The following is a 72089-nucleotide window of genomic DNA, read 5'->3' as shown; positions in this document are numbered from 1 at the left end:
ATTATAACAACATATTTGAGAGAAAAAGCATGTTATTTTGCCTCATTCAAATCTAAAGGACAAACACATTCGTAAATGAATGGCTTCTGGTTTTTGAAATGTAAATTACATCATAACTTCTCCTCAGCTGCCGGTTAACCTGGCCAATCTTCGTCCCACGTTTCTCCAGATTGTCACGACGTTTCTCCATTTTCTGTTATCTCTTCTATTATTTTCTTCTCTTTTCCTTCTTACCGCTATTTTTTATTTTTTTTTCTTCGTGCTACCGCTATTTTTATTTTTATTCTTTGTGGCAGGGGTTCACTTTGGCGGAGCCAAGTTTAGCATTCGCGTCAATGATATCTGGCGCCATCTAGCGTCGTGAATGGGTATAATGTCTAGACCCCGAATATAAGACGACCCCCACTTTTTCAGTCTTATTTTAATGCAAAAAACACCGTCTTATATTCGGGCCAATACGGTATGTAAATCCACACATGTGAAGCATGGCAGTGTGTATTTCTTTTGAGAGACACTGCACATACCCGTCACTTTAACGAGAACGCACATCCTGTAACTGTTTTCAACTCGGTGCAAAATCCATCCATCCATCCATTTTCCGACCGGCTTATCCTCACTCGGGTCGCAGGGGGTGCTGGAGCCTATCCCAGCTGTCTTCGGACAGTAGGCGGGAAACCCCCTGAACTGGTTGCCAGGCGACCGCACACGTCGACGAACAACCATTTATGTTCACGCTCACACCACGGGACACCTTAGAGCAGGGGTGCCCATTACGTCAATCCGGATTTACCGGTAGATCCAAAACAGGTCCCAAGTAGATCCGAAGAGTGTCAAAGAGAAAAAAAACCCCCAACCATTTGTGTGTCTTTGTACTGTACATGTTAGTAATATATTTTTTGTGTTAAAGTACGCTGCACCCTAATCATCCTATCAGTCTCCTTTTCGCAACATAAATATTTAAAAAATAAAATAAAGCAGGTAAATCTTGAATTTATGGTGGCGCGTGATGACGTCACCGGAAGTTGTTTGCGCTCAGCAGTCTGCCATTGCAGCTTGTGATCAGAGCTGTTGCGCTCTATCTTTTATCGACATTATTCTCATTCAGAGTTTGCTTCGTGTACAACCTAGGAGGGCCCAGGGAAGCACTTTAAAACGGTACGTGTGAGCTACGATAGTTAACAGGCTGCAAAAGTGCATCGCATGCCTCAGTTTCAGGCTGTTTCTCATCATGGCGTGTGTGTGTGCGTGTGTGTGTGTGTGTGTGTGTGCGTGTACGTGTACGTGTGTGTGTGTGTCGGTAAGGGTAGATCCCGTGAGGTTAGTTGATCGAAAAGTCGATCTTTGGTCCAAAAAGTTTGGGCACCCCTGCCTTAGAGTGTTCCATCAACCTGCCATGCATGTTTTTGGAATATGGGAGGAAACCGGAGTACCCGGAGAAAATCCACGCAGGCACGGGGGGAGAAGATGCAAACTCCACACGGGAAGGACAAAGCCTGAATCGAACCCTGGACCTCTGCACTGGGGGGCCGACGTGCTGCTAACCAGTCGACAACCATGCCACCCTTCATTGCAAAATTAAACATGAAAATAACGGAATGACTCTATCTCATTATCTGCATTGTTCACCAATGAGTCAACCAAGCCCAACAGCCACTTCTTTCGCTTTAGATTTACATCTTGCATTATCGCTGTAATTGCTGTCTTGACATCAGCAAACTTTACTTCCCCTCTAAAATCAATCCATCCAATTTCCATGCCCAGTTTCCTCTTTAGGGTTGTGGGCTGGAGCCTATTCCAGCTGACCTTGGGCAAGAGGTTACAGAGGTCATTGGTTGCCAGGCAGCTAAAGGCTGCGTAAACAACCATTCACAGTTTGATTCAAATCTACCATGCATTATTTGCTTTGTATGCAGCGATGGCTGTTTGAAAGTGCTCTATAAATACTGTTGACTTGACTTGACTTATTATCTGCTATGTTAAAGTATGTCACCTATGGACACAATTTAGTCTTCAACTCATCTAACATACTGTAAATTCATTTGGAATGTGAAAGGCAGTCGGTGTACCTTTTCACGTAAGCTTGGGAAGAACATACAAACTCCACAAAGGAAGGCCTGGCCAGAGATTCAAAGCCAAAACCTCAGATCTAAGCTAACTAAAAACCTATGCTAACAATCCTTCAAATATTAAATTCAACCAACACCCAAAAAAAATCTAATTTTGTATGTGAAATAAACCAAAGGACTTTTTTTGCATAAATGTTTACATTTGAACATGATTTTTAAAGCAATGGTGCTCCTTCCAGCTTTGATCATGTGTCTGTTTATCTTCCTAAAAGCTTGTTGCCATAGTGCAGCCTCCATCACTCGCCACTGTTTACTTGCTTCCAACCTCACTGCCCTCCTGTTGTTGCGGCAGCTGCTCCTTTCTCCACAAATGGAGCTCAAGCACACAAGTTGATTTATTACTGATTGTTTTGGACCCATGACACCGATGCACACGTGAAATATAGCGCTGGTAGGACTAGGTGCAAATCAGCATTTGTTGCTTATTATCTCACATGAAGCGAGATAACTGTCATCGTCACGCCAGTGAAGTGCTCTAGCTGTCACCAAATAGTTCTGAACACCTTCATTCTGCTCCATTCCTGACAGCTCTGCATGTTCCAGGTTGACTGGGAGATGCTGGGAATCATTTGGGCCCATATTATTTTTCTTGGGCCCAAGCGAACTGCAGGAGCATGGAGTAGATACAGGTGGATATCAGTTCAGTAATCTGACCTGCAACGCCAAGTAACATAAAATGCACCTCAGCAATACTCCCTCAATTTGAGGCGGTAGGTTTTACACTTCAAAATGGTACTTATTCAACCGCTGTGGCCGGGAAAGTGCCTTAGACACCATACATTGAAGGCGGAAGTCAGAACAAAGCAAAATCGGGAGAACAAGAACCTCCTGTATTTACTCCTAAATATGTGTCATGTGAAGACAAAAGGTAGTTAGAAAATGGACCGATGCAACAAAGTGAAAGCTGTGGGATATCATCCTGCCGTTTCCAAAGCAAAAGCACAGCAAAAATGTACGCTCACGCTAAATGTACATTAGCAAACATGTGCTTGTGTGCGCTTATTCTTGTCATTTCTACACACCTTAAAGATCCTAATGATGGAACTGTTCGACCAATAAGGCGCCAGCAGCAGTTTATATCACACATATATTATTGGCACGGTTGACCAGATATTAAAAATAACAGCGAACAGGTCTGTTATCTTTTGTCAATGGCAAGGATGTGGGAAGCCAAACGGGTAACGTGCAGTCACATATCGTGCGTAGCCTATTACTACTTTGTCAAAAGATTGTTTTGTTGACCACAAAAAATGTTAACAGTTCAAAGGGCTTTTGAGAGTTCTGAAAATACAGGAGCCATCTTAAATCAAAAAATGTAATAAAATAATACAACTTCCTCTTGATTTAATCCCCTCTCCTCCTGAACACAACAGAACAACAATAAAACAAACAAAAAACAAACTGAAAGATATAGAAGCAAATGTGAAAGACGTTTCTTCCACTGTTGTTTGGATTATACCATATTTGCAAACAAGAGTATTTTCTCCTTGTGAAACTTTTTCAATCAGAGTTTCTGGAGCATTTAATGTCTTCAGTCCGGAACCTAATTACCACTCCGAATTTCTCATCCTCAAAAATCTTCGTGAAGGAAGCGTTCTCCATGATATGATAGTCTGCTGCAATCGTGTGCAAAATTATATTGAAAAGACAGCGGCTGAGAAGTTTTGAGTGAAGGCAAAAGTGCAAATGGATGTTCTGGAACTTTTGATTTCATATGGACACTCGGCATAATCAGTAAAGTGTTGGTGTATGTCTAATTAGTGTTCCCTCAATGTTAAATATATCAAAACATTTTTGGACCATTGCGTGCTTGTGGAAGACACTTTTTATTTTCAGCTGCATAAAGCGATACCCAGCAATGTGTGGCTGGATTCGTTAGGTGTCGAAGAACTTGAAACCGGGTGCTCATGAGCGAGCAAAGACCTCACAAACATTTCGAAGGACTCACAGGATTTTAGGGGCATTGATAGAAAGGCATTTTGCTGATCTGGATATTTCTGTGCTCTCTCTTTCGCTCTCTTTTCTGCTCAAAACATCTTGTTAGCAGAGGAGTAGATTGCATTAGGAGGGGAGCTAGCCCCATTGTTTGATCCATTCAGTTTCTTGACTGTCAGTTTTCCAATAAGGCTGCTGGCAGGTCCTCCATTCCTCCATTCAGAATCAAGCATTTTTTTGGCCTGCTTGTATGTTTGAAGCAAATGTTTTTGTTAAGATTCAGGGAAGCTGGACTCGGATACCAGCAGATAAATTATGCATGGTTGAATATTCTTCGGTTTGATGACTTGGAATAGACAGCAACACAGTGGTGTACATATTGTAAGATCAAGATCAAAGACTAACTGGCTAGAATTTATTTCAGAGCTGAGTAATTGCCACCGCATCTCATCGTGAAGTGGCAGGAACATCTGTTCTAAATTTCCTTTTGTGTGATAGTAGCTGAGACAGTTGCGCACTGAGCCCGAATTGAATCACCAGTGAAAATAGATGATGATGATTCATATGAAAAGTATGGCAATTTGACATGGGGCATGATAGTCCAAATCCATCCATGACACTAATGGCACTCTTGAATGCCTATAGCATCTTGTTTTTCCAAGTTGAAAGTTGGGACGAGTCTATTAATCACATTGCTCCTTGTGGCCTAAGCGACTGGGTGGCAGCAGAGCTCCTATCATTTTCCAAATTACACCGAGTTGTGGCCAGTTTTTTATTATTATATTTCTAGTTTAAAAGTAGGAGCTATGAAACCTTTGTTCTCAGGTTCAGCTGTTTTATTGTCAAATGTTACTGAAACAAACAAAGATACACTTCTTATGAATATGTAAGTGCTCCCAAATTGTACTCATAATGTCATGCGCATTTAAATAGTCCTCATCGGCCCCTTTATTACGTATAACGAGGCCTGTCGCCATTGGCATGGAAATGCTCCGTACTTTTTTTTTTTTTTTGGAAAGAAATTATTCAGAAAGCTTTTGCAGCCTTGACAAAAGCAGCCTTGGTCATCCCCGGTAAAAGATGTGGGCACCAGAAGGCTGATTTATTTCTGAATAAAAGGCTAGTCAATGAACAAAGACGGAAGCAAATCTATGCTCTCTAAGTCGTGCCTAGCTTTGTCTAATTGTCAGCATTGTACAGGTGCTGAACTTTCAAAAATGACAACTGTCGAAAACACGTTACTGAATCGACGGGTTCAGGATTGCAACACTGACTACGAGTGAGATGACTGACTACAGTATGTTGAAGTCGCCACATGTATTGATCCAATCAAGCTTTGACCCATTCGGAGGACATTGAAAGCTTTGCGGCATGTGGAGAAATAACCGAGTCTGTCAGTGAGCAGGAAGAGGCAGCCACGCTGTTCATTCACTTGCAATTTCTGGGCTGCTTAACTTGATTGCCATGTCCTTTCTGGTGCACAGCTGAGTGTATATGACAATCTAAGGAAGGTTTTAGCTTGCAGCCACTCCTTTCTGAAAATGTTTTGTCACCCACACAAAGCTTGGACTGCTCATGACCATTGCACATTTCCTGGCCGTGGAATAAAACATGCACATGCTCGATAGCTCTCCGTGTTGTTTATATTTTGTCCGTACATGATTTATGGACTGGTGTTTTTCTTCGCAGGCAGCAATTGACTTTGTTTGCTCCAAATAGGGAAACTATTTCAATGAAAAATAGCTGCACTGCAAAATCCATATGCCCCTTTAAAAAAACAAAAACATAAAAAATAATAATTAAGAAAAAAACAGTTTTGGCCGGGGGGCTTTTATTATAATAAACCTACATTCATATGGTGAGCAAGTCGACAGAAACGTAACTGTTAATCATTTTTATATATTTTATAGCGTCCTGACAGGTGTCTTTTTAGATTGATCTGAAGATAAAAAAATTACGACTGCTTTGTGACGTGATAGTTGCACTCAGCTGTTTGAGATCATGTTGTGTTGTCACAAATTCTTCTGCTTTCATAATGTAGCCTAACTCTGTGTTGTTATTTCATCTAATCTCATACAATGCTTATTGTATTACGAAAACCTTTATTAGTCTCGCCATGGAGAAATTCCCAATTCACAGCAGCAAAGTTATGAAAGGAAGAAGTAGAACAACAAAATATAGGAGCTGCTGGAAAGGCAGCCACTCACGCGGCGCCATTTTGAAGTCAAAATAACAAATATAACACAACACAACACATAGATATGACGCATTCTCTCATTTTATTCATAATTATTGACACAAAAAAAAAATGTTGTCTATGAAATAAAAAAGCCTATGGAGCAGTCTGCCAAATTGGCAAACCAACCCCGTGAGTTTTGTGCCCTTATATGCAGATGCGCTGTCCACGAAAATAAAACCTATACTACTCAACACTATCGTATCCCCCCCACCCCCGCCTTTCTTGTTTTTATGATTGCTTTTGATTTTTTGCATGACCTGTGATGGTTTTTTTTTTTCATGCACCTACTGCAAGTAGGCGTCACTATGCAAAGGATTTCTGACAGCGACACATTGTCGATGCAGTGTAAAAGCAGTGCTTTGGGCCAATGTCAGCCATCTCTGAGGGTCCATTTCAGCAGGGTTAGGGGTTGTGGTTAGGGGTCAGGGTTAGGGTTTGGGTTGAAGTTAGGGTTAATGGTCGGGTTAGGGTTTGGGGTGGAGTTAGGATGTTACATTTAGGAAGTTGTTGTTTGGGGTTAGGGTTGCAGGTTCGGGATTCGTGGATGAGGTTTGGGGCGGGGTTAGGCTTGGGTTAAGATTCGGGTTGAGGTTAGGTGTTAGGATAAGGAGCATAGGGTTTGGGTTAATGGTGAGGGTTGGAGTAAGGCTCGGGTTGAGGGTAGGATTAGGTGTAACGGTTCGGGGTTAGGGTAAAGGGTTAGGGTAAGAGATTAGGGTTGTGGTTAGGGTTAGATGGAGTCATTGTGGCTTCTTGTTCTTTTTGATTCCCTCTTTTACCAGTGGGACCCCCCACCCCCACCGCCACCCCCACCCCCATCAAAGCCATTTTCAAAATTACATTTGTTTTTATTGCATTTCAGGGAATGATCTCCGACATTGTGTGCATAATTGATGTGATATTTTCCTGTGTGCAGCCTTATTCCACCTTGCCCCCTCATGTGTGAACCATTTTGAGTTTGTTCAGGTAATAGCTCTCTTTACACTCCTGTGTTACTTCCATCTCATTTCACTTATGTCCTGACAGCAATCCCCATTTTGCACGATCACGATGAATTTGTGCATGGCGTGCAGTGACCTTGAAAAACAAGCAACCTTAATGACTGGCTGAATGAAAGGAAAATGAACATAAAACATAGTGGGGAAAAAACCACACCAGGAAATCACAGCATTATATGATCTTCTGTTGTGTTTTTGTATCAACTGCAACTACACTAAGGTCCGATCCAATTTGCTAATTGATTTATTTTGAATGTATTTCGTTCCTTAGTCAAATGTTGAGCATCCTTAAACCTGCGAACTGTGCAAGCAGTAACATAACATTCTTAACTGTCATAAAAATAGTCAGTGACTGTTTACAGTAAAGGGCGGCCCGGTGGTCGACTGGTTAGCGCGTCAACCTCACAGTCCAGAGGTCATGGGTTCGATCCCGGCTCCGGCCTTCCTGTGTGGAGTTTGCATGTTCTCCCCGTGCCTGGGTGGGTTTTCTCCGGGTACTCCAGTTTTCTCCCACATTCCAAAAATATGCATGGCAGGCTGATTGAACAGTCTAAATTGTCCCTGGGTGTGAGCGTGGATGGTTGTTCGTCGATGTGTGCTGTGCGGTTGGCCGGCAACCAGTTCAGGGGATGTCCCGCCTACTCCCGAAGACAGCCGGGATAGGCTTCAGCACCCGCCGCGACCCTTGTGAGGATAAAGCGGATCGGAAAATGGATGAATGGATGTTTACAGTAAAATAAATGCTTTGAATGCAAATAGGCTATTACTTGGGAAACTTTTTTTATTCTTGTTTTCTTGCAACATTCTCTGGCAGTGTCTGGAAACGAACCAGATGGTGTGTGGACCCCACAAACGCAGACCCAAACTACAAAATAAAAAATATTTATTTCTCGAAAAACAACGGACCGACAAAGTATAAACAGAAATCGTTGGCGACAAAGAGCCAAGAAAAAGCGCTTGCAAAGGGCAAGGTCAATTTGACACCCGAAAATACACAAAACGAAATGACAAAAACCTAATCACGCGAAACTTAAATCAAACCAGCATAATTGGAAACCCAAAACAAGCAACTATCGGGAAAGGGGAAACGATGAACGTCAAGTCTAGACAATATCTCTTGAGCATAACGGCAAACAAGGTCAATAATCCAACAGTGACTTGGAAACTTGACAGCCGTGAAATACTAGGCGAGGCTTGATGGCTCTCCACTTCCAGCTAGTGCTGAAAACAAAAACACAGAAAAATCATGACATTCTCATTACCCAAACACACTTTGTTGAGGACAAAAAAAAAACATACAAACACCCAGCTGTTCCTGTGATGTCATCCGCAGCGTTTTTTTTTTTTAATTCGGAAAGTTATTGATGTCTATATTCACATTGTCTTTGGGTTTGTCAGTGACACAAGTTGCATCAAAACACGGCACACAATCGTTTTTATCACAGAATGGTGACTGAAAAACCTCGAGGAACTCTCGCTCACCTTGAAGAACAAAAACATTTGGAGATCTTTTTCGGTGAGTGACTTTGATCTCGGCATATCTTTTCTTTTTACGTTTTAATGGCGTCTCTCGTGACATTTTTGCTTGCTTCCTCCATCCAGGCGTAAAATCACAGAAGCTAATCAAGTCCCTGGCCCAGACAAATAACTCTTGCGTGACTAATTGTCAGTTGAGGCTGCTGAACCTGTGCCCGATAATGCTGAACACTGCTGAGAAAGAAACAAAACAAAAAAGTGACTCACGGTTGAAAACAACATCTTGAGAGCGGACACTCTCAGCCTGCCATTTTTTCGCTACAGTAAGTAAAAATCTGTCAGTCACGGCTTTGATGCCTGTGGGATGTCGCCTGTTTCAAAATGATGAGGACCGCAAAGTGTGTGCGCGTTTGTGTTTTTCATTCTTACCTTGGCAAGCATCAATGACTTTGCAATCGGAGGTGCTGCCATGTTTGGGTGATGAATTATGTCACAAAAGAATGCTCTAATTAATGTGATGCCGTTTTTTTATTTCATTTATATGGTGTGTGTGTGTGTGTGTGTGTGTGTGTGTGTGTGTGTGTGTGTGCGTGCGCGCGCATTCAGCTACTGTTTATAGCCAAATAAAAGCATGAACAAAAGTGCTGCGGCGTGGTCACACAAATTACAAGTTCTAATTTCCTCTAAGTGATTGCCTGGTGCTGCTGCGTTTTCAGCACGCCTGATCGCTATTGATCAATGGCTTAGAACCCTCATTAAATATTCACTGAGAGCTGTTTATATGATTTTGCTTGCCTCGTTGAGCCCATCAAAAGCATTAAAACAGTAGAGACGATTAGATACTGCGATTGTAAAGCCCCACACAAAAAACAAAAATGTATATACAGTAGATTGTGTGTGTGCGCAAGAACTATTCAGTCAGGTGATTTGCATCCTTAAAAGAAAAAAAAACGATTCAAATGTGTAGTGATACTGGATGAGAAAAACACCAACACAAGTCGTGTTCTTTCAGCGCCCCTCCCTTCTTTCTTTGCCTGCTGGCCTTGTGTGTGGGACACAGCATGTTGCACTTTGTTGGGCACCACAACCACACTACACAGTGGGAGCCTCTGACTTTTCAGTCATGTTGTGGCCCAATACTATGTTGTGTATTGCAAGAAAAATACCCCTCGCCTCCACACACGCACACACACACTTAGAAGCGTTTTTTATTTTTATTTTTTTACCTCTTCATAAAAAGGGTAAAAATGACCAACACAGCATTTCAAAACCTGCGTCTGTGTTTATCTCAGGGAGCTTCTGACACCGCGATTGCAATTAATGGCTCTGCCTTGTTGACACCGTCCACTCCCACGCACGCCCACACACCGCAGCACACAGCAAAGCAGTTTAAGACCATCCGGACTTCTAAAATGCATCGGGTTTCTCGCTGCACAATCTCTCCCAGGAAACGAGACGAAGCCTGTTGTGTTTGTCCGGGTGTGACAACTTTCGTTTTGCTTTTTTTTTGGATTCAGTCTACCAGCAGAAAACATTGATCATAAGAGCAGGTCTTGCATTCACGAGCAACATGAATAAATGAAACGAGTCGCTGAGCCAAAGGGGATCGGTGCGCAGCTGAATCGTCAATAAATTGGTTTTGCTGTCACAACGGTGCAGGTATTGATCTCTTTGATCGACCAGCATTTCGAGGTGGACTTCAGCTGCTTCTGTGCTGTCTAAACATCACATGTAACCCGAATAAACACTATAAGATGAGTGATGATATACCCATTCGAGCTTTGTATGGGGCCATTAGTGGCTTATGATCCACCCATATGGAATAACCCAAGCGGAAGCTTTGCGGAAATCAAGGATAAACTTGACAGGGTATCCCAAAGAGACCCCACCAGGGGAGCTGGCTTGTTTAGTACATTTAGTGTCAACCAGGGGAGAATTACTAAAAGGATCACACTCACAAGCCAATCACGATATTTCACTGGGTTGAAATGGGACCGTAGTCACAGTTGTGGTCTACTGTGATGAATGGCCCATCTATGAGGGAAAGAGTAATGAGCGCACGCGTCACACCTAAAGGTTGAACAGACCATTTGTCTCGCATGACAGGCAATGAACAAAATATATGTGAAATGTAAGAAAAGGCTCCCTCTGACGTTAGGCCGTGCGTGACGCTGGCAACATGGAGAAGAAAATGTCACGCTACGTGTTGGTTCTCTTTTACCTTTTTCAAATTCGGAAGCACACACCAGACCGTTTCAAAAGCTCACGGCGGGCACCAGCTGTTGATTGCAGATAGAAAACACGTCCCCTTAACAGTAGTAGCAGAAAGCATCAAATGAAATATGACAAGCATTAGTGCCCAGGGAGAGCAGGCTATTGCATTATTCAGGATCAATTAAGACTGCATGCAAATGGCAAAATGGAACGTCTCGTCCAACACAAACTTTCTGCTGGTTGACTTCCTTCGCGGTACACACAATATTACTGTTTAATATTCTTAACTGTGATACATCATTACAGTGTAGTTAACGACTTGAAAATGGAAGTAAAAATAAAGCAGAAGCAGGAAGGTGTGACGGTTGTGCGTCCATTGGTCGACGGCAGAACATCACATTTTCGTTGCTTCGTTGGTATGTACCCATCAATTACATCCCGACGTCAGCAAAAGAATCCGTACGAATCATAGCTGGGGGTGCAGAACACACAATTGAACTGATGGTGATTCAAAATAAGAAATATACATTCATACTTCACGTACCGTGAGATGCGCTATTTTGACTATAGTGTACAGTATACCAAATATCGCGCCTTGTCCCGGTGAATGTTGTACAATAATGACCGTTTCTTCGAAAATAGCATCCAAGATGTTTATTTACTGAAGAGACGACTTCAAAACAACACTCTGGCACACGCCAAACATGCTAGCGACCTCAGACATTGACAATCTGATGTATACGGACAAGTGCAGTGAGGACGGCACGGACGGGGCAAACTCTTTAGGGCAAGATTCTCTTGAGGACAAAAATGTCCAGAATCTGGTCAGAGAAGAGAATCGTTTTGAAAGAGTAGTGAGGGAGGCTGTCTGTGTTACAGATCTGAAGCCATCTCAAAGCAGAGGAGGAGACTTACAAGACCGCTCGATCGTCCACATATAAGTCCGTCCATTTATCCCGTTCAAGGAGACTCAACAATGAACTCTGAACTAATAACAAACACAGCCTTTCGGCTGCTTCTACTTCTATTGTAGCAACAAAATGGAATTTTCACAAGGGCCCCCCTCCAATGCCTCTGAAAAACGTCATTTTGCCCCCCCAAAAAAAATAAAATAATAATAAAGGTGGGCCATAACTAATTTAGGGAAACGAGTAGCTGGGTTTCCATACCAACACGTGGGCTCGAGCCGCTGATTTAGTCTTGGTGCATGAACTGATGAAGCCTGCTCAGGCGAGAAGCCAAATATTTTCGAAGACAACCACAACAGTCCAGTCGCAAATGATTCAATGCCCTAACAATAAACTCACTTGGATAAACAAGAATATTTCCCTGGCAAGAGAGTATTAGGCATTTCTTTGAAATTGGGTTTTGGTGAAGTCTTAAAAGGACAGTGTGCCAAATGTTTTGATTTTTGAAAGTTTGTTCATTTTAAAAAGGCACCATTAATTTCAATCATAGGCACAAAAAATGTTCTACCACATTGTGATTTTTTTAAAAATGTAATTGTAAGTGAAGTAATTGCTAATAACAAAACACAGGGCTTTTGAACTTATTATTTTTTTTGCTTTCTATAGTAAATGCAAACACGTTTGTCACCAGTTTGACCATCTCACTGGCATCGGGCGGAATCCTTCTATCTCCACAATCATCCAGGAGACCCAAAACCAGCATGTTTGTTCAGCCAACACTATATAGTACAAAAAAAAAAAAAGCACATTTTCAAGACTTTAGATAGGTCAATAATCTGTATAAATAATATTCATTCATGTGGACGAACCGTATAGTATGGATTTGTGAAAAAAATTGTACTTTTACTAAAATGTGACTTTGGACGTTTTGGCTCTGATGTCAGTGACTAGCACATGTTGAAGGGAAAATATTACTGAAAACGGATCCCGCTCCCCTTTCCCCAAAACCAAGTCATTTCTTCCACACTGAAAAAAAAAATGGCGGTTCGAATTTATTCCGTTTGATTTCGTCAAGTGGTTGCACGAAATAAATGAATCTGGCTCAGATAGATTTCGAAGTAGACTATGAATCCACTCTAAAACTGTATCTAAATCTTGATGATTCCTTTGTGTGCAACCACTTGACAAAATAAACCGAAACAAATTGGAACCGCCATTTTTTTTCAGTATACGTTGTTGCATGTGCGTCTGCAGTAAGTCTGCAATACGTTTTTTTTTATCCTTTATGTATTTGGACTGACGTCGCTAACGTCATCGACCTTTTAAGACGACACCTGGGAAGTGTTTTTGATGTTGAAAAAAGGTTCCTGTCCTTTGTAAACCGTTGGTTTTGTGCATTTCCTCCCTTTCAGCGAGGCTTCGCAAATGCTTCCCAAGGTTTCCTTTGTGCTGAGGAGCGATGTGTGTAATCTTATTGCCTGTAAGGACTAATCAAGAGTGATTTTTCCCCAAGGGGAAACTGAGCGCAGAAAGTGGTCATAACACAACTAAGAACATTTTGTTTGTATTACCTACTGTAATCAACTCCTATTTTTCCGTATTGTAAAAGGCAGTAAGTGTGTTTAAAAGGGTAAACAGAGAGCGGAGGTGGCTCACTTGAATCGCAAAGCTTTTATCGGGGCTGCTTCTCCTCTCCTGTGTTTCATTTGAGGCTTAAAGAATATAAGACCAGCATGAAGTGTGAACTCCCCTCCTGCTATTGGAAATTAAAGTGAGCTCATTTTGGAGCTGCAGCGTAGCTTGTTTCATGTGAGCTGTCCCATTTGGACAATTGTGACTGAGATTGAGTGTTGCGATCAGCCCGGTGGCAGCGTGCGGGTTTAACAGTCGGACCCAGAACGTAGTGCAGAGCATGCTGGAGATTGAAGAGGCTGAATTCACAGAGACACAGAAAGAGAGGTGTCTGTCTGTTTGATAAAGCCGCTGACCCGCCCACTCCCACCGGCTGCCTTCCGCATGCAATTAAAAACCAAAGGGACTGTTGCGTCTTGGTCTCCAGTCGTAATGTTTACCACTCCAATTGATCATTTTTGGGCTTTTTTTCCCCCGCAAGAGGAATCGAATGGAAGCCATGACTCTCATTAAAGAAAAACTGGCAAGCTAATAATTACACTTAAAAGCTGGCAGGATGAACCAAGAATGACGAAACAGAACCTGAGCGGAGTAGCGACTAGGATAGCAAGAGAAAGGAATTAATCACGTGGCACAACAAAGGCGTGGGGACAGGAGTGGGGGGGGGGGGCAATTCTTGCAACTACAGTACGGCCAGCTGAGTGAACAAGGCAGGGACGGGGGTTGGATACACCTCCAAAATAAAATAGGATCTCGAAGTTCACCAGATAGAAAATGAGACGCCTACTGTACATTTGGGAATTCATTTTCCTTCCGCTCAAATAAACAATTACTGCTGCAAAGTATTACAGCTCATCTTAAAATACAACAACTGTAATCTCGAATTTAAAAAAATAGTTAATTGGCGAGAGATAAAAAAAATATAAAAAAATATATAGTTAATTGGGAGAGAATATATTGTAATAATAAATATTGCCATTGAATTAAATGATCGATTACAACACAAGCCAGTATTTATTGAACAGCTGTGGCATTGATTAAATATTGACCAATATGGGCCATGAAGACCATTTGGTTTTTTTGTGCATGCACATAAATGCATTTAATGCCAAACTAATCCCATGGGTGTGCACAGTAGAGCACAAAAAAGGAAAACAAAATCTTTCACAAGCTTCCACCATGATGAATATCTTGAAATGATCGTTGCTCTATTATGGGCTTTGAAAACCTTGTTAAATATTTCATCAGCCTGGCTAGTGGCAGGTAATTTCATTACTCCTCTGGGTTTGTCGGATAATTTCATGGAGGTGACTGCCAAGTGACACTGTGTGCACGAAAGCCATGCACAGGCACCCCCGGCCTTTTAAGGCAGCGAAGAATGGCACTGTAGAAAAAGCGCAAAATGGACCCGGAACAACAGTTGAGGGATTTTTTTTTTTTTTTACTAACACTACCAGACTCACAAATGTTTGAGCAACTGTACAAGCACACATTGAAGCAAAGTGTTATTGGGTCAACATGCTCAATTCACATTGGTTTGACAAATTATATTAAATAAACCTTTGACCTTTTACCAACAGTGCTTTGGCTATATGGTAACGATAATATTAACATTAGACATTCAGTCACTCAATGAAGCGTAAGCAAAATTTAACAAAAGAGCAAAACATATTGAGTATTGATTCAATGTCAGTGGGAGGCTATACACCAAGTAGAAAAAAGGGGATCGCGGTGCAGATAACAGCCACCGAACTCCAAGCAAAAGTCATGTCCTCAGAACACAAAGATAGACAGAAAAATCAAAATAAGTGTTGCGCCATAATCAACTCATCAGCCTGATAATGATCCCGATTTTTGAATCAGGTGTGTTGGAACTGGGTAACATAGAAAACAGGCTGGATGGGGCTCACGAGGAGGAATCATTTTGATTTTTTTTTCTTATACAAAGATATAGATCGCTGTGGAAATGATACGATTCTCAAGTCAAGTCAAGTCAAGACATGCTGTATATAATATACAGCGGAAATAATTACAAAAGGCTCCACACGTTTATAGTCTAGAACAGTGGTTCTTAACCTGGATTCGATCGAACCCCAGGGGTTCGGTGAGTCGGTCTCAGGGGTTCGATGGAGCCTCTGCCATGGAGGGTAAGACACACCGACTCAGCATGTCAATTAGTTATGACACGCTTGGCCATCACTGGCTGCAGATGATCGCATGACATTGCTTGTCCAATCAGTGCTGTGGGAAATTTTCTTCGCTTCGTAGTCAATGTGTGACTGTCATGATAGTACGTCGTACAGTGAAACTCCTCTACAACGAAATCATGTTGCAGCAAGAAATTTTTCACAACAGGGGGTTTTTCACTGAAGCAAATTTGATCTCAGATGTAAACACACACACACACACACACAAACGTATGTGTACTCTTTATTTTTATTACAATAGTGCATAAGTATGAGCATACACTTATTTGACACTTCATATAGTCAGTGTAGAAAGAAAAAAAGGGAAAGAAATTGCGAAATTACGATCAGCAGTCACTTTCACTTACATCAATTTCTTGGATAATGTATTTTATTTTGCTTCCTCCATCTTTCATTTTGATCACTTTTACCCTCTCTTGCAGCGTCAGCGCTCTTCTTGTCTTAGCTGCTTGACATCCAAAGTTAGTAGTAGTAGTAGATTTTATTTATAAGCGCCTTTCAAGACACCCAAGGACACTTTACAATAACAAAAAACACAAAACAATACGGGTTGAGCAGCGGCAGCCAAAACGCGCCAGCGTTCACTCAACCCGAAAGTCAGAAAGCGATTTTCTAAGAAATGAAAGTTCTCATTTAAAAAAGACTTCATGCATAACTTAGCCTTTGATGCTTTTTTTTTCACTCACTATTGAGAGTACATGCGTGCTGAAAGAAATGATTGATTCATCAAGGCAGGCAATTCAATAGTCATCACATCAACAGGACCTTGAAAACAGGGCAGCACTATTGAAATAGTGTTAAGCACGTTAACCCTTACCTGCGGACTTGAGGACGTTAAAGACAGTCATTTGCGACTGCGCCTAGCCTTCAGAGCGACTGAAAGAAATTATGGAATACTTTCTTAGTCGATTGTACTCCTTGATCGCAACTGGTCTCTTGCGATCATTTCCTGTCCGTTTTGGAGCCATTTTAGCAATGCAACGTTCTTGCTGCGTCTGAAACTAACAATAACAAATACTTCCTGGACTACTGCGCATGTGTAAACCAGTGTGGTGGTTGCTGTTGCCATTTCCGAACGAAGCAGTAGGGGTCGCTGTTGGATTAGACTTCGTTGTAGTGAATCTTGTCGCGAGGCAAGAGCAGAGAAAGATTTCGTACAACGCAACAGGTTTTTTTTTCGTTGTATGGGGGGTAGGAAAGTGGGAATGGTGTTAATGCATGATTTCTTCACACTAGGGGGTATTTTCACCATGTAGGTTTTGTTGTAGAGGAGTTTCACTGTACAATTATCTCTTGAAATTTCATTTACTTTTTTCTGTTTTTAATAAATGCGTTTTTTTAGTATCTTGAATTTGTAAAATAAATTATACATTTATTTTTCACTCATGAAGGGTTCGGTGAACGTGCCTATTAACTGGTGGGGTACGGTACCCCATAAAAGGTTAAGAACCACTGGTCTAGAAAGAATCGTGGGGGGAATCAGGGGTGAGAGAGGCGAAGAGAGACCGAGTGAACAAGGGAGGGGGCGAGAGAGAGAGAGAGAGAGAGAGAGAGTGTGAGAGAGAGAGAGACGCGCGCTGAGAGAATTTCACTCGCAGTCTTGGTGGTACACCGTTCACGCACCGTGTACAAAAGAAAACCCTCCTTGCCTTAAAAAAACAAAAAAAACAATCTGTTTTGTTTTGTTTTTTGTGATGGAGTTACCCACTTCCCCTCCGGGGGACATATACATGTCGTTATCTCCCTTCAACGCCACCCTCCCCGACACGTTACTACTCGGACTCCCGAGAGGCGTCGGGACCAACGGGACCAATGGGACCAATGGGAACAATGCTAGCAGCGTGTCCGGGGGTCGCGACACGGCAAGGGTCGTCATCGCCGTGTGCATCACCGCCCTCTACTCGCTCATCTGCGTGGTGGGACTGCTGGGCAACATCCTCGTCATGTACGGCGTGGTCAGGTAAGAAACACTGGACAGGGAGCCACTATATGGAAGAAGCTATATGGCACTATTGTGAAGAATAATAATAAAGAATAATAAACACAACAGAAATACCGAATGATCTATCAGGTATTATTATTCTTAGTTTGAAAAAATATACACTATTGCAGTAATTGGGTGTTTTCATTGTATTCAAAACGTTTAGCAATGCTAATTTAGATTTTTTGGGGGGGATGTTTGTGGAATGTCATTGCTAGTACTTTACTTACTACTACAATGTTCATTGTTTTAATCCATTTAAACCTATCATTATTACTATTACCTACTGTAGTTTATAAATTACATTTTATTAATTATGATGATGTTGGTGGGCGAGTGGTTAGCGCGTCAACCTCACAGCGCAGAGGTGCAGGGTTTGATTCCGGCTCTATAGAGTTTGTTTGCATGTTCTCCCTGTGCCTACATGGGTTTTCTCCGGGTACTCCGGTTTCCTCCCACATTCCAAAAACATGCATGGTAGGTTGATGGAACACTCTAAATCAGGGGTGTCAAACTCATTTCACATTGTGGGCCGCATATAGCCTCGGTAGATGTCAAGTGGGCCGTACCATTAAAAATGACACCATACTCTGCTGTAAATAACCAAAATAATATGTATATCCTTTGTTTTGGTCTAAAGAAGCACAAGAATACTAGGAAAATGTTGAAATTTAATGAATATATTTTTTACAAAACATTACATGAAGGACCTTAGATTTCCTTAGACAAATATGCAATTTACTTTTATCATTCACAAATATGCATTGCAGCTGATCCCATTGACTGTACAAAGGCACCAAACCTTAACAAGTAATTGGTATTGAAAAATATAGTAATGCACTTTTAAGATTAAACAAGATTTATAAAGAAAGGAATTTTTAAAACCATTTACACGAGCATATAAATTCTAAATGTAATCCCTGCCTATACCTTACAAACTAAGGAGAGTGCTATAATATGTGTAAAGAATAAAGTATTCACATATCCTTGATAGCGTCTGCTGTGTTGGGTCTGTCTCAGTGACAGACTGAGGCTGGTATTGTCTTCTTCTCTGATCAAAACAAGGTTGTCTTTTTCTCTGATCAAAACAGTGTGTCCCCCTAGCGGATATTTCATGAATTGCACATTAAAAATATTCATTCCGTGTCTTTTATGCATTTTTTCACTTTTAAATGATCCTGCGGGCCTGATCAAACCTCCTTGCGGGCCGGTTCCGGCCCGCGGGCCGTATGTTTGACACCACTGCTCTAAATTGTCCCTAGGTATGAGTGTGAGCACCGATAGTTGTTCGTCTCAATGTGCCCTGTGATTGGCTGGCAAACGGTTCAGAGAATCCCCGGCCTACTGCCCAAAGACAGCTGGGATGGGTTCCAGCACCCCCCGCGATCCTTGTGAGGATAAAGCGGATCGGAAAATGGATGGATGGAGGGATGGATGATGTTGATATGATTATACATCGTTTAGAAAGTGTTTTTCTCAACACAATTTCCAGACAGAACAGATAATAACAGATGTGCAAATTATATTTTTCCTTTCTTATCTTAGTGCTCATGTGGAATTAGTGCCACACTAACTCAAACCACATTCAGTTAATCACCAGAGGGGTGGGAGTGTGATTTCCAGCAGAGCCTTGCACTAAAACCTCCTCATGGCACAATTTTTTCCTGATAAGGAATGTTTTTGTCAAATCAATGTATTTATTTGTCTGGCTAATACACCGTGATCAATCACACTAATGGCTGTGTACAGTATTGATGTGTTTCGTCTGGCACTGCAGTTCATATGCAGGAAGCAGTTTGATTAAACATGTCACGAAGAAAGAACGTACAACAGACCACAAAAGGAAAAAAACAAAACAGGAAAAAAAAAGAAGCAATCGCGCTCCAAACTGCAAATGGGAGACGAGAATTGAAGAGTTTCCTATGCAGGAGTCGTTTTTATACAAGTGTGGTTTAATGGAGGTGACAGTCATCGTGGCAGAACAGAGGCTCTCGTGCAGTCGCAACACCCATCACAGCTTTGTGCGTCTAAAAAGCTTTTATTATCCCGGCGAAAACTGCATATCATTGGCTTGAGAGAGGAAATGAGGCTAAGATCTATACAGTAGTTTGGTTTCTAACCTCGTTACGTTTTAATGGCAATCAGCATGCGACCGCAGCATACATAACAAACCATGTCTTGTACTCAGTGGCCTGAAAGTGCTTTGCTCCTCGCTAGGTACACCAAGATGAAGACGGCCACCAACATCTACATCTTCAATTTGGCCCTGGCGGACGCCCTCGCCACCAGCACTCTGCCCTTCCAGAGCGCCAATTACCTCATGAGCACGTGGCCTTTTGGACAGCTGCTGTGCAAATTGGTCATCGCCATCGACTACTACAACATGTTCACCAGCATCTTCACGCTCACCATGATGAGCGTGGACCGTTACGTGGCCGTGTGTCATCCTGTGAAGGCCCTGGACTTCCGCACGCCATCCAAAGCCAAGATCATCAATATCTGCATCTGGATTCTCTCATCAGTTATTGCAGTACCTGTAATGATCATGGCCGTTACCAGGGTGACAGACAAAGGTACAGAGTTATCGATGCCTTGTTGTCGATGAAACAATGTCTCCCGCCAGACGTCTTCCAGTTATTAGGCGGCCTTTTTTGTTCCAGTTACAGAAAACATGCTATTCCTGGGGGGATATTCCTGTGTGAATAGTGAAAGACTACTAGCAATTGACACGCAGGCAACTCGAAACATTTGGAGGGGTTAAAAATAATAATTTTTAGTACAGTAGTTAAACTGTAAATAAATCACAAACTATGATCCCAAAAGATATCATTTCACACTCATTTTGCAAGATTTCCCTTTGAAATAATTTGCTTACAGATGATGCAATGTTTTAAAAAGGCACCAGCAGTGCGCCTTTACAGCCAAAACATACAGTACACATGCTAAAACCATCCGTGCTAAACTTAGCCAGGGTGGTTTTAGCATGTGTACTGTCTACAAAGATATTAGTTCCTCCTTAGTCGCTGTTTGGCATTTGTGGGGGGGATTACTCAAGGATACTTAGAAAAGGACAAAGCAGTTACTCATGATCAAATCCACAACCTTCAGAGTGGGAGACTCAACCACCTGAGCCGCGCTCCGCCAAAGTGGAGCGTTGCTATTTTCCTGTTGTATCTCGGTGCCAAGGAGCTGGTGTGGAAGAAGGTTGAGGAGTTTCATGAGGACAAAATTCGTTTTGCTGAAATTTGATGGCATCTGTAGGGCATATTCCGATGAAGAAGAAGAAAAGAAGAAAAAGAAAAACTAAAGAAAATGCAAAAGAAGAAGAGAAAGAAAAAGTACAAGAAGCAATTTAAAACAGAGTCGCGTGATCGGGATTGGGACATCCCTAGTCTGAGTGCTTTTGCCACATTGAGGTACAGTCAGCTTAGTTGTCCAAAAATGCTCCTTTTTTTTCCAGTAGTTTCAGGGGCAGGTGCTTTTGTTGAATTGAGGGAGTAATGAGGTTGCAAAAGAGAACACATTTGAGCTGGGTTATTAAACTTAAATTAGCCTATCCACATGAGCCTCCATTCAACTGTCGTCATTTTTCTCCCCAGGCAGCGTCGATTGCAGAATCATATTTCCCAAACCAGAATGGTACTGGGACACAGTGACAAAAATCTGCGTCTTCATCTTCGCATTCCTGGTGCCTGTGCTTGTCATCACCATCTGCTACGGTCTGATGATTATACGGCTAAAGAGCGTCCGTCTCCTCTCCGGATCCAAAGAGAAAGACAGAAACCTGAGGCGAATCACCCGCATGGTCCTGGTGGTGGTGGCGGCCTTCATCATTTGCTGGACTCCCATACACATTTTCATCATTGTCAAGACCATGGTGAAAATCGACCACAAGAACCTACTGGTGATGGCGAGCTGGCATCTGTGCATCGCCCTGGGCTATACCAACAGCAGCCTCAACCCAGTCCTTTACGCCTTCCTGGATGAGAACTTCAAGCGGTGCTTCCGAGATTTCTGCTTGCCCTATCGCACACGTACGGAGCAGCACAGCTTCTCCCAAGGCCGCAACAGCACCAGGGAGCCCGTGTCCATTTGCGCCCCCGCCACCCGAGGCAGACAGCCCGCGTGACTAGGCATGGACCGTAGAGGGATCCAGGATGAGCTCCAGACCGAAGTCACACAGGTCGCCACCACAGGAGTGTGAATGTTGGCATTTTTTTTCCCCACCGCTGGCAGTTTTATCTAAAACTCATGCCCAAGGCTTTGCGCGACAGTTCCCTCGTGAAGAGACTCAATGCTTTTCTTTCAGGATGCTGAAAAAAATGCCAAGGTGTGCCTGTCGATTCCAAACTGGTGGATACAAATGTACATACAGACAAGTGACAAATTAAAAGGGGTGGGTGGTGTTGGGGGGGTCCACTTTCATCAGGCATTTAAAAATCATTCAGTACCAGCCAATTCTAGACCAAGTCTGAAAAGACGTTTAAAAACGTCGTTGGGAGTGAAGGAGTTAAAATGCCAAAAAACCTGAACACAGAAATTAAAAAAAAAAATGTATCAACCAAAAAAAAAAAAAAGATGATACAATTTAATTCTAGTCCAAAATCTATCTTCATGAGAGGAAACCAAGTGTGTCTTCTCAGTCAGTAAAAGCTAAAAACAACACACACACACACACACGAAATGATACATCGCCTCAATGACATCACTGGCAGCAGTAAAATGCTTACTTTTTGCTTCACAGATGGGAACTAAGTGAGTGCTGAAGTGATACACAATGCTTACAACTTTATCTCATCGCTTCGACTCAAGCAAATTTACTTTCATTAAAAAAAACAGAAGTTTTGACACAGATAGTCGAGGCATTAGACCTGAAGAGCTCTGACATGTTGATTCTTTTTGGTAAGTCCAATGAAAATAGATCAGACTACAAACAAATAGTGCAGGTGATTATAAAAGTAAGCATCTGAAAAAGAAAAAAAAACTTTTTGTCTGGATTGTTACTGGTTGCCAGGCAACATCTGTTGGGTGAAACAATATTTATCCATTCATTGATTTTTCTACAGCGCTTGTTCTTATTAAGCTTGTGGGTGAGCTGTTCAATTGCAGTGATTTGCGCCATTATGACCAATTTAAAAAAAACATCAAAAACCAAAAAAAAAAAACCTTCTCTCTGGAACAAGCTTTTTCTTTTTTTCTTTTCAATCACAGCCCCATCTGCTTGTTAATGTCTGGACCCATCCCAAATGCAAATTCATGGCAGGTGTTCAATTGGGTCTAAATGTGGCCACCACGACAGCATTAGAACAGCATTTTTTTTTCTCGCTTGTGAGCCGAGTCCCCCTGTTATTTTTATTTTTCACCGAGCTGTACAGTGTTCCCGGGTTAAGACACATTCAAGATGCACCCCCCACATTCTACTAGCAGTGCTTGGACAGCAAAGGGTTTTTGATACTTTTTCAGATTTGTCTCCGCTTCGGCACAGTATTGAGTGCTACGTTGTTGAGTGTCAGCTTTAAGAGTGCTTGGAGACGTCGGTGCCATATTGGGAGGGAAGCGCAGCTCAGTGTAAACACTCTGCGGTGATGAGCCTGTTTCGCAGTACAGAACACTGATCCAAACGGCGCAGAGCTCTCTGCTTGTCCAATTTAGTCACCGATAACTTGTTAAATGTTTCAACGATGGAGACCAGAGGTGAAAACGACAGCGCAGCCTTGACAAATCATCACCGGATAATTTAGAGGTTTTATGACACTGCGTTTAAAACCCCCTTCTGCTCAGTGCATACGAATGTGTAAATATCTGAGATGACAGATTCCTTCACCACCAGAGACGCTGCAACAGAGCAGACAATTGCACGCAATTGTCCCCGAGCCGAAAGGGGGCCTGAGTCAGACACAGCTCCAGGATTTCTTCTGTACTGTGGCGAAAGTGGGTCTTGATGAATACAAAAAGGTGCTGTGAAAAATGCTGGAGGGGCTGACCTGGGGCTAGCTACACAGATTTCTGATGTGCAGAGTGGCTGGAAAGGGGTGGGGGGGGGGGGGGCTCTGAGGGATGACTAATGTTGGTCCATATCAACAACACAACTTTAAACTCCTACAGACACTGATTTTGCACAAGCCAAGGTCCACAACTTACGAACACCTGGATACTGTAACAAACAGCTTCCACTCTTCCGTGAAAACGTTCCGGAGACGCCAAACTCATCCCAACCTCGTCTTGGGTTAGTCGGGTAATTTCATAGACATTGCCTTGAACAATGGCACACAGTCATACAAAAGGCCTTCATTTAAGTTGGAAGCATCGAATTGTCCTTGCAATGCAACGTTTGACACGAGTGGTTAACACGTGTGCCTCTCAATTTGGAGGTCCGGCCTTTGAATCTGGGCTATCTGGAGTTTGTATGTTCTCCCTGTTCCACCCGCATTCCAAAAACATGTCGTCAGTCCATTGAAGACTGTGTGACTGTGAGTGTGAATGGTTATTTGTCTATACCGAACCAGTCCAGTGTGTCAATCTTTCTTCCCACCTAAAGTCAGGTGAGAGAGGCTCCAGCTCACCAGTGACCAATTCGGAGAAGCGCTATAGAAAATGGATGGATGGAACTTGAATCCATATGCTGCATATTGAGTGTAGCATATAGAGGGAGAGACACCATAATGACAATCGAGTCGAATCCGGTAACATAAACGCCTTAATGTCTTTCAGGGAATTGCATTCAATTTGCTGTAAATCTATTCCCGTGATGGTAAAAGGGGGACGTAATCACAGATGAGGGCCACACTCATGGTCACTGTCAAACAAAACACCTTCAGTTCTGTGCCTCCCCATGTATCACCTGCAGAAAAAAAACGCCTGCTCCAGCATATCAACCATTGACTCAGTGGAGCCCAACCAACCGTCTAGTGCAGGGGTGTCAAACTCATTTTTGTCGCGAGCCACTTCGGAGTTACATCTTTCCTCAGAGGGCCGTTAACGACCGTGAAACCGAATAAATGTTTAATCATCACATCGTATTATTACTTTTACACACAAAAAAAATGATGGCTCACAAGTTTTGAAATCAGTCAAGTATTTGTTCCATTATTGCTCAAGTGAGTGTAAATAGGGTAACACATTTTTGCAAAATGTTCCCGTTATTTATTACGTATGACAATTTGAGATTTTGGTACAGATTTAAGTAAGGATCATGTAAGTTGACAAAGATGATTTTCGCGCACCACATAAAATGACATGGCGGGCCGGATCTGGCCCTCGGGCCTTGACCTTGACACCCGTGGTCTAGTGGTTGGGCTGCATGTTTTTTTTCTCCCTCTACATTCAGCCTACCCGAAAGCTGAAGAGGAAGGCAGCGTGGCAAGCTCACTCAATGACCTCAAATGGGCTTGGAGGAAAGTCATTAGCAAATCAAGGAGAGGCTTCCGATTCACATTACGTCTGATGGGGTAATTTGCCATTAAGGGGATGACTGGACATTGAAAGTAAGGAGATTTTGGTTTGTTTTTAAAGCACGTTTTATGTTCAAATGCGGAACTGTTGCCAATGGTGGCATTGATAGTTCAAATGTAAATACATTTAACATGTCGTTGTGTTAGTTAGAGCCTTTAAGTGATGCTGGAATTTATTTGGTTGCCAAGCTGTTGTACTGTTACACTATAGTCAGCCTATTTACATATGATATTATAATGCCTTTTTAATCATAAGCTGTACCATCAGGATGAGATGAAGATTCGGGCCAAACTGGGCGGGGGTTTAGGAACACAAATGTACAATGAAAAAAGGTGACAAGACTCTTGCCTTTTTGTTTTTTGTAAAATGGCAAATGTATTTTCTCCTAATAATAGATTTCTTTGTCTTTTCAGTCTGTTCCTAATACTCCTTCACATGTCAAAAACAGTGTGATGTCACTCTCGATTTTCATTCCGTCATCCGTGTAAAAGGAGCGTTTCAGTGTTTTCAGGTCTGCTTTTCCGATGTGAATCGTAATGCCTTAATCAGCATCGCGTTTTGTTTTCTTCTGTTGGAAGGCAACGGACCCCCGCGCCTCACGGTAGTGGGGTGGGGGTGGGGGGGGGCTGGTCCGCAAATATCCTGCGTCCAAGTATTGAGGAGCAAATCGTTGCTGGGGGGACCACCGCAAAGGAATGTACTTTGTTGATAACGGTGTGCGCTACAATTCATCACATACATCGCGATCCCTTTGTACAAAGTGCTTAAGGAAGCTTTGGCTTTCTTGCTCTGCGGGGCAGCATACGTCGTCTTGTAACTGATGTTGTTGAACCGCACTAGTAGATTTTGGTTCCAGTGGTACTTATCATGGATAATGGTGACACATCTATGTAAATGTCAGTTTGCGTCATGATAGTTCCACAATTAGGGAGTACGATCAGGTATGGATTCTTGGATACGAGGAAGAGGGTGTGGTTTATTGAACAGAACCACTTGGGAACCCTCTGGTAATTGCAGCGGCCGGTAGATGTGTCAATTCAAAGAGTGTCCATGTGACGGAACCTTTGAAAAGCACACGATGTCATTCGTCAGGGATGCAATTGGAGGTAGTGGATGATGACTTCTATTTTCAAAGCCTGTAACTAGAGCCTGAATTTGTCTTAATCGCTCATAAGATGCATGTTTGCTGATTGATTTCCTTCAGAGTAGCTGTTGTTCTGCTCTATCAGGAGTGGCAAGGTTGATTTTTATCATTTGTGGGTTGGTGCTGATTTCTAACCAACGATGGTTCCCTTGGTAATAGTGAATAAACGAACATGTGAGCGTCACATGACTTTTGTTGGATGGATTGGAAGGGTGTGGAAGTATTAATTACATATTTAACATGCCAACCATACCTGCAGCTGCACTTTTTTTTTTGTGCAAAAGAAATATATGCTCCAATTGAATTGAATTTTACTTGCCCACACTATTTGAGAGCATCAATCTGTTACAAGACTGTTAATGTGTCTACTGATGGAATAATTAGGACGCACCGCTCATCTGGATTGCTTTCAGGCTCTTTGAGGATGTTCAAATGATTATTTCACACCATGAGTTGAATGAAAGATTCTCGCGCAAAAGAAAAGGCTGCTCAGCTCGTCACGGTAATTCATCTGAGCTGAGCGGAAGACAAAACGTTGTTATGAGGCTGGGGAGAAGGAGCGATCCTTTTCACCCACCACAGATGGGTTTTGTGTTGAGAGGGAAGAAATTTCATCTGTATAGCACATTTGACAATAAAGTTGTATTCAATTCAATTCAGTTAGTCAATCGTGGCCTTTATGTAATATAAATTAATTGGTCCTGCCTTTGTCGGTGGATGCAAACTGACCAGAAATGTTGCCAAATTCATCATTCAATCAGCAAATTTTTGTGAATGGGGACAAAAAAAAGGTGCTGCAATTGTTTTGGTGTGTGTACTGGATGTAGTTTGAAAGATATTTTTACTGAATACAATTTTTTTGCTGTTACACTTTTTTTTTCCCTTTAGGAAAACATGCAAAAATGACATCGGTTTACCCCAATTTAACCCCGTGTAACCGATGCACATGTTCAAATCAAAGAAATCCAAACGCTCTTTTTTTCTGCGTATGTAGATAGCATCTGTAGGTAAAGCATATCTTTATGGAAACCATTATCGCCCAAATGTACAGTGATGCCTTGAGATGCAAGTTTAATTGGTAACGTGACCATGCTCATAAATAAACACGTTTGGCCCACGGGGCCATTTCTGTGTCTGATGATTTGCAACACCGCTTGCCCCCCGTGCAACATGGCTTCTCTCTTCAACCCTTTCATGCACCCTGGAATCTGATAACATGATAAGCTGTCCACTGTAGTAAGCGCTGTCCGCTGAAAGGGTTAAAGTCTCTGGGCTGGAAGCTTTCTTTCTGACTAGATATTGAGCGTAAAGTAGAAAGGCACACACTCATGCGCACTGCACATCAATGGCGCACACACAATTAAATGCGTTTATGGTCGAAACTCAACAGCACTTGTGCACTGGCGCTAATTAAAAACAGACACGAATGTTGCTGATGCATTCGCAAAAGCGTTGTGTTTGCTTGTACCGCATTCCTCTGTCAGGATCAAAAAGCTCACGCAATCAGACAAACGGATGCGCAGCAAGAAATGATTTGCAGCTCATTTATCTACAAAGTGAACGACAGTACACAGGCTTCTCATGATTGAGCCTGATCAAACATTTTTTTTTGTGCTGAGGATTAGATCTAGAAAGAACTTGTCCATTTTGGTGCAGTGCAGTAGTAGGCAGTGAAAAATTCCAATTCAAAGTCAGTCGAATTACATACAGCGGTAATAATGCAGTTTTCCAGTAATGGATTAGGCCTGCTGTTTTGTACATCTGTCTGATACTTTACATTAAACCAGAGAAGCAAATCGCTTAATCGGCATTGGGTGTAAATGCGAACGGAATCCCTGCTGGCTCAAAGCATCAAATTGGGTGCTAATTGCCAGCTGGGAGCCACAAACGCCCGGACTGGCAAACTCGCTTCTTTTACTGAACCTAGTTAGCTTTTAGCTTTGGCTGAATTGAATGTGGACAACTTTGCTGCAGGCTATTCAGGTCACGACTGAATGTGAGTAAATGATACATAATCAATATGACACAGAGCAGAGCTCACGTAACCACAAGAAAAGCTAATTAAATAGGGTTCAGACAAACATATTGCAATTTAGCACAACAGATGGCTAACATCAGATGAGGGTACAAGTCCCACTTATGAGCCTCTCTGCACCCGGTCAGCCGCCGAGGGGCTTCAAGCCAAGCCCCTCAGTCCACTGCGCGAGGATCTCAATATATCAAGGCAATCTGCAGTAATCACAAGTATGGTCCGCAGGCGATGTTGCAGAGCCACCTCAGTAAGCGGAGACTTCTGGAATTTTCATTTGCAAATTATGCCCTATTTAGTTTCCGATGCACACACTCACACAAGAGCATGCTGGCTGAGAATAGAACAACACTGCTCCACATGCCATGGCAACAGGAAAACACTCAAAACATTCACCACCAAGTGTGTCACCTAATACTTGGATAGGATTTTTTTTCTCTCGAATATACATTCAACTGCCACAATACGAGGAGGGTTGGATAGATAATCACAGGTCGGTGTGTGGAGTAGTAATGGCAAAATGAAGCCCCATAAAGTAGTGAAGCCCTGCAGGGAAATACTTCACACACGCTTCAGGGCTTCAAGATGAATCATTTCCTCGACTATGCCATCATGTGGACAGGAAATGTATAACATGCTTGGTGCATGCAATAAAATGGTGGGGTGTAAATCATGCTCTGAAAACATGTATTTGAGGAGTGTTTTTACATGAATTGTTCTGTGTTACTTTGTCTATGTTTGTGCTTATGCAACAAGTGAAAATGTGAAATAAGGAGGTAAAATAAAGTGCTTATTCGTTTTTATTTAAAAACAATATTTTATCCTACGTTTTTGGACTCGGGTGGTTTCTTTTTTTGCAGAGAATTTCACCTGCTTTTGAACAAACTCTTTCACATGGTACTGATGAAGCAGGAGTGCATAGATATGTGATAGCAAGTTGGTATGAAGGGGAATCCAGAGCGTTTCTTTTCCGCTTTTATTTCGAACAACACTCGAACCTATCGTATCATTTCCTGAATCAGTCACGTGGTACACCCCCTTCACGGGGCTTCAAACTTCACCACTGATGTCATCAACACGCGCTTCGACTCCCCATTCATGAACCACTCATCTAGATTACTCAACACACGCTTCAGGGATTCGACCCGTAGAGCACATCACAAGTGTATAGTAAGGCGTTTTTACCCGAAAAAAACGACCATGTATAGTAAGGCGTTTTTACCCGAAAAAAACGACCATGTATAGTAAGGCGTTTTTACCCGAAAAAAACGACCATGTATAGTAAGGCGTTTTTAGCCCGAAAAAAACAACCATGTATAGGAAGCCGTTTTAACCCGAAAAAAACCCGACCATGTATAGTAAGGCGTTTTAACCCGAAAAAAAACAACCATGTATAGTAAGGCGTTTTTAGCCGAAAAAAAACGACCATGTATAGTAAGGCGTTTTTAGTCAAAAAAAAGGACCATATATTGTAAGGTGTTTTTAGCCGGAAAAAAAACGACCTTGTAAAACAAGGCGTTTTTAGCCGAAAAAAAAGACCATGTACAGTAAGGCAGTTTTTGCCGAAAAAAACGACCATGTATAGTAAGGCGTTTTTTTCATTATTTTTGCATTTTGTGTTGAATACGGACGGAAGCCGTGAGTCACATACAGTGCAGTACACTACTCGCGAAACACTATGTTCGCGCAAGCAGCAGCGAGGAAACTACTATATTTAATGCACCCGCAACATTCAGATCTTATGTTTGGAAATATTACGGCTTCGAAAAGAAAGACGGAAAGCTTGATAATACCTCCGTCATTTGCAAAGAGTGTCGCACTAAGAAGCCATACAACGGCAGCACCACAAATATGCAGACCCACTTAAAACGATGGCACCACATCACCGACAAGTTTCCCGCCCCCTCCCCCGCATCCCTGTCCAGTTCCTCGTCGGACGCTGGAGAAACTCTTGGCAAACCAGGTCAGGATCAGAAAAAAATTGCCTCTTATTTTGGGGGTCCCCTTGCAGCTCACTATGACCGCGCAAGGAAAAACTATATATGGATGACTCTTTTGGACATTTCATTTTGAGACACTCAGTGAGAGTGGTCTGTGTACGCTACAATACACACAGCAGCTTTGAGGCTGTGACTGCCACATTGTTTAAATTGTATTTTTTTCCTGTCCTATGGAGATGGATATTTCATATAAGACACTCAGTGAGAGTAGTGCGTTTGTGTTTACACTACAGCAACAGCTGTGAGTCTCAGGTGCCAAATTGTTTACATTTTCTTTGCACAAAACCCAATTGCGAAAGGGCTTAAATAAGTTGTTTTACACGTTCTACTGTTTATAAGGAATAAAGTGGTATCCTTTTTGCAATACCATACTGAATTCCATCTTTTTTAAAACGTTTATTCTTTGCTTATTTGCATCATGTTTAATTGCACAATATTGCAACAAATTGCATTGTATCGTATCGGATCGCATTGATTTGAACTAAATGTGTATCGCGTCGTATCACATCGTGAAGACGGTGAAACATATCGCATCGTGTCGCCAGAAAATTCCATGTATCGTTTAAGTAGTGCATCGAGATGTGTATCGAATCGTCTTCAGTGCAGAGATTCACATTCCTACCATGCATAGTAAGGCGTTTTTAGCCGAAAACCCCCCCCATGTATAGTCAGGCATTTTTGGACGAAAAAAACGACCATGTATAGTAAGGCGTTTTTGACCGAAAAAAAACAACCATGTATAGGAGGGAATTTTTGGACGAAATTTTTAGCCGAAAAAAACGACCATGTATATAGTAAGGCGTTTTTGGACGAAAAAAACGACCATGTATAGTAAGGCGTTTTTGGACGAAAAAAACGACCATGTATATAGTAAGGCGTTTTTAGCCAAAATTTTTAGCCGAAAAAAACGACCATGTACAGGAAGGCGTTTTAACCCGAAAAAAACGACCATGTATAGGAAGGCATTTTGAGCCGAAATATACGACGTTGTATTTATAACAAGGCGTTTTTAGCCCCAAAAAAACGACCTTGTATAACAAGGCATTTTTAGCCGAAAAAAAACGACCATGTATAGTAAGGCTTTTTTGGCCCGAAAAAAAATGACATAGTATAGGAAGGCGTTTTTGGCCCGAAAAAAACGACATAGTATAGTAAGACGTTTTTGGCCCGAAAAAATACTATACATGGTCGTTTTTTTCGGCTAAAAATTTCGTCCAAAAATGCTACTATACATGGTCGTTTTTTTCGGTCAAAAACGCCTTACGATACATGGTCATTTTTTTCGGTCAAAAACGCCTTACTATATACATGGTTGTTTTTTTCGGCTAAAAACGCCTTACTATACATGGTCGTTTTTTTCGGTCAAAAACGCCTTACTATTCATGGTCGTTTTTTTTTTCGGCTAAAAAATTCGTCCAAAATGCATTACTATACATGGTCGTTTTTTTCGGTCAAAAACGCCTTACTATACATGGTGTTTTTTTTCGGCTAAAAACGCCTTACTATACATGGTCGTTTTTTTCGGCAAAAAAATTCGTCCAAAAATGCCATACTATACATGGTCGTTTTTTTCGGCTAAAAACGCCTTACTATACATGGTGGGTTTTTTCGGTCAAAAACGCCTTACTATACATGGTCGTTTTTTTCGGCTAAAAACGCCTTACTATACATGGTGGTTTTTTTCGGCTAAAAATTTCGTCCAAAAACGCCTTACTATATACATGGTCGTTTTTTTTCGGCTAAAAATTTCATCCAAAAATGCCTTACTATACATGGTCGTTTTTTTCGGTCAAAAACGCCTTACTATACATGGTCGTTTTTTTCGGCTAAAAATTTCGTCCAAAAATGCCTTACTATATATACATGGTCGTTTTTTCGGTCAAAAACGCCTTACTATACATGGTGGTTTTTTTCGGCTAAAAACGCCTTACTATATATACATGGTCGTTTTTTTCGGTCAAAAACGCCCTAATATACATGGTTGTTTTTTTTCGGCTAAAAAATTCATCCAAAAACGCCTTACTATACATGGTCGTTTTTTTCGGTCAAAAACGCCTTACTATACATGATCGTTTTTTTTTCGGCTAAAAACGCCTTACTATACATGGTCGTTTTTTTCGGCTAAAAAAGCCTTACGATACATGTTCGTTTTTTTCGGCTAAAAACGCCTTACTATACATGGTGGTTTTTTTCGGCTAAAAATTTCGTCCAAAAACGCCTTACTATATACATGGTCGTTTTTTTTCGGCTAAAAATTTCATCCAAAAATGCCTTACTATACATGGTCGTTTTTTTCGGTCAAAAACGCCTTACTATACATGGTCGTTTTTTTCGGCTAAAAATTTCGTCCAAAAATGCCTTACTATACATGGTCGTTTTTTTCGGTCAAAAACGCCTTACTATACATGGTGGGGTTTTTCGGCTAAAAACGCCTTACTATATATACATGGTCGTTTTTTTCGGTCAAAAACGCCCTAATATACATGGTCGTTTTTTTTCGGCTAAAAAATTCATCCAAAAACGCCTTACTATACATGGTCGTTTTTTTCGGTCAAAAACGCCTTACTATACATGGTCGTTTTTTTTCGGCTAAAAACGCCTTACTATACATGGTCGTTTTTTTCGGCTAAAAAAGCCTTACGATACATGTTCGTTTTTTTCGGCTAAAAACGCCTTTCTATACATGGTCGTTTTTTTCGGCTCAAAACGCCTTACTATACAGGCTCGACCTGCAGAGGCATCAGCACTTGCAGCCTGACAAGCTCATCAAAGACACACAGCGGAAATCAACGACAAGTCAAACCCGTGCAACTGAACGCATGTGAGGGGCTTTTCTCCACCTTCGAGCGAAGCCGCTTGTTGCCGTAATGACTTTTCCTTGGCCTCATTGTGTGAGTGACAATGTGCTGCTGCAGGTACATGGGACTCCCCTGTGATGAATCGAATCCAGTACTGTACATTAAAAGCCACATGCATTATCAAGATTTCTATGAGTGTGACAAACTCCTGGTGGCTATGTATATATTTTTTGAATGTGCTTCTTTGTGCTGGCAACATTGAAAGGGTTCAGGTTTTTTTGGGGGGGTTTTTTGCCTCATCTGAATTTCAAAATTTTGCAAAATATGCCAGTCCAACTTGCACATTCACCAGCATACTAAAAGATTTATCACAGCAATGAGAAGATACTGTAACTGTTGAAGACAATTCAGAAAATCGCCTAAAATAAATTATTTTCTTTGTACGTTTTCTATTCAGCAGGTACCGTTTTTAATTTCCAGGTCACTGAATTATTTGGATGGGTTGTGTCAAGAGAAATGGGGTCTTTCTGAATACTCCCATCTTGTGAAGCATTATAGAAAAAGATTAGGGGCTGCTTTGTTGACCAAAGGGGACTGTACAAAGTATTAACATCAGGGGTCCTTCTAATGGTGGCACACATGATTTGATGTTAAAGAGGATTTATTATTTTTTTAAATACCTGTAGAAGCTTCAATAGTGGCTGCGGTTGTGTTATGCATCCACTAGATGGAGCTATGCTAACGTAATACAATACAATAGAGCTTTATTTATATAGAGCTTTCACAACCGCTGCAGCTGTAACAAAGTGCTTTACAGAACATTTAAAATACTACGCCCAAGAAATCAGAATATTGGTCCATATAAGGCGCATCAGATTATGAGGCGCACTGTCGGCTTTTGAGAAATTGAATGCTTTTAAGGGCGCCTTATAATGCTGAAAAATACGGTGTCTTTTTTTCTTTTTATTCTCTCGCTTTTTTCTCTTTTCATTGTATATTTTAAAATATAAGCATAGTATTTGATGTTCTCTATAATTATTTTTGTTATTTTGACTTCAAAATGGCGCCACAAGAGTGGCTGCCTTTCCAGCAGCTCCTATATTTTGTTGTTCTACTTCTTCCTTTCATAACTTTGCTGCTGTGAATTGGGAATTTCTCCATTGCGAGACTAATAAAGGTTTTCTTATCTTATCTTATAAACTGCCAGAAAAATGACCTTCATAGGAAAATGTGTGTAAAAAAAAAAAGAAAATCTTCCTGTCTGTCTGTCTGTCTTCGCTCCAAAAACCAGGATCTCCCAAGCTCACTGGCACTTTCTGTTGCCGCCCCCAATTTGCTTTTCTTCAGCCCTCAACACCATCATCTGCCTGTTTTAGCGGCTGCCTCATTCTTACTTCGCCGTATGGTGCAGAAATAGGACAATGTCTTTTTCTCTCCATTTTGAACTATAGAGACCGTCCCATTTTTTGTGATACTTGGGTCTTGATTTTAGACATTGATGTCTGGGATTAAAAAAATAATCTTTGGCAATTTTTGTTTGGTTTTCCAATTTAACCCCCTCCCCCCCCAAAAAAACCCACATTGAAATGCTATTGTTTTCTCTTCTGTTTGAGTCATGATTCATAATTAATCCGCAAGGTGTGTGCACTCTAATTTAACTGCTGATTAGCAGATTCAATAGGGTACGGGTTTTCTTTTTTTTTTGTCCAGATGGGTGGCATTTTGAATTAAAAACTTACGGAACAGTCCTAATTTGCCTATTTCTTCAAACTTAAACATTTAAATGATCATCTTCCATGAACAGTGATTCCATAAACTTGGTCAGGGGTTTCATGTGACTGGGCGGGATGAAGACAGTGTGTCAGAGCAGAGGGTGGCACATAACTCTTGGCACCACAGCCCATTGGCACATACATCAGTGGCCAACTTTTGAGGTTACGACATAGGATCAGGAGTAATTATCAATAGTACACTGGTGAGGACAAGTCAACAGACCATCTGGCACACAGGTCTGCCCAACAGAACCAATAAGGCCAAACGGACAGTAATCAAGAAACACATTTTCAAATTCACATTGCTAGTGCACTTTGAAGTTAATAATTTGAAATGGAGGTAGATCATAGTCCAAAACTCATCAGTGCAGGGTTCTTGCATTTATCGTGATGCCAGTTTGTGTAACTTGCCCCGGTCCTGGACAGGGAGCAAGTGCTGTATGACAAGCAAGTGGATTTAGTGCAGTGGAGCTCGCGTTTCCTGAAGTGATTCATCATTTTACCGGTACTTAAATATAAAGGTCTGAATTCGGACCTTTGGAGGCATTTTAACTAAATTCACCTAGTCAAGTGGAAGACAAATAACCCATGGTAGTCATATCAGAGCAATACGAACTAGTGGTAAGGCAGACGGGTCACCACAGAGCAGGTAAAGAGCTTTGATAGGAGGTGTCATATTAGCATTGTAGATCCAAAGCATAGTTTAAAAAATAATAATCACACCCAAGATGCTCCGGTTACACAGAAGATAAATGCAACATAGCAATAAAAGGATTAGAAAAACAATATGTAAAATGATTCAATTTATTCTTAGACTAGAACAGTAGCAAATTACAGCACAGTGACCCAATTATAATGAAAACATTTGAGTGTCTTTTCTGGACAGCAGCTTGACAGGCTCAATTGGCATAAATGTCCTGTCTGGACCAAACACCTTGCAATTATTGCGATGAAAAAAAAGTAGGGGGAAAAAAAATGTCTTAAAATGTCTAGCCTGGGCATTAACTAATTAAAAAGGCTCTTATGTACACACTTAGTCAAATCTCACATGAGCTCACAGCCATACTGCCTTTTTATTGAAAACCCAACAAAGGGAATTTAAAGAATAAGGTTTTAAAAAAATAGCTTTGTTTTCATCATGACATTGAAAATTTCTACCACCATGTAGTCACGTCAGCAAAAGGGTCATTTAGCTGACCTCACCTCTTCTACTCTACCGCGATGGCGCCATAATAAGACATCAATGATCATCCTCCACCACCACCCCCGATTTTAAGCACAGTGAACACGGCTCGAGCATCATTACATGCCTGGGAGCTTCATCAGCTTTCCTGTTTGTCTTTGACCAAAAGGGCTGTGTGCTGCCCCCCACTGGACACCATCAGTACTGTGCAGTTTTCCAGCTGCTTGCCAGTCATTTTCACAGGGGTCCACTCGTCTTCTTCCTGCCCAGTGCCAAGTTGTAGGTTGGTGCCCATTCCCCAAGCGTATGCACAGCCTGGAGTAGGCACAGCCAACGTTAGGCATTTCAAAGCAAACATCAAAACGACGAATGCGATCAAAACTGCATTTGAAGAGTAGAGCATTTGCCACTTATCTGGAAGCGTTTCTCACCTTCTTTGGTGACAGCAAAACTGACAGATGCCCCACATGTCACTCCGCTGGCTGGTTCAATCCCACTGACGATTGTGGGCTCGCTTTTCTCTGTAGCCTCTTCACCAAGGCCAAGGCGCCCATACTCTGCTCTGCCCAGGCTGTACACCTGTCCTGTTGAAAAGGGGGTGGGGGGGAGAGTTTAAACCGAGTTCTGCACAAACAAAATAGCGGCTTGAAATAATCCTTCAGTTTACCTTCAGAATCAAGGCAGACAGTGTGGTGCTGTCCTCCAGAAAAATCAACCCAAGTTGAGGTCGAATTTTTGAAGGAGCTCAGTTTCACAGGGACAAAATGCATCTTGGTGCTTTTTGTGCCTAGATGGAGGCGTGAATAAAACATAAGCTTGTCAATTAATCACATCACCATGTTTTTGTTGTTGTCTTAAACCGCAGGATTTTGCTAACATTGGAAGGGTTGCCAGAGCAGACTGCTAAAAAAACAAACAAAATCAAATTGAATAAGTTACGTTTTGCAACAGGAGTATTTTGGGACCATTTACAAGGTCCACAACACCGATTACTGAAAGGTGATCTCAGTGGTTCCCCCGGCTAGCCAAATTGGCACATCACAATAACTTCCATAATTGATAAGTGATAGATTGACTTTCATTAAAAAGTATTCCACATCCCTTGTATGGACATACGCAATTGTATTATGTCGATTATTTGAGATCACAATGTGAAAATGTGTATCTGTTGGGGAAGGAATGCCACATACAAGTGCAGGCTATGAAAATAGTGGCACACTTACCCAACTGGTGATAGTTGGAGAGGCCGAAACCATATACGTGACCGTCTTTGGACAAAGCAAATGTGAAGTAGGCCCCACAAAAGGCGTCTATGAAGTGAACTTTCCCTTTGACTTTGACCATCTGAGGAACCAACAGACGATCTACAAATACAGGAACAAGAACCGAACACTTATAGTACATGGGACATACATGACAAATATTACTACAGCGGTGGAGTTCCGCTTCTCACCGAGGCCTTTCCTTCCTCCCCTATTTGAGAATTGCTCAGGCACCCTTCCTAGTTGCCCCTGTTCAGCAGTGCCTGATGTGTACAGATTTCCCTCCATGGTCACCATTACAAGATGGTCATTGCCTGTTAAAAGATTAGAATAAAAATTTTATAAGCCTTTTTACTCCCGCTCATAGGTAAAAAGGATGCGATGGTCACATGATCCATTGCTACCTGATGCAACTTTCACGACAGTTTCTGTCAAGGAGACTTGAGTTGGAACATCGGTTGTTTCCAAAGCATCCAGAAGACCTATAACGCCATTACTATCCTGTGGAGAAAGGAGCAACATTAATGAGATGAAACCGCCCAGAAACACTGCACAGCCAGCTTGGCAAATCAAGCCTTGATCCAAAAAACCCTGAGAACATTGATGGAATCCTTGCTGACTTCGTATATGTATACATTTGTATCAACCAATCTGATTGGACATACAAATGCTGATCAAACAGTTCCTGTGCTGTGTACTTCAAGCTGTACATGATGTTTCTTCAGGGAAATCTGCTCCAGTCTTAATAAAAGGAGTGGGAATACAGGAGGTAGGCAGAGATAATAGAGATGTAATTACCAGTGTGCCACCGAGTACTGTATTAATGAAAATGCAATGACTAAAAACCAAAAAATATATAAATATCAGCGACAAACGTTAGGCCCAGAGGGATGAAAAAACCCAGTGAGATTGAACTGGGGTTAGAACTGTACTTTAACTTGATGAATTTCTGTCTCCTGGTTTTGAAATGTTTTAACAGCGACGTGTTAAATATGCCCGGAGAGGATAAGCGGTTGCATCGCATTATTGGGGTATCTGCATACGCATGTGTGTGTGCGATGTCTGAGCTGATCCTCATTTGGTGGGGACAACTGTAACTGTATTCGTAATCAACTAAGGGTTGCAAAAGATGAAAGACAAACTGACAATGGTAAGACATGGCACAGGAGACTGAACAACACACAACTTGTTTTTGGACAGCTTGAGGTGGAAGGGTTGGGCTCAAATGAATCTTCCTGCAAACAACATGCAGGAATATGACAATTGTGCCCCCCCGCCCCCAACATTTATTGTAAGTAGAAGAGCCACTGATGCTAAACTCAACCCATGCAGTCAGTGTCGCTCTAGGCATGTTTCATAGTTGCATCAAAATGAATATACTTTTTTTTGGCATTAAAAGCCCTTTCTCAGTCTTGCTTTTGTTGTTTACTAGTCTGATGTGTCACACAAGCAAAAAACATGAACATGTATCTCTTCCCGCAATACGTTTACACTTTTAACCAATCTTGAAGACCTCGGAGGAAAAAGTAAGATAACTGACCCTGAAGGTGCCCCATACATAGACGTTTCCTTCCTCCGTGAGTGCAGCTGTGTGACTGTCTCCTGCTGACACCTGGACCACTTTCTCCTCGAGCGCCACCTTCCCTGGAGTCATTTCAGAGCCCACTTCTTTCGTGTCTCGACCAAGAGCCCTTTCATCATTGCAGCCAAAAGTGTAAACCTAAGGAAAAGGTATTTGCTCATATTAAAAGTCTTCCTTGAGATTGGGTCTCTTTTTCAACAGGTCAAATGCATCCTTGGGTCCCTGAAGTGTCATTTTGGGTGCCTTGAATGGCATTGCATATTGCGAGTGAAAGTCAGTCGTATTACTTACCACGCCAGCGTCGCTGAGGCACACTGTGTGCATACCCCCAGCGACCACCTGCACGATTTTCTCAGGTAGGGACAACAGAGCAGGCTTCTTCCTCTGCATGATGTCCTCTCCTAAACCCAGCTGTCCAACATCACCCTGGCCCAGAACAAGAACGTGACCCGCCTCCTTACAATGACTCCTGTGATAAACTGGTACAAACCCATTGATCAATGAGTGAACAGCATTAATTTCAAATCACCATACGAACTACTTCTGAACTAAAATGCTCTTGATTTAACTGAGGTCAACTTTTTTTTAGTTTGTTTTTATTATCCCGTACTCTGTGAATTGTTACAAGAGCGCTATTTAATAGAGTTGACAAATGCCATTGTTCATAAGTGGAATAACCCTGGGGAAAGAAAATCCATAACAGTTGGGTCCTCGTAGTTACACTTCTTGACTCGGACCTGCCAAATAATCCATCTATCCGCTATCTGAACGGCTTATCCTCACGAGGGTTGCGGCGTGCTGAAGCGTATTCCAAATATTGGCTAGTCACCCACTTTTGCTTACAGAGAGACATACCAGCTGAGAATCACTGCACGACACGACGAGTTATTTAATGGCCTTTACCTTTGACTTTCTTCGTGCCTTTTACCTCTTCAATCACGTTCGACTTCCTCTTTGGGGACATTTTTTAGTGGCCAAGACAGGAACAATTGAATCCTATAGGGAAGACAGGGGGGGGGGGGGGGGGGCTCAATTAAATAACGCAAGAACAATTTTATCTCGTAAATGCAAAACGCGTTTTCTTATAAATACCGTATATTACTTCAAATCAAGAACCTGTATCATCCTTAATGACTATGGGGAAGAATAAGAGAGGCATTCTATTAGTGTAGAAAAAACCAGTTGGTTGGCACAACCTCACGCTTTCGCCCCACCCGACTCAAATCCGCACTTGCTGCGTTCCTACTCTTGGGCATGGGAACGCCAAGTTCTGTTCGAATTCAAACGCGCTTTTACCGCAGCCAGAACATACCTCCCCGTTAATGTATGGAGTTTGTAATAAGGATGCGAAGGGCGGCATTTAACCGCTAACAGGCTTTCTTCAGCATTTTGCAAGCGTCGGACGTTAGTAGCATTGTGTTGCGTTGGCAACTTCCGTGTGCCAACCGAGGCTCATATAGCCTAGAGTTAGCGTGCAGTAACTAATCACATTAAAAAATGTTTCCAAAATAAGGCGACAACGTCCTGGTTTTGGAATTAAATGGTACACAATTACACCACAAAAAATGAAACTTTGCTGCCAAAATAACTTCTTAGCACAGATATACACGGCATGGTATGATCCAACCACTACTAGCATTAGTTAGCTGCTTCAGCGTGGCATTCAGAAAAGCTTGAGACTTTAACCACAGAAACGTGCAGCTTTGTGCTGGTGCTAAAATCTACGCTAAACCGTTTTATGCGAGTCGCACAACGTGACAGATATATGTGTTAAATGTACCAACCTGGGACTAGTGCAAATGTGCTCTTAATGGCTAGCATAGGCTACACGCAACCTACTCCAAGTCTCAGTAGCTGGATGACTATTCTCGCGATAATTCTGGCCGTGATTTCGGCGCTCCGCCTCCTTAAAGCGACAGGTTTTGAAACTCTGACCTCTGTCTGCACTCTGTGGCGAACGTGCTAACCAGTCTAACAGTGTGCGCCTTTTTCCTCAATAATCGATGCAAGTGAAACTCAGCATACATTTCAAGTCATCAACCATCGGAGTATAATTTGAATGCGATAACCTATAAATGATAACAGTTGTTTCGGGAAAAAATAAAATGAAACGCACAATTAAAAACAGAGTTTTTAGACATGATGCACGTTGAAAAGAACTGCAAATAGTCGTTCGTTGAATTTGAAACATTAGTTCATGGCCTATTTACTGCAAAATAATGAATCAAAAATATCTCAACGGGTCAAGTTAAATTTTAAAATGGGACCCCTTAATTGATAGTAGCTTCACAATTCTTGCATCCATTAATTTTGTGGCTTTTCAGGGGAAAGGTTTTGGATAGTTGCTGGATGAATTTCTTTGCAACCTCCCAGAGTTTATTGGCTCATTGGGGAGTTTGCTCAAAAACATTTTATTGCAATTACAATTTTACTCTTATGGTTGATGACTTCAAAACACTGCTGATTGTCATTTGCATTGACTATTTTGGAAATCTGAGAGGAATATCGTTTGGAAAGGGGTGAAAATGGCCATACTTTGCCCACCCCTGCCTTAGATCATTTAGAATCTCGAAGGGTACTTCTTGCCCATTGTAATTAGCTGAATTGGTGGTTGACTGGTTGACTAAAACCTTGTACAGTATTTCCTTTTTCCACCAATGTACAGTAATCTCGCCAATAACCATATTTGCTTGAAAAATTGCAACTTAACATACCAGGTGACTGGTGTCACAAAAGGTATATTTGAAATACAAAGTTATCCCTTCGTGTCTTAACACATAAAATGTTACCCTTAGTGTCTCAATGTACATTCCCAACCTTCAATAAGGATTCACCCAGGGTCCTTTGCAGCATCTTGATGTCATCCACGTTCCCAAAACAGACCTCCTTGATCAGTCCATGACCTAGGGTAAACGGGGGTGGAAATCACACACAGACAGGTCTGGTGAGTAGGGATGGCTACCCCATGACATGGATAAAAACGAGTGGATTTTTCTACTTAATTCATATTCCACAAACACATTTTTAATCAGGCTGCTGTGTGTAGACTAATGGGGGCAGATAGAACATACTGTAAAGAAAAGTTTTCACTTGACTTCCCCTTTAACAAATACACCAGTTGTCACTGGATCGATCCCTAGTTCTTGCTTAACAGAGGAATTAGACAAAAGGTTCAAGCTGTAAGATTTTTAATTTGATCCAGAAGTCACTATGTACAATTAAAACAAAAACTACTATCAGTCCGTACATCGTCACATTCAATTAAAAATTAACTCAGCTTTACAGAGAGGGTACATATTCATTCCCATTCTTGTAGCATTTAATCATAAACTAAGATTCCGTGCTTAAAAATAGCAACCTATAATACTTTATTTAAAATTTCTTTTCAAATGAAAGGAAGACAAGATATACACAAGCATCAGTGAAACATACAATCCACCTGTACACAGATTAGAGAACCCTGTCAGCTACTGGCCAGATGAAACTACAAAATAAAACAGTTGCAGATAAAAAGTTCCAGCCAAAACGATCCCCTGTTGACCGTTCATACATTTTCAGATTTTTTTTTTTTTGATAAACCCCTGATCTATCACAGCAACTTGCATTGTATTCTTGGTCAACAACACCAGTATGACCTGATACAAAATGGCTACAGATATGCATTGTGTGAATAAAGGGCAGTACAAAACTCATACAAAAGTAGAAATGAAGAGTGTTTCCAGATCCAATGACACTGAGATTCATGTTGGCTCATGCAGATTTCAGAAATGACTGTTATGAATACCAATATCCTATCGTTTCCTTAGGCATTGGGTACATTGGCACACAAATTCACCTACAGCATCCCGGCCTGCACCTTCTGTGCTTTTTCTTAAGAGTCACGCTTAAACGGCCACCTCACAACACAACTTTAAATACAGGCAAGCCAAAGAAATCTAAAAAAAAATAAAAAATAACGGTCACTACTCATGTGATCAAAATCATGATATAGAATATCTTGTGCATTACACATATTGGAATTAGATATGAGATTCAATCTAAGATATTATAATAGAAATCTGTACAGTTCATATAAAAACACAATATCCCAGAGATGTCCAATCCTAAAACAGAAAATCCCAGTCTGCATCCTCCAGTCCACACGCACTACAGCCATGTATCTCAATAGTTAGTACTAGAAATTACCATTTTGTTAGCTATTATTACTTTATGTTCTCACATAAACAAGATGAATGAATTAGCGTTTCCATACACGGTAAAGAAAAAAGGCAACAGAGAATGAGGCCGCATTAAAGGTATTAACTAGATCCAGGTCCCTGAGGACACCACATTACAGCAGAGGGGGGGTAGAAGCCCCGCACTGTCTGTCCTTTGCAAATGTCTCCATTTGGTTGGCACGTGGTTCCCCCTGTTGTCTGGGATAAATACTGCATCTTCTTCCACCACCTGTTCACTGAAAACAATTGTGATGGAGGTGAAACGAGAAGCATTCTTGTCTCTAGTCAGTTCCAGGCTGTCCCTGATAAATTGTACGATACATTCAGGAAACGAGAAAGGGCCAATCTGTCTGCATAGTCAACAGCTGCTTGCCACAGAGACTTTTAAGTGCTTCTTTCACCATCTGAAGAGTGTGGATGTTAAGGCCGGTGATACCTAAAAGGAAACAGACATCAGCTGTAAACAGGCACAAAGACTGTATTTGCATGCCATCTCTTCTGTTAAAGACTCTGTCAAGTAAATTCAGAAATTTGTTTTGGAATACATGATACATATTTGAAGATAATTGCTGAAAATGTGCAAAGTATGAGAACTACTTTATATGTCGTAATGAATTGTTTCGCTCTTGCGCTGAACTGTTTTTCACCATTTCAGTTTTCCTGATTTTTCTTTTTTTTTGTGAGTGCCTAAAACAGGGCCAAGCCAGCGTGAGTGGCCCCTCTCCCACTTTATAAGAGCTTGAGGACCTCAGTTCGCATCAGTGGTTGTCCTTGAACCTTGGGGATTGTATTTTATGCCATGTCTTGTGGAAATGTGTGTTGGCATGACCCCCGCCACCCTCCTCAAAAAAATAAATTCCATGAATCCTTGAAAACTGAACTTTAAAGATAACTTGAAAGGGCAATGAGGCAATGATTAAATTAGGAAGAAAGTAAATAAGAATAATAAATAAATGTAATATAATAAAATTATAGCAATTGAAAACAACAACAAAAGCTGTCTGTTCCTGTGCATTTTGGCCTCTTATAGGCAGTGTGGTGCCATGCAAGGATGGAGTACTGTACACACTTATTATGAGAACAGAAGGAAGTTGCATTTGAACCCAATATAACTTCACAGATTGGGATGAATTTGCGCTTTTGAGTATTATTCCCCATTTGTATGTGTTTCTTCAACGTTTGTGTGAATATTCGTTATTTGGGGAAAAATCATTCCCAAAGTCAATGCTAATTTCCCGTTAGCCTTTGAATGGGATCCACCACTGACTTTAGTATTAGCACGAGTCATGTTTTAAAAAGAAGTATGTTTCTAATTTAGATGTGTAATTTTTGTTGTTGTGTTTTGCAGTAAACTCCATCTGGTTATCATTCAACAGTTTAAGTCCAGAAGAATCAGGTACAAAATAATCACATACACTACACGCTTGCTATGCAACCATCATCATGGTGCATTCAGGGTACTTCCACAACATCGTGAACTAGTAAAGGCACTGTATTGTTCTGCACATTAATTGTTTTTCTTTATTACATTTTAAAGATCGAGAGAATGCAATATCAAAATCGTGGTTAAATTAAGATTGTGTCGTCCCGGCGTGAAAATGCCCTGTGACGACCTCGTACAGTATATTCCAACCACTGGAGGCTTTCAGTGTATATCCTTTTGGCCAATTAGAGTCGTTTTGGCATAAGAAAGTAGCATCTATTTTTCAGCAGGGCATAGTTTCATGTATCACACGGACACAACCACAGCGTTTGAGAGCAGAGACAAAATCCAGATTTTTCACAAGTTGAAGCCTCACATTCCATGATTGCCAATTGCTTAAATCATTCAATTACTCTTTTCTATTATGTGTCAAATTTTGAAGACATTTTCATAGATGAAAGTATACCTTGTGTAGATTTTGCTCTCTTCGTGAACCTCCATTTCAGTGCTTTTATAATCATTAAGCTCTTTCCGGATGGCTGCCTAGAAGAAATAATATGGACAATATATATTTGACCACACTGAACATTAATAAGAGACAAGTTGCGACTTTTCTATAGCTGATATGCCGAGTGAATACCTTATCAGCAGGTGTCAGTTTGGTCCACGGCTTGTCTGCCCTGCGGTCGTAGTCTTGGGCATCTGTGACTTCCACATACTCGTGGAATCGCAAAATTTTTCTGGCCTGTAATTCTGCAACGGTGGGTCTTTGACTCAGCTACAAATAAGAGGATTTAGGAAAGTTCTAGTTCAATATTGGGCAAATCTACAAATGGGCGCATGTCAGTAAAATACATCAGGCGCTCACCTTTCTGGTCAGTCTTCGCTTAATCTCTCTAACCTCTGCTTGCCTGTCAGCTTGATTTTTGGCTATAACAAGACAGGGGATAAAACAACAAAGGGGCTTTGTTTAGACACCGTAGTCAAGCCTCAGGCTTGATAAGCAGACAAAGGAGATGAAAAGCAGCTCACAAGATTAGATTGCATTCAGTTATTGAGGATTCTTTTCTCTCTACCTTTTCTCCCAATGATATACTGTAATACATGTGATTGTTCAGTAATGGTTGAAGAGTATGCAAATGTTTTAATATACAGTACATACTGTACATGAAGTAAACAAATACTTTTGTTACCAGACTTCAAATGTCAGCTAGAGCAATGAATGAAAAAGTTGAGATTTCGGTTGTACATAGAAACTAACTTAAATGGGAGTGACAGAATTTCATTAAAATTCAAAAACACTCGATCTGAAGTCTATAGCGTTGAGTTGTAGCACGGTACTCCTAAATGAGTCATACAAAAGATCGAACAGCAAAATAGAAGTTGACACTAACGTTGAAGGATGTTTCTTTGCTCAAGCTCCTCAGCAGTGGGTCTCTGGCTTAGACGTCTGATAGGAAGAAAAGCGGGCAGGTCTATTATTAAACAATTTCACTGCTTTGTAATTCAAGCCGTAAATACAACAGAAGATTTTAGAACCTGACCACGCATTTCATTTCAAATTGCAAACACACTTGGCGTTTAGAATGATATAAAAGCAGTGCTTTTTACCTGGTAAGCGCAGTGCCGATCTGCGTGCGAATGGCCTCCCATTGCTCTCTACTCTGCCAGGTGAGGCCAGCCTGTCCTGGTAGCTGGTCATCTCTGGTGCTTCTCTCCTGTGCAAATCTGTCCCTGTCTGGTGCAGAGGGACGACTGCTCAGTTTTAGAGCCAGAGTGTCTTTCCTCTTCACTTTGCTGGCCAGGGCACCTGGAGAACAGACGAGACAAGTATGACAATTGTTTTTTGTAAGACTGTTTGACCTGTTTGGAAAAACCTATTCTGCTGATCCTAGGAGTTGAAAAATGTAGTCTATACATTTTTTTTACTCCGGCCCTGAAGGTAGCAGGAATGCACATCATGATCCGGTTACGTCTCCCATTTTACAGTGATTCCTAATAACTGTACATTACCCATCCAAGAGAGATCACAAGGTGGGATATGATCCAGTGTCACTTAATTACTCCGAAAAATATATTTCATCCACTACAAATCTCTGTTTTCATCTATGAAAGAACCCATAGTGACAGGCAGGCTAATTCAATCCTCTTCCACTAGAGGGCAGACAACGATGCCGATCATCTGAATGAGGTGTGTTGGTGGACGGGAACATCTAAACCACGCAGGATAGGCGGCCTCAAAGACCAAATTTTGAAACCTTTGTACTAACCTATTACTGTTCACCCTGTGAACACGAGCACATTATTGATGTTTTCTTAAAAAAAAAAAAAAAAAGTGTAGGACCTCAATCACTATGTATTTCTAACATCATAACATTTACTTGCAATGAATATGAAATTCAATGGAAAACCTCAACATTTTGTTCCTGAAATAGAGAAGTCTAAAAGCCAACATATGGTGATTTTGACTCAGGTATTAATCTGTGTATCCACCAGTTGCCATTCATATAATAAAATAACAGTTTTAAAGAATAAATAAATGTGGCCATATTTCACACCAATTAAATCTGTGAATAAATTGAGGCAAAAATCATCAATTACGTCATTATATTTACTTTTTTTATTATATTATGTGACGTTGTTTTTGGTGGTGTGCCACAAGCTTTTTTAATCTGTAAAGTGAGTATTGGCTCAGAGTTTAGGAAGCACTGTTCTACGAGTTTCCTAAAGAAAATACAAAATCTTGGACTGTGCTATTCAGATGACCTAGATTTGTAGTTATGCCGGGAACAAACATACATGGATACTTGTTTAAGTCATGATATGACGATGCTTACTCAGTGGCTCTTCCTCCTCATCTGATTCTTCCTCTTTAAAAGGCACAGGACCATCTGAGTCACTATCTTCTCGGTGAATGTCATGATCTTCATCCTCTTCATCATTCTCCTCCTCTTCCTCACTGTTTTCTCCACTGGGGATGACACAAACTCCAGTATCGACAACCAAGCCGCGGCGACTCCGTGGCTCTAGTTTAGGCTGGGGTATCTCCCCGTCGTACTCCTCCTCTTCCTCGTCATCGCCCTCCTCTTCTTCCTCCTCTTCAGAGTAGTCGTCTTCAGATCTAGCAGAAAATAAAAGTGTCAAAGAACATTTTCCACACACATTTAACCGGAATGGAATTCCTATTAATCACATTTAAAATGTTGTGTTGTTTGAACAACTTTTCATCTAAACAGAATTTATAAGACATGTAAATTTAGAGATGAAGAAAGAGCCTCTCTAGATCCTTTTTTGGGCTTCTGTTACTGCATAGTAGAACTCACAGCTTTAGGGGCTGGATGCTGACAGGAAGGGGGCGACTTCGATCAGTTTGGTAGTCTGGAGGCGTTTCAAAGAGCAATGTGTGAGCACGTTGTGACCCATCTGGGTTGGGGTGAACAGGGCCGGGACTGGACAGAGCTCGCTGGATCATGATGTGCAGTGGGACAGGGGCTGGGCGTTGGGGTGACTCACTGACAGGACTTGGGGGATCAAACAAGATTGGTATAGGTTGGGGCAGTGGGTGCGGATAAGAGTGCTGAAGATGAGGGTGGTGGGGGTGTATTTGTTGTCGGGGCGGAGAAGGAGGTATGTGCGACGGAAGCGGAGGGGATGGAGGAGCGGGAGGCAGCTGAAAGCTCACAGAGCTGTCGTCCTCAAGAGAAAGTGGCGAGGGCGTGAGGGGATGGCTTGAAGCGGAGGAGTCATCGGTGTTGCGTTTGGTGACAGGGGTGGTTCTCTTTGGAGGTACTGGAGGGGAGGGCTTCGCTGGGACAACACTGGCACCCCCGGCAGCTTGGGTGAGGTCACCTGAGGACAGAAGCACAGTTACATTGAATCCTGAAGCAAAATGTAAAAGCTCTTCGGCCATGAAGTGATTGTCCCAGCCTTTGTTTTATGCTTCTGCTAATGTGGAATGAAAGCACATGCTTCTTCAGCTGTAAACATTGGATACATCCAGTTTGACATAATACAAATTAACAGCTGGAATTACATGTCTGACTGAGCATGAATGCTTCCAGAGAATGACATCACATAACTGTGTCAACATGGATGCACACATTGATCTAACACGCTAGTGTTCAACATGTGCCCCATGTCACAGAGACGTAGAAGACAAAAAACAGCCCGCATGCTCAACACAGCCAAACTTGGTGTCTTGTCAGTGACAAAAACCTTGTGGACAGGCAGCTCAGATGCGCTCAAGTGACATGCACAACTTTACCATATTATTTATTACTAATAAAATGTATACAAAGGCCTTGAAGTCAGGTTTATGTTAAGTCAGAGCCGTGGTGAGTGCTGAGAAACCATAAGCATGCGAGTGCCAGATAAGATCTTGAGTCAACCATTATGCTACAGTCTTTATTGTCCATTCATTCATATCCATCCCATTCGAGCAGCAGAGTTGAGCGGATTACATCCTTAAAATTCCATTGATGCATTCATTGCAAGGCAGGCCGCAGGCCTGCTAATGGCTCACTCTGATTCACATGCCAAACGAGAGTACCAAACTAAATACGTTCAACGACAACAGCATTTGCCTTTTATATACATGAAGCAAACAGCGCACACATTGTCTGCTCAGTATGGGCATGCAACTTGTGTATCTCACATTGAAGGGGACGCAAACAAGGTCCATCAGGAAAAAAAAGACATTCGGAATAAAATATGTGGACAGCTAGAAAAGACGCCATATGATGAAGAATGCGGACTCTGAAGGGGAGGGGGGAGTTCAGACGTTGAACACCCTGCTTACAGATACCAGAGTGCATCCTTTTACCTGAGCGCAGGCCTCCAGCCCGCCGGCACAGGTACACAGGCAGGGAAAGATAGACATCGTACTCGCACTCTCGCTTCCAGCAGGACCAGTAGAGCGGAAGCTGTGCGTGCTCTCCACCCTGTAGGGCGGAGACTAAGAAGGAGGAGATGGAGGCCTTCAGCGCTAGTGTTTTAAAGACTGGATACATGGCTACTGGGTTTATGTATAGAGTGCCAAGGGATGTTAAGACACTGTCAACTTAATATAAATTGGCAGAAAATTCTCAGTAATACTGACAGCTCCTGCAATACATGTTCGAAACATTTGTTTTACTTTTAAGATTCTCACAGAATAGTCAGAAAGTCAAGTCAAGTCAAGTCAACAGTATTTATAGAGCACTTTCAAACAGCCATCGCTGCATACAAAGTGCTGTACATGGAGCAATTTAACATGCACAATAAACAGTAAGACAAATCGGTAATAAAGGCGTGAATAAGTGAATAAGATTGTTTTTTCTTTCCAAGCCACCAAATGAGTACTGTACATGCCGTGATGTTCTAAAAAATGTCTCACAGCAGCCGCACAAGCCAGAAACTTTGCCCCCCCCCCACACACACACAACAACGAAACACGTTAAGTTGAATCATCCTAAAGATTTACAACAATCAAAGTAGACAGCCTCACCTCATTTGGAATTAGCAAACAGTCCCATAAGAAAAAACGACCACTGAAATGCAGCCTTGTGAGGCTCACACAAGACTCCCTGTTTTGTTCAGAGAGTCAAATGCTGAAAACAATTGTGGCTACAATTGCCTTGGTGCATTAAGTCATTTGCTGATTTAAAAAAAACAAGAAAATGCACAAATTTTTAGATTCATTCAGGCAATGATTCCCAACCAGTATGCATCTGCAGTGATCATCAGTGTAACAAGGGATGATCCAACTTCATTTAATCAGTCCCAAAAATATTTAGTTACCGTACTATAAGTATTGTACTGGTAATTAGAACTGGGGAAGAAGGGGAGGGAAAAAAAGCCAACAAACTTGGCATGGTTGACCACAAAATTGGCGGACACATAAATTTTCGCCTTGAATCTTAAAATTATCTCTACAATGTACAGAGAGCCAGTGAAGGGAGGACACAATTGCAGTTTTGTGCTTCTACGAAAACCAGTTAGGAGGAGAGCAACTGCATTTTGGACTAAGAGAAGATGCTTGAGAGAAGACTGCTCAGAGAGGTATGGTGGGGTGATACCATTTAAAGATTTGAAAACAAATAAAATAATCTTGAAAATAACTCTAAAATGAGCCAGTGAAGTGACACCAGAGTAGGTGTTATGTGCTTCCTCTTACGAGTGGGAGTCAAGAGGTGAGCGGCAGCATTTTGGACCAACTGGAGATACTTCAGGGAGGATTGGCTGACTCCAAAATAAAGACAAGATGCAACAGAGGCATGGATTTCTGTTTTTAAGTGCTGTTGAGAAAGGAGAGGCTTTTTACCCTTAGCTGGCTGCCTAAGATTTAAAAAAAAGCTGGATTTAACAACAGCACCAGTTTGCTGGTCCAATTTAAAATCACTGTCCCATTTAAAGTTCAAGACTGTTGGCTTTAGATAAGGTGCCAGGGGGTCTGTGTCAGCAAAGTGTGAGGGGCCATTGGGACCAAAAACGATAACCTCTGTTGGCTTTTCATAAAAAAATCAAGAAATTCAGTGCCACCCAGGCCTAGATTTCCTCCAGAGAGGACAAATGTGGCCTTAATGAGAAAGCGTTCATTTTGCTCAGCAGCACATAGATCTGACTGCCATCCGCCTAGCAGCGGAAGGAAATAGCATGCTTTCTTAGGATGGAGCCCAGCAGCAGCAAATATAATAAAAACAGCAGAGGTCCCAAAATTGAACCATGTGGAACACCATATGACAGTGGTGCATAGTGGGGCTCGGGGCAACTTAAGGCTAATACCAAAATGTTGTGTCTGCCAATTGAGGTATCAAAGATAAAATAAATAAGTAAAATACATGAAAATGCTGCAGTTAAAAAGATGTATTATACAGAAAAAATATCAAAACGTGACACTAACGTACCAAATCAACCCATGCATCGATGCACCACCCGATCAAGTCGTCATCATTGTGAAAGCACAACTGAGGAAACCTTACCCAGCATGCCAGGGTTGCCCCTGTTCACCGGCTTGGGCGGAGGCAGAGGTGGCTGCTTGGTGCCCTGAGAGGCGGACGACGAGACTGCAGATGAAGACAGCTGTGTGGTCGTACCAACAGCTGAGGTGTTCCTTGTAGGCTTGGGTGCAGTACTCAGGGAAGCAGAGAGTGATGGGTACTGGGCCGAGCTGTAGTTTGATGGGGGGCGAGGTGGCCCCTCGCTGCCTGGTTCAGGCGTAGAGCTTATCAACCATTTTGGAGGCATGACAGACTGTTTAGGTGGCAGAGGTTCACGAAGGGTGTCCTTCAGTCCCTCAGGGTCAGGGACAAAATGGCTGTCTGATTCTATGAAAACATGACACAATCTTAGATATATTACATAAGTATTCATTTTTCAACATTCAACCTTCAAATCGAAATGTATAGTAATTTGCCACATTTAGTCTGTTCTTATTTCAGATGCACATTGTCTGTGCATTTGTGTGTTGATTAAAAAAAGCCAATAGCCTGTGCATATACGGTATATCATAGTTAGGATTTAATCTATATTTTTACATTGTCGGAAGGAAAACAAACACCCTGTTCGTGAATCTCATTTTGAGATCATTTTAAAATCTTAACGCGAGAAAAACTGTTGAGTGACACAGCAGTGAGCCATTTGCTGCCGTTTTACGATTACAACCATCTTAAGCATCTTAAGTGAAGATTAGAAGCGAGCGTCAATTGGCGCTGGTTGCCCATTGGTGAGTCTTTCAGTATTTGGAAGAAGTGTGATACCATTTTAACAGAAATTTTCATCGTAATACTCCAAATTCACATGTGGATCTTCTCGACTGTAACTCGGGCATTCAAATGGAAAACTACAGAATAAAAATCTGAAGTGGCCTCTTTGTCAGATGAGGCATAACCCGTCTCTAAAAGAGCATTTAACATCACTGTTTCACTAAGTGTAATGTTGCTTAAAATCAATTCACTGTGTCTTTTCACCACTTATCCCAGTCTAAAATTTTTCTACAGTGTTGCGTTAAAGGGCAATGAAGAGTATCGTGATTGTGCCACATTAATTAGGAGAGGAGATGAGAGGACGAGCTATTCCCCAATGTTCCTGAATAAGAAGATGGAGCAGGCCTCCAGGGAGCTGCCAAGAACCTCTCTCTTATTTGAGAGGACAGCACCAGCCAAGCACGCTAAAACATATGCATCATGTTTAAAACTTCTACATTCCTTTCCAGGAACAATGTCTAAATGGGGGAGGGAGGTGGCATGGGAGTGCAAAAATGAATCACCTCTACGGGCCCTTCCCTCTTCTGCAGATGCATGTCGGGGGAGTGTAGGCTTCCAATCTACGTCAGTCGGTCGACTCCTCCTGCCATCCTCTGAGGGTGCTTTTTGCAGCCCAGGCCTTCTCTGTCCATCTTCAGGGTAAAACTGGCCTCCACTTCTGCCTTCATCCATCTGATTGTGAATCTGTCCATGCCACGATGTGTTGGGCTTCCGCTCTGCCTCCCCATGTACACGGGGCCCAATCACCCCGCTTCCTCTTTGCACTTCTTCCGGGGGACCAGAAACCCTGGAGCTTGAAACTCTTCGGCGTTCTGCATCTGGGGGTGATTGGCCCCTATGGTCGTCTGAATGGGCCAGCCAAGTAGGGGTTATCCTAAATTCTGAATCAGAGGGCACTCGGCCCTGGTTACTCCTTCCAGCACTAACCCCCACTCCTACATTCACGGGCAGAGTGTGGCCATTCTTCACATAGGGCTGCTTCAGGCTTTGTGCTGCTCCATCTGCATCTAAAGAAGGAGAAAATGTCAGTCTTCCCTTCGTTTGACTTTCAGAGAACGCATCAAGTCATTTCAATCAGTAATGTGTCGATGATGTGGACCTGATAGATGCTTACAGTGTATATGTGGTTTATCAAGAAAAACTGCATCCAAAAGTGATATTTGTTACACTGGTTGTATAAGCTTATAATAGCTCAAGAACCCATTTGTCCAGATGCCATGACAGCTAATGCGCAGCCATATTTGTCTGCAAGACGCAGAGCCATGCCGTGACAATGTTGACAACCATCTTGGCCCGGCCGTTTCCCCAATTCAACCTCGCACTTTCTTGGTCAGATTCTGACCAAGATTCTGAGAGATTAGAGGCATTCTAACATCTGTGATTGACGACCCCCGTTTTGTTCTGTGTCAGGCGTCGAGCAGGTGCTGTAACCCATGATAAATAAACGGCAGGCGGAAGCCTCTCTATGATGAGAGTCAGGTTACATCCTCTCTGTTTAAATAAACAAACAGAAATATTGAAATCTGGACGCCACAGTCATGGCCTTTTAACCGGCCTGGGGGGATCCCGGGATGTTGTTCCCAATATCACACCATGCATTAAAATGAACTGTTAGGGATTATTCTGACAAATACAAGACTAGAAACAAAAAGTGGGAACACCAGCTATTCATCAAACTTCACAATATTGGTCCCTTTCTCCATCAATACTTGAAAATGGGCTACATCATGATCGTCTAGTAATGTTGTACAAGTATAATGTAAACACTGGCAGAGACGTATAGAAATAAAGTGTTGCATGATATTTATCCGTTTCCTAATTATTGTGAGAAATCATTCAAGTAATCGTGTCTTCATATACCATAAATGAACACCATTCTTAACAATCACATCAAGGTATTTAAGCAAATTTGTTATTTCAGAAGTGTGTGTCAAACTGGTAGCTTTTCACATTAACCTGTGACCAAGAAATAGCTCTCAGTTTGGGAAAAGTTGGAGACCACTGTTGTAGACCAACTAAATTTGGTCAATTGTATAAAAGACCATGCATACCCTGTTTGATCTATTGAAAATAATCTAGAATATTACATGGTTCATTGTCTATTTATTATATGGATGTAGTGTGAAGTGATTTGAAAATGTCATTGATATTTCAGTCATTTAACAAACATGTTTCCAGCATACTATGCACAGGCATTCGCTTATTTTAGAATACTATCATTTAAAAGGGAATACAACCCGAAAACTATGCAATCCTCATAGTCTAAACAAGCCATTCTGATGAATATTGTGTTAGGGGAACATGAGTTAAGCAGTACAATCCGCCCATTTTTGTTCATCGGGGGGCGTGGGGGGGCAGTTTTGTCACTTGCTGTTGACTGAAAATGACATCAGTTTCTCAGGGCTCTCGTAACCACCAATCATGGCTCAGCTTCAGAAACCAGGTGACCCCCTTGACGCTTATTGTTGCAAACCTGTCTCTGACAGGCGTCACGGGTTAAATATCCTGGCTTTTACTTGTCTGTATATTCCGGAGTGAAAGGAATCAATGGTTCCAATCAATTCGTCATAAAAGCCTAGCCAGCCAAGTACCGGTACATTAGACATGAGCATGTGTGAGCATGAAGGAGCAGATGTAGATTTAAGAAAGGGGCTTCTGCAGAGCAGCGGGGCCTGCATTATGATTGCATGTGCTCCTTTCGAAGCCACTTTGCTGCAGCGCACCATCTGTTCCACGTTCTCAGCTCTCGAGAGCCATATTAAAACAGATATTACACTACTTTTAAAAACAAGGCAACACGCAAGGTCAAAGGACATCTGACATTTTCTAAGTACGTCTCAGACTCCTACTGAATGACAGTACAGTGTTCCTGCAATTTATGCACTCATGACTTCACTTTGCCGACTGTGTGGGTGTGACAGCCTCAGCAGTGCTGCACTAGATTACAGTGAATACGGACACTGCTGTGCAAAGATCAGATGAATCAGAGAACCTGTACCGTTGTCTGGAGCTTCTTTCAGCACTCCCTGATCTATAAGTTCTTGCCGGGTACGCCTCGTCGACATCCTTCTCTCCAGCTCTGCCATATCGACAAAGATATATGGCAGCACATTACAAACATTGTGATGGTGCTCATTTATCAGTTGCATGTTCAAAAAAAAATGCAAGTTTGGAATAACATCAAATGGTATCACACGAGCACTTATTGTCGTTGTTCAACTTGGGCTGCAATCACGGTACGTTGCACCATGCATTGTGGGGTTTAAAAAGCTAAGTGAGTGGGAGAGGTGGGGAAGTTGACATCACTCCAAACACAATTAAAACCACAAACCTTCTGACGCTTCCTTGAATTTCTCGCTGCTTTTCTTCTTACGCCACTTCCATGGCTTGAAGATCTTGCCAAGGCTGGGGAACTTGCCCTTGCGTTTTGGGGGAGGGGTGCTGTCTCCCGTGCTGCTCGTCTCTCCCACCATCGTGCCGTGGTGCTGCTCACTTTCATCATCTGAAATGAAAGCGATAATGTGATACAAGTGAGCAGTCAGAGGACAAAACAGTGGTACAATGTGATCAAATTTTACTTCCGAGTTGTCATCAGCATTTATGAGACTAGAATATTTGACAAGGGCCAGGCCTCAAAAAATCTCTGCATCAACTCGGCAAACAATTGATTCCTTCTGATCGGTGACCAAAGGATTAACCACATGTGTTGTTTTTGAGGGGAGCTTTTTGCGTCACTAATTCCACCGAACCAGCTTCAACAAAGGGTGTTGTGAGTATGTCAGAAGAGGTTAAACTACAAAAGTTAGCACAAGCACAATGCCATATGTTGTTGCGTTTTGGGGGGAAAATCATTGAAAGGGTTGTTGATGCAAAACCATCTGTATTATGCATTTCATTCTGGACTTAAATACCATACATCTGAATAATGATGCCTTCAAATCACTGTCTTGGTATTGCTAGTTCTCGGTGCTGTATCTAAAAACACGATTGTTTACTGCCATATTCTCATGAATCTCTCCTTTATTTCCATTTTAATTTGCATTTGCAAGCAGTCTTTTAATTCATCTTGAATGATGCCTGGTTTTCATCATCTTAATCTAATTATTTTTGCAATGTCTTCATATGTGGTTTCTCTTGATGTAACGATTTTAATATTTTGTGGAAAGCACTTTGAATTGTCTTGTACATGAAATGTGCTATACAGATAAACTTACCTTGCGTTCTAAAGGTTCAAGGAAAATGTTTTCTTGTTTTTGCATCTTACCTTTACTATTTTATCTTTTGTTCTTTGTAAACTTGTTTTTAATTTATATTATATTAGTTAGTATATATTTACTGTTATGAAACAGTTAAGAATGTTAACAAAAAAGATTATTTAAAGAATTACAGTTATCAAACTTTTTGGGGCGGTGGGGAGTGGACTAGTAGCATAACTACTTCCATTCGTTCTTTGGGGAAATTCTTTTCAAATAATAACCAAGAACTGTCAACAGTTTACCATCATCCTGGGGTATATTGTGCACAACCTCAGAAGTTGTGCTGTATTTTCTTTTTCATCATGATCAGAATGCAGGCTACAGGCAAAGATTACGCTTGCGTAGCAACAGCTTTAACAAATCCACAAATATGACCATCAGGAGAGCCTTGTTTTTATAACATTTTACAAGATTAAAGGCAACTGTAATTTTGTAGAACAAATGCGTAATATTGAAAAATAATAGGAAAAGAAAAGGACATTTTCTTCAAAAGTTTCTTGACCGTTTAAGTAAACAAGATATGGTCGAAATAAAGAACCAGAACTGTGAGAGAAAGTGAACCTAGTGAACTAAAGTTTGGAAAAAAGCTACAGAGAGTTGAAGACATGCAACTGTATTTGCGATGTGCACAGTCAATAATTGGTGTTCAATTGAGACTCGTCCCGGGTTGAAGGCAATTAAACCGTTTCATACCTAGCAAGGGTAATACACAAATGTTCGCAAGGCTTGAATACACAAAATGTGCAACTCTGAGGACAATAAAGCTGCCCAAAAGTTGGCAATAATCTGGCAATTTCAACTAAGGTTATCTACGGCCTCCAAAGAAGACAAACAGTATTCTTACTAAAGACAGTTATTATCTTTAGCTCAGTGGTCTCGAGGACTGAGTGTGCTTTGGCAGGGTGATGCCGAGAGCTCATGGACACTCCTCATATCCAGTTAACGAGAGGGGTCTTTGAGTCTGACGTTCAGCGAGAGTTCACAAACATTCCTTGGTGTGGCGGAGACAAGTACCTTATCAGTCTTCCAGCCCTCGCGGCCCCAAAAGAGAAATAAAGTACACACGTGGATTATGTCAGCACAAATGACTGAGTCATCTTGCGTGCTGCATGATTCAAGAAGGAGCAGTTGAAAATGAAACTTGGTCAACAATCATGATTACATACTCTGAATAGGTGATTGACAAGCATCCTGAAAACGACAGGATACTGCGAGGTTAAATGTTGGCGCTCTCAATGGAGCAGCTGCTGAATTCAGCAGGCATAGTGTGTGCCTCTGCTCTGCATTTCAAAACATGCAGTCCCATGCGCACATACAGGACGACTTGGCAGCACTAATACCTTTCGGTCCGATTCCAACAATGTAAATCTTGAAATGCTGATGTGGATTACAGTACTCAGTATCCAAACGGAAATTCTCCACAGCATACGACCGGCTCAGTTCTGCTATCTGGCCTCGCTTGACTGTTCCAATTCTAAACAGTATCACTAGATATTATGAAAACCACACAGCGCTGAAGGTATGAGTTGGAACGAGACACGCAACAATGACAACAGAGGAGGATGGGGGTTTCCTACTTTTGCTTCGCAGCATATGACAGCCACAGTCACTTGCAGATATTACAAATATCTTATAATATTGCGGCATTCAGAGCTCAGACTTTGTCATTTTGAAATGCGAAGAGATACTACCTGGAAAGTGTCTGTTAAGTGTCCAGCTTCCATGGTGGCGGGTTTTAAAACAGCATGCCATGGGAAAGAAGAAATCCCCAAATTCAAATAAGTGGATGTATCCACACAGTTGAATCACTACAGAGGAAAACGCCAGGGAGGCTCGACGAAGGACAGCGTTGTGTCGAATCAGATGCGGTTCAAGGGATGCGTCCGCACTGAGGAACTCCAGCTTACAATTGCATTGTAAAGTGCAGCTGCTATAATATCCCAATAAATCGCTGCATTTGCTGTCCAAATGTTTGTCGCACAGCCGACTGAGTCACAGTGCCTCAGCTGAAGCCAGTCAAGCAGGATAAAAGCAGGATGTGCCAGGCAAGCACACACCACGGCACTGCAGAGGTGACGATTACTCAGCTCGCGGAGTAGGCATCCATTTGAGAAAGATGACTGACTAAATCCTTTGAAGAGCACTTTAGCCTGATGAAATTAGCCCACTAAACCACACACACACACAAGAAGTACAAAACATCCAAATTTGATTTCCCATTCACGAGCTCCGTTATTCTTCACAGATGGGTTTCAAAATGTACGTTTGTGGCCGAGCCTGAGCAAGCGTGAAACTGAAAATGGGCGTAAAGGGGAAAAAAAGCATAAATAGTAGAAGAGTGAAGGGGGCAGCCTGGAAACACAGGGAGGAAACGACACTCCACCCTGATTCTGTGACAGAACAAAGACAACCTCTTCCCCTCGAAAACCATAATTCAGGCCACTGTACAGCCAAGTCACAGCTCTGCAAGGACCAATCCAGTGACAGTCACTCAGTTGAGATCATTACCACTGCATGTTAACACATTAACAATGTCCTGCCTGTGTATAACAAGTCTGCGCAAAACTCTGCAGGAGTTCTGGCTGCCGTACTGTGTAATCAGAAGCTGCAGAGATAAGGTGCCAGAGTCAGGAAACACGGGGGCGTGTGACTCTCGGAGGCCACGCCTACTGGTGCAATAAACATGCGTCAGGGAAGTTCAATTTCCCCCTGACCTCATGGTTCCATGAATCATGACAGCCTTGGTCAGGTGAGCATGTTATCACATTAGAATGCTGTTTGGAACAAAAAGGGGGGGCGGGGGGGGGGGGGGGGGGGAAAGGCCTTCGCTTTAAGCCATTCTGCTTGCCAATCCTTCCGGATCATTACATAATAAACAAACTGCAGTAATCACCAAACTTTTGGCAGAGAAGATTATGCCACTTAAATTAACGCAGTTCTTCCATTTCAAAGTTTAAAAAAACAATGCGATCTCAAAGCAGACAAATGTAACTACAGTGGATTGTTATCAAAATTAAAATATTGAAGTCAACCAAAAAGGTATGAATGAATGGACCATACCAATATTTATAGTGCTTTCATTTGTGGAAAAACTGCAATGCTATATTTTAACTCTGAAAAATGACAAGACAGCTCCATGAAAAGATGTTTTTCTCTATTACTTCATTTCACTGTCTAAATGTCGTGTTTAATATTTTAACAGATGTAAATAAGTGCGCAACACATGCTCACAACTACATGAAAACACAGCTGACATTCCTCCATGTGATCCCAGTGATTTAACATTCCTGGTGGTGGTACAGTGAAGGGGAAACCGACAAGGAAAGATGGCGAGAGAGAGAGACTGTGCATTACTTGTTGAAAAACTAATAACTAACCGTGATTACTCTCTCTTCGCAGCAACGACACGAGAAAAAAAAAAAAAACACTTAAAAGGTAAGTCATGTATTTGTGTCCTGAAATTGAGACTATAGACTGAGAGGCTAGAAATGAGTGCAGACACTCACCGCCATTGTTATGTTGTAGTGGTTCCTGAGCTGGGGGTTCCACACGGAGACTCTGTCCCATGGTCTATCCCCCTGCGGGGTTTCTACCTGTCTTCAGTTCAAATGCATGCAACCTGGATAAACATGGGGCCGCACCTGCCTTCCTCGTCCTTAAATGAATGTCCTCAAGTCTCCCCAAGCTCAAGTTCTTTCTTCCTCTCAGAGTTCCTGTTGTCTACCCTTCCCCAATTCCTTTCAGTACTCCCCTCACCCCCTCCCTCTTTCGATCTCCTTAAGTCCTCCCCTCCGTGCAAGAGCTGGACTCCCTCCCCACATCTGACCCTCCCTCATTGGCTCATAGCGCAGGTCAGTAGTCAGTGAAAGATGCCAACCATTCTTGGGAAAGCTGAGTTATGTTTTAAACAAGGCGAGTGAGTATGTACGGCAAGGGGCGCGACAAATATGAAACCACCCAAAAATACCCACGCGGAACGAAATAAGATGCTGCTGAAAACTAAAGTACTCATTTACCAACCTGTGAATTTGTAATCTAATTTGGATAGGTACTGCAACTGAACACTGTCAGCGGACATGGATTCATAAACAATCACACCTGTTACGAAGTGTCGGAGAAATTGGATGAAATATGATCAAAGATACATTTGTTGGTCACTTCGAATTCTGTTTACCTTGTATGTAGCATTCTGTTTTTTTAGAACTAGGAAATAGTGTTGACCAACATGCTCAGCCCTCTCATTGTAGCCAAGCACAGTTTATCATACGTCTCCAACTGTCTCATGACTATACTTAACAGAATTAGCTTAACTTACTTGAAATGTTTACCAAAGGAACTGCACAAAGACAAGACAGTCACACGGCAGGGTGCAGTGGACCCCAAGAATGTGCTTTGATTCCCTCTGAGGTTTGAGTGTCTTCAGAAAACCTTGTCCAAGTTTGCCTCACAGGAGTCCTAAGCACCGAGCTGCATCACGGATGGCTTTTTCTTACTGTTTGGCTGCATCTCGGCTGTTTCTAAAAGATGGTGAGCTAGTGTGTGCATTCAACAGTGTTCCTTTTCTCTTTGGGTGCCCCACATACAGCCTCCACACCGGGCCAGCTTCCAGAAAGAGCTGAGCCAATCCACATGAGCCCAGAACCTGTTGGCCTGACCTGGATAACAGACTGGGCCAGACCTCAGCAAAAACAGGCAGCATACTGGAGCAGGTTTATGTTGTTAAGCACATACAGTATGTATACACAAACACACACACATACATGCAAAGGCAAATATTATTTGAAGCAATGAGTCATTTGTTTCAAATGTACTTGCACTAGAAGGATTGTATCGATTTTATAGGTGGCAGTGGGAAGTTATTAATCACTGTCACTGGGGAAGGCTTGTTTAGTTTTCCAATTTTAAAGCAATTACTAATGTGAAACAACATCATTTAAATACTGTACACAAAACAGAAATCACTGCTGTTCTAAAGCGACGTTGAAGATGTAAGGGAATAAAAGCCTCTTTTTGCATGGTATGGTACAAGAGATGCTTGAGTGATATAGGTGATCCCTTTGCTAATGTACCAACCCATTTAGAAATAAGCAAAAATTCATAATTTGTTGAACTCATTCAGTACCAGCCAATTCTAGACCAAGTCTGAAAATACGTTTCAAAACGTCTTTGGGAGTGAATGAGTTAAAATTGCCCCACTGAAAATTTTTCTAGACAAGATATTCCATTGTCACAGTTTCTCTTCTACTCACTATATGGTAAATTATGGAATATAATGAGCATATACAGTAAGTATGCCCTGTTTTTGAAAGTTTAATGGGTTAACATAAGTTGAGTTTCAAGACTGCACCTTTTCATCCGGCAGTGTGAGGTTCGATCCAAAGACAACAAACTAACATACTAATGAACTTCAAACGACACAGCCCTCCAGCTATGCAGCATAAACACTTGACACGAGACTAATGTAGAGCAAAAGAACAAATGGACCCACAGACTGAGGCCCTGGAGATGTGTGGCTACGTCCCTGAGTGGCTCATAAAGTGTCCACAAGCTAGACAGACCTCATAAACACTGTGGCTATACAGGAAAAAATGTGTCTCGAAAGCTTTTTGTGCAGCATTAACACAGCACTTTAAAAAAAAAACCCTCAATGTCCATCTTGGTACTCACCACGATTTTCCATCACAGATATTGAGGCGTACCGATCAAATGTTCCTGAAAAACAACATACACAAAGCTTCAGTTAAACAAGTCAAGATGGAGGCAGGATTTATGTTGCTCCACAAGAAATAACAATGAAAGACTGATTGTAGAAATGTCATAAAAAAGGTAAACATACACAGCAGAAAGTCATGAGTGGGGGTGGCAGATTTCCTCAGCAGCAATATTGAATTTTGTCCCCCTTAGGTTGCCAGCAGAGAGACAAGTGCCGCTCCACCCATTTCATCCACCCTTGACAAAGAGAAGCAGAAGACAAGAAAATGATGCCACACAAAATTAAGGGGAATCTGCTTCAGAGAGTATCAACATATTACAAACAATTGTGCAATCTGCAGGTTAAAATTCCAATCGTAAAAAAAGTGGAAACAGAAGCAGGGTTGTTATTTCTTCATATTTACTGTCTATGACGCACATACGGAAGAGAGGGCAATCTTAATTGTCAGGAAACAGAATTAAATAATAAAATGAATCATTTATCTACAAAACGAGCTGGAAATTGCATTAGAACTAAAGAGTCAGGGGAGGGAAAAACACATCTTGATGATTTATTTACAGCGCTGAAGCCGAGAGAACACAACGTCAAGCTTTTCAAATGTTTCTGCGGATAAGGTCCTATCATTTTTGGTGTCTGTACAGAAAATCCATTTAAGAGGAGTAAAGTTAACATCATTACACATATTCACAAGTGTATAAATGCATATTTTCCTAGGGATGCACTGACAATTCAGTGAATGAAAACTGTCCATAAGTGCATTTTCAGCTTTGGTCCGAAAGTCATTCGGCTGAAACAGGATGTTGGGATGATGCTGGTTTGCGTAGACGGCCTGCTGAAGTAAACAAAAGGTGGTGGCTGGACACGGGGAAAAGAGCCCAGAGCGAAAATTCCTCGGCCACGGCAGCAGGCCATTGCCCCAAGAGGAGACGTCTGCTTGGACAGCGGCCACCGAAGACTGTCTCTCCGGCAGCCGTGAAAGCGTGCGCATTGCTTGGAAGGAATCAGTGAGCGCTTGCACTACGTTCACACTGGGAGAGCACGATACAACCACTTCCTGCTTCCATATCTAAGAATCATGGGAAACATAGTCCGACTAGCCTATTATTATAGGCAGACCAACTCAAGCTGAGCATACAATGTTGGACCAACACCAAATAATAGCTGCCGTGACCAGGATTGACGAGCACTGTTCAAACTTTTTTTTTTAGTCTGTCAGAGGATTCCCTCGTCTTCTCCCCTCGAAACAATCGTGTAGTTGCACGGCAAACAAAAAAGCAAGCCTAGACATTTGCCGTCTGGTCTGAATCCAGCACAATAGCGCCAAATTTAACAAATAAACATATGATGGAATTACACTATTTAACAGATCTGCGATTGGCTGGCAACCGGTTCAGGGTGTCCCCCGCCTACTGCCCGAAGACAGCTGGGATAGGCTCCAGCCCCCGCCCCCCTCCCTCCCACGACCCTAATGAGGATTGAACGGTTCGGAAAATGGATGGATGGATATTTAACATACATGCTTCACAAAGCTGTGCGGTGAAAATGTTTGAAAATAGAGCCGTTCATTGATATTCAGTTCACTTCCAAACACTATTTGTCCCAAGGGCCAATTCAAAAGGCATAAGGAGCAGCATTAAAAAAAAAAATTATAACACCAACAAATACAATAACATTCATTCAGTGCTGCAGTTAAAATATTCCCGCTACTGTCCAGTAATGTGCTCTTTGCTGGATGCTAAAGTGCAATGCGTCACAGTTGGGACAGGGAGGGGTCATTGTTCCAGAGCTTGACTGCTCTCAGGACTAAAGTGGCCCTCCTCCACTGTGTTCTAAAATGTGGATGTCGCAGCCTGCGACCTGATGGGAGCCACTTGTACCCTGAATGTAGTGTGTGAGAGGGGTCATGCAAGACCCTATGAGTGGAGCGGAAGGTTTGATGCTTGCAAATTGCAGACAGGGTGTCCAATAATATTGACACCTAGCAGGTGAGTTATATTGCACCTACTGTGCACGTAATGGACCATAAAATACAGGACACGTGATTTCTCCGTGATAAAAGAAGGAAACTTCTTTCAATAGGGGACCAGAATATTTTCTGTACAGTGAATGTGGTGGTTTTAGATGCCAGTATCTAGCAAATTAAAACCCACATATTATTAACAATTTTTAGCGTGACCTAAAGAACTGGATCGTTTTGGCCGATCCCCGAGGCTACAATAAAAAATTGGTGTTAGTCAGAAATGAAAAAGTGACATCCCGTAACAAAAACAAATGTGCCTTCTAATGCGAACAGAATGCATCCATGAATTGACACGCATGCGCACAAAATACAAACTGACATGCAAAAGTGTAAACATGGTCCTGCGTGTAGGGGCTCATCTCATTTCTGTAATTGTAAATTCCTATATCCTCATTCCTCTCTGTTCTGTCAACAACTTAGCACTAGAATTCCAATCAAGGAAACGTGCGGGTTACTCGAGGGGCGAGGCAGGAAGCGGGACAAATGTTTCCAGAAATGATAGAACCGTCTCTCGCTGACGTCATTTCATGGAGGGTACTACTGAAGATGAGGTCACGTCATAGACTCGTGTCACAAGTGAACTGGCTCTGTGACTTAGGACTACACACCCACATATGCTTTATATTACATGATATTATATTCTAGTGAAATATTCTCAACACTTACTCTTCATAACTTTAAAGATGCAAACACAAGTGTGAGTGGTCCATTCCAAACACGTTCTCACTGAACCCCCTTTGCATTACCCAAAATCAACGTGCAGTAAAGTGAGAAAAAAGCGGCTCATAAATACGCGTGTCCGAGATAAGAATACCTTCGGCGTGTGTTTCAATCTGCATGTTTCAGAATTGGCTGGCTTTATGGCGTGCGTATCTCACAAACGAGGAAAGCTGACGTTCTTTGGTTCATTTTTAGACGTGAGACAGTCTTTTGGGGATTCTGCTCAACATACGCGGCTACGAGCTCTAAATTGTCTGTTTTAGTTGTAGACTGTAAACGCACTCTTTGGCAGTTCTTCTTAAAGATAAAAAAAAAAAAAATCGACTGGCAAGGTCAAAGTTGAACCCCACCCCCCACCCCTTCCAAACTTTGTTACTATGACTCGATGCAAAATACTTCCAAGGAGTATTAAATTAATCTTGATGTATAAAAACGTAAGAGCAGATGAGAGGTAGACAGGGTGTTCATAAAACACACACACACCAATATTTTCCGCCACTTTGGACGCAAATGTTATGCTTGCATGACATGTCAACGCCAGTGTAGACCATGTAAGTTGTGTAAATATGTTACATGTGCAAACACAACACTGCCTCACTTGTCGTTTCTGTCACACACGCAGCCGGTTTAGACCGTCCATGAAAATGGGATGTTGGTGGCCTACTTCCCTTGTTAATATAATTTTCTAATATGATGCTATGAAAATCCTCCTCTTTCATTTAAACTCACACGAGCACAAGAGTGCCTGACATTTTGAGTTGGTAGGTTCTCCCAGTACCTGCATTGGCCTTTTCCGCAAACAAAACACAAATGTTACTTTCAATAACGACTAATTGTCAATGGGTGTGAATGAGTGTGTGAATGGTTGTTTATCTACAAGTGCATGTGACTGACTGGCATCAGGGTCTAGAAAACCTTTCACCGAGAGTCAATTGAACGCTACCCTGAACGGGCTAAGCCGTATAGAAATTGATGGACATTCTCATATTCAAGCACATGAGCGTTCTGCAGAACAGTAATGACACTGGCAATCTTATCGTGTGGCAACACAACGTACATGTCAACTTGTAAGTGACTTGGCAGGACATTCTGGCATGTTACACACAACCTCTGAGTGACGATATAACTGGTTTTGTTGACATCGATATTCAAATGTGATCATCACGACTCGGGATGAGTAACATCACTTCACTGTCAGTCCGTGAAGACGATTTCCATTTTCCTCAAATCACTCTTGCTGTTGTGCAATAAATGTACCCTATATTTGGCTGTTGCTTGACAACTTGGCCCCAGATTGTGTCTGTCAAAGTCTGGATGGGGCCTTTCTCAATACAATAAACCACATCAAAGACTTCCCCACATACACATTTGTACTTGTAGATGACATCAGACGGCAATTTCTCTTCTCTTCAGCTCCTGCTCCACAAACACAGTCATCGGGCAGATTTAAGCCAATCGGGCATGCAAAAGCATACAGACATACCAATCCATAAAGCGGTGGCTACTATAACCAGCCATCCGTGGAGAACACACACCCTCACCACTACACTTAACTTGCGTTAATTCGATTACGACGAGAGAAGAAAGGGCAGCAGCTGGCTAAGCTAAGTATGCCATCCTTAAATAGCAGTTTGCTTCACACTCCCAGGCACAGGATATGGGCACAAAGGCCAGCAACTCAGTGAAGGAAACTCATTAAGTGCACGTACATCCACTGAATTACATTTAACCTCTGAACAAATAACATGATTGCAGAAATGTTTTGGGCCAGAGAAAGTAGAATAGATGGGACGATGTTGGCCATATTGTCCCCCATAGTCTCAAGTCAGCTGCCCTGCCCCCGCCCCAAAAAAGAATGGATGAGGATGTTGTTTCCTATCAGGGTCAGGTGAGCGCCATCGCCCAGTCCGTCCCAGAAAAGAAATGTGCACCGTAGGGACCAGCGGCCCACTTACATCAGCAAAAAAATAAATAAATAAAGTACTCCTCGATGCTTTGTTCAATTTTTTCTTCATTAGTGCTTCTCCACCTGCATTTAAAGTATGGCTCTTCATCACATCATACCACTGCGTGTCCGAACAATTTAGAGCTATTGATTACAATACACTATATAAGGTGACCTACCGGCACTTGTCAGCATTTCTCCATTTTATGGGCCTAAAATTGAAACAAGTACTTGAACACAGAACTAGAGAGAATGCATTAGCAAGAGAGAGCGAATCTTACAAAGAGCTGCGGCAGAATTGATACATAGGAAACTATAATAGAAGCGCTTACATGTATCCACATGTTGCTGAGTATTATCACAACGGTCAAGTCAGTCAATGCGGTACAGTAATTAGACACTATTGCAATCTGATTGGTGTGTTAGCGTTATGTTACAGCCCTGATAACATTTCTGCAGGTGGAAAGTTCATGAGGCAACTTGGTCCCCATCATTTTGGTACGGTTTGTTCAAGGAAAGGCCATTTTCTGTTCTTTAGAACCCGTACCTGAAGCACTACACATTTCCCATTGACACTCCAAAACCTTCTATTGTAGACCTTAGTCGCTAAAAAGTGGAAGTTGTTATTGCATCCTCATACAGTGAGAACCTCAATTTTCATATTCCCTAGTTTCAATGTTTTTGTTTTTTTTAGCCAAATTTTTCCCCCCAAACTTCAGATATCCGCTCGATTTTTGTAGAGTTTATAATAACCCGTACCAAACTCGTCCACCTGCCTGCGTGACAGGGCCACTCAGTTCCTGGAATTGAGAGCCTACACAAAGCACCCCATTACCCAAAAAAGACCATGGATGCAATGAACCTTTAAAGCTACAAATCTCTAAATGGCGTGGGCTAACTATCGGTCTATAAAAGCTGACATATATCAAGAAGAATAATTTTATATTGCCTAAAGGCTTAAATAATAAATAACAAATATTTTGGTGCCCCTAAAACATTCTTAAGTCCTGGAATGAATCGTAAAGATCAGGTCTGATGTTTCCTTTGCCTTTTAAAGTTATTTAAAATGAATGACCTGTTTTGTCAGCTGCTGCGTGTTACAAAGTTGTTGTTGCAGTAAAATATTTTGCAAATATATCTTCAGTCACTGTCAATATTTACATCATCTGAAACTACGGGATACCAACTACACATCAGCAAATAGGGTCATACTGTACCAAATCCGTGTTCGTGCGACCCATTGAAAAGTGGGTCGCATCAGTGCTACCAGTGCAAATGTGACTGCAGAGTCCAGCATCGGAATCATTTTGAAAGTTAGTGTTACGACAATAACGACACAGTGTTGTCTATGATGACTTAAATTCTCATTAGCACATATTTGTTATTGTCGGCGCATTAATATTTGGACCTAATAATCTGGTGATGAAGTTTGACATTGTATCACTGCCCTTGTTCTTCGCCGCCATTCCGTGGTCCCACTACCACTGGTTTGACCCATGGCGAGTGGCAACCTGGCAGGCTAGCAACATGAGGCAAACCCCAATTCATACCAGTTTGTCCTCTCCAGTGCGCACCAATTTTATTTGTCAGTTGGGTCATCACAACATCCTGTTACAAACTTAGCTAGGTTGTCAAGGTTCTTTCAGTCCAAATGGGCGGCCGAAAACATTGGTGACTAATGCTGTCCTTACACCTAACGTTTTTCACAGTCCAAGACTAAAAACTGAAAATCAGAAGGAAGTTTCTAAGGCAGTAATCCCTGCTGTTTTAGATCAGTCTTTTCCTTGTCTTGACCTTTCAACAATATCAAATGTGTTTTATATTATCATATCAAGTCTTTCAGTCTTCGTGGTGATGTGACATAACCAACAACAAATAGATGATCTTAAAAAAAAAAAAAAACCCACAGAAGCAAGAAACTTTGCAAACAATCATGAGAGCGGCAGGGATGATGGGGAAAAAAAACAGCAAAAATTGTGACCTAGCATGATGGAAAATGTCGCATTGTGAGGGAAAAAAACACCTAAAGAATCTAGTTGTAGTCTTAAACATAGTGATCCTGCAAAAGTCACAGTCTTTGTAAAATCTCAGATTGAGACAAGTCTGTGACTAAAAACTCTATAACTTGTCTCTAAATGTGAGCAGGTAGAAGATGATAGTTTCTCAGGGGTCATTTCCAAATCTTCTCAAAGTGTTCTGATGCATAGGTTGCTTTAGTGACCCCCTCAGGCTAGTGTCTGCCGCAGGTTGAGGCCCGACACAGCGGCACACTGGCCCGGGCCATTAAGAGTCAATGTCAAACCCTGTACCATTAAGAGTCTTCAAGAAAAGTAAATGTGATGTGTAGTTTTCCTTTATCATTGATATTAATTTCACCTTGGTTTCTGGTTGTTGAAATATAGTTATTCTTTATAGAATGGATTCTTGTTTCGTGCTTGGAATGGATTAACTGGATTTATATGATTTCCTATGGGAAATATTGTTTTTCTTTTCATATAACTTGTTTTTAGTTTGATTTTTTTTTTGGGGGGGGGGGGACAGCCTGATCACAAAATCTGAGGTTCTACTGTAGCTTTACATCAGCTATCGTCAGCTACATTCGACCAGTTGTTTGGAGCCGAGAGAAACGACCTATAGCTTTTTTAATTAGAGCCCTTGGCTAAATCTTATTCGTGCGAATCAATCAAGCCCGGCTGACAGCGAACCCATCAAAGCTGCTTCTAAACGGCCCATTACAGAGGAACGTCCAATTGAAAGTGGATGGAAAGAGCTTCTGTTCCAAACGGCATTTTCTCTCAGGGGCAAATTGACTTCAGGAGCTATTAAGCCAGAGGAACATGAAACCATCGGAAATACTGTATAGGTATAACAGTGGGTGATATACAGGTTCAAGAACAGGCGTACCCAACAAGAAACACTACAACAACAAACGCATAGTTCATACTACTTCAACCAAATGACAATCACCATATGACATTCAATGTCTAAAAAAAAAAATTTAACACTCGAGCCAATAAAGACGAACACACCAATGTATGACAGACAGGACACTTTGAAAGACAGGCCCCTAACACCTGATTAGCACTTCATGGCGTGCTACTTTCCGCACATAACGACGTGGCTGGCTGTCTAAATAGTTTAAGTGCTTTATTTCCGCGACAAGGAACAAAAATTACCTGGTTAGATGACGATATTTAAAGCGAGCTGAGATTGAAGCAGTCCCTAAACGCTGGCTGTCAAGCAGAGGTGTGCAGAGGAGAAAGGCTTCAAGTATCGACCGGCGTCTTTCAGCCGGAGAGCTCCTCGCGCCAACTGGGCTGGAGATGCTGCTAACGTGAATGACAAGGACCGGTCAAGTCGGCGGAAGAGAAAAAACGTACACATCCCGTTGTGATTTTTCAGAGTAAAACCCACCCAGCTCATTATTCATGGAACGCGTTTTGAACAGCATTGACCTGACTCAACATGTCTGTCTCAGTATTTCCCCCGATTGTCGACAGGTTTGACTTTCCCAGCGTATTCGCCGGGATAGCGTACTGTACATACACACTATTTACGATCGTGTTCTTATTCATGATCCATAATCTGTCATTTGACACCCAACTCATGCTATTCGTACTAAATTCAGTGTTAAATAATTAATCGATCACGCCTGACGTTGGAGCATACCGGCGGCGAAAAACAGGTAGTCGTGACCCGAGGCCTTGCGGCGAGAGGCATGTTCTCAAAATGCAACATCAATCATTCGAATTAACCTCTAAATTTTCACGAAGCTCGTTGCAACTACAGATGAAACAAATACATCGCCCCATATACACATATCACAGATCCCCTTTGTTGTGCGTGGACGCCCTGAGCAGGCAATAGGTGCAAAATGCAGCCTAATTAAATGCGAGTACCAGCAATTACCCCATAAAAATAACAACTGTTACTTTACAGTGGTTCCCAGGAGAAAAACACGAATGTTTAATCGTGAGACGGGTTTGTCTCGGACCCGATCAGCCAATTTTGGATATCTTGCCTCCAAACCAACCGTGTACACAAAGCACTCACATTCCTCGCTGGTGACTCACCTTCTTTTCTTTTCCCCAAATTATCGGCAAAGTAAAAAGATCAATCAAGGAATCCCACCGACGAACACTTTCACCCACTTCAAATACTCCCAAAACCCCAAAGTCCAAACACTTTGCACTTACCGGAAGCCATCCCGAGCTGGGCATGGTGGTACCGGTAGTCCTTGACTGAGGCTGTGGCTCCTGCGTCGCCGCTGTGAAACGCTTAGTATCTGTGTCATAAACACTACATTACCCAATGTGCATTGCGACCAGCCAGCAATCCGAGTTGGGAAGAGGGTGGATAATTGTTAGCCAACTTCCTATCTTGGGTAGTCGGACGACCGTCGAGGTGATTTCTTCGACTACACTTTTCACAATGAGAGGAATACCGTGGCTCCAATTTCACAAATACATCGAGAAGATTTAACGCAGATCTGAGCCGTTTCAGACCTACAAATAGGAATAAAGGCATTATTGTTTTCTTGTGACTACAGCCATTTAGCTCTTGACTATATTATAAATTCACATGGATCTGGTAAATGTAGATTATACGTGCATTGCCATTAGGATCCTTTTCAATGGATTAATCGTGGAGTGAAAACGAAGCTATTTATGTCAACATCGGATCGGAGCTCTTCTGGCTCGACGTTGCCACCTACTGGACAGATGGCGTCATAGCAGACCTCTTTATTTGCCGTTTCCCATCCTTTGTTGGGCCAAAACACCCATTTCACCTGAGAAAAATCTCACCGCACACCACCGAACAAAAATGTCACTAAAGTATACTGAAATAAGAATGATCTATAATAACGATCTCATCTCAATTTACTCATAGTGTGACTGATTCCATGTGAAATCTGTGGCTGTATGATTGAGCACAAAGCTGATATTCTGCAGGAGGCCATGACTCTTTCAGCCTAGTGGATATGTCAGAGACATGTCTTTTAAATTCAAGTGTTATCATCCTGCTCTAAAAGGAACATGATGCTCAAATGGCTGGCTGAGACAGGCAAACAGCAGGATACGTCAGGGATTCTAACGGGAGAGGCGCCGAATGCTG

The 72089-nt window shown here is 41.9% G+C and overlaps 3 protein-coding genes across 11 annotated transcripts; 1 reads left to right on the top strand and 2 right to left on the bottom strand.

Annotated features, from left to right (window-relative positions):
* The first annotated feature begins 16008 nt into the window (after positions 1–16008).
* oprd1b (opioid receptor, delta 1b) lies at positions 16009–23771 on the top strand. The gene is made up of 3 exons (XM_086113628.1): positions 16009–17695; positions 19934–20289; positions 21316–23771. Exons 1-3 carry the CDS (start codon positions 17430–17432, stop codon positions 21843–21845), a joined length of 1152 nt encoding a protein of 383 aa, XP_085969754.1. The 5' UTR covers positions 16009–17429; the 3' UTR covers positions 21846–23771.
* An 11930-nt stretch (positions 23772–35701) lies between these two features.
* On the bottom strand, positions 35702–40809 carry rcc1 (regulator of chromosome condensation 1). The gene is made up of 10 exons (XM_086114522.1): positions 40723–40809; positions 39842–39934; positions 39230–39417; positions 38897–39076; positions 37761–37857; positions 37548–37670; positions 37318–37458; positions 36762–36881; positions 36526–36678; positions 35702–36409 (listed from the first exon to the last, which is right to left on the bottom strand). The coding sequence occupies exons 2-10, from the start codon at positions 39900–39902 to the stop codon at positions 36234–36236; spliced, it is 1239 nt and encodes a 412-aa protein (XP_085970648.1). The 5' UTR covers positions 39903–39934; positions 40723–40809; the 3' UTR covers positions 35702–36233.
* A 1300-nt stretch (positions 40810–42109) lies between these two features.
* On the bottom strand, positions 42110–71207 carry phactr4b (phosphatase and actin regulator 4b). Of its 9 annotated transcripts, none has more exons than XM_086113663.1 (16): positions 71171–71207; positions 70151–70303; positions 62413–62525; positions 62244–62288; positions 55652–55822; positions 55319–55399; positions 52824–53327; positions 51538–51882; positions 47902–48427; positions 47416–47699; positions 46190–46388; positions 45973–46028; positions 45447–45508; positions 45219–45356; positions 45045–45121; positions 42110–43591 (listed from the first exon to the last, which is right to left on the bottom strand). In XM_086113663.1, exons 4-16 carry the CDS (start codon positions 62254–62256, stop codon positions 43576–43578), a joined length of 2472 nt encoding a protein of 823 aa, XP_085969789.1. In that variant the 5' UTR covers positions 62257–62288; positions 62413–62525; positions 70151–70303; positions 71171–71207; the 3' UTR covers positions 42110–43575. The 9 variants fall into 9 exon arrangements, with proteins under 9 accessions (XP_085969789.1, XP_085969788.1, XP_085969787.1 ...); XM_086113662.1 differs by lacking the exon at positions 71171–71207 and adding an exon at positions 71048–71157 and having other exon boundaries at positions 70151–70300; XM_086113661.1 differs by lacking the exon at positions 71171–71207 and adding an exon at positions 71048–71151.
* Between the last annotated feature and the right edge of the window lie 882 nt (positions 71208–72089).

The sequence above is a fragment of the Hippocampus guttulatus genome, chromosome 6, assembly GCF_054856545.1.
Source record: "Hippocampus guttulatus isolate MCC_2025c chromosome 6, RoL_Hgut_1.0, whole genome shotgun sequence".
In the NCBI taxonomy this organism is placed as follows: Eukaryota; Metazoa; Chordata; class Actinopteri; order Syngnathiformes; family Syngnathidae; genus Hippocampus; species Hippocampus guttulatus.
Note: the sequence above shows the minus strand (reverse complement) of the source record. Positions and strands in the feature narration are given on the sequence as shown.

Bases quoted from the DNA above. Each gene is read 5' to 3' on its own strand.
- oprd1b (XM_086113628.1), top strand. From the start codon at position 17,430: ATGGAGTTACCCACTTCCCCTCCGGGGGACATATACATGTCGTTATCT. The intron at 17,696-19,933 runs GTAAGAAACACT...GCTCCTCGCTAG, and splicing joins GTCATGTACGGCGTGGTCAG to GTACACCAAGATGAAGACGG. The intron at 20,290-21,315 runs GTACAGAGTTAT...TTTTCTCCCCAG, and splicing joins TACCAGGGTGACAGACAAAG to GCAGCGTCGATTGCAGAATC.
- rcc1 (XM_086114522.1), bottom strand. From the start codon at position 39,902: ATGTCCCCAAAGAGGAAGTCGAACGTGATTGAAGAGGTAAAAGGCACG. The intron at 36,882-37,317 runs GTAAGTGTGCCA...GCCTCCATCTAG, and splicing joins CTCCAACTATCACCAGTTGG to GCACAAAAAGCACCAAGATG. The intron at 36,410-36,525 runs GTGAGAAACGCT...TGCCTACTCCAG, and splicing joins TTTTGCTGTCACCAAAGAAG to GCTGTGCATACGCTTGGGGA.
- phactr4b (XM_086113658.1), bottom strand. From the start codon at position 60,143: ATGGGACAGAGTCTCCGTGTGGAACCCCCAGCTCAGGAACCACTACAA. The intron at 53,328-55,318 runs GTACAGGTTCTC...CTCCTTCTTTAG, and splicing joins GAAAGAAGCTCCAGACAACG to ATGCAGATGGAGCAGCACAA. The intron at 45,357-45,446 runs GTGAGCGCCTGA...TCTTATTTGTAG, and splicing joins AGCGAAGACTGACCAGAAAG to CTGAGTCAAAGACCCACCGT.